Raw genomic sequence first — 72,089 nt, forward strand, 5'->3', positions numbered from 1 at the left:
CACTAAAAACATGTTTGTCAAATTGATGCCCATGTAGCACTTTGGAAACATCTTTTATACATGTGTTTAAAAACAAGTTTTACATCATTGCATAGTAGTGAATACATCCAATCACTGAAATAACACCATTCTGAACCTGGTACACAAGTGGCACTCTCAGAAACACTTTTACGTGTGTGACTTTAAACTCTGTATATTATGTATTACAGTGTTCAATATACCTTTACTGAAATAACACTGTTCTCAGTTTGGTGTGGAAGTTTCACTCAGATATTTCTTCTGTATCTTTGTCTTTCAACACTGTTTACTCACATTAATGTGGTGGCCACATCTGAGTTCACCACAAATGATGCATGTGAAGATCCATGTATAAAAGATGATGTAGGAGTTCTACTTGTACAGCTTGAGTAGTAGTATTTCAACAAATGGATGTATTCACTATGATGTAATGCATGTAAAACTTTGTTTAAATACAAATGTATAAAAGAGTCTTCTTAGAATGTTACTTGGGCACTCATTTGAGAATGTTATTTCAGTGAGTGATTACATTCAACACACACTAATGTATGTAAAACAGTGTTAAAATACACATATTCAAAAGATGATCTTTAGATTTAATACAAGCCCAATAAAAACTCATCTTGATTATTCTGTAAAAATAAGCTAAGTTTAAAAATTTATATGGAACTGCAAAGGAACAAGAAAGCCAAAGACATTAAAAAAAAAAAAAGAACTAAGAAGACTTACATGATCTGATTTCAAGGCTAAATATTCATTAATGAAGAGACTAATGTATTACTGAAAGGATAGGCACAAAGATCAGTGAAAGAAAACAGACTCCAGGAATGGACTGACATAGCAGTTCATTGACTTTTGACACATGTTCAAAGGTAATTCAATCTATAGTCTTCTACAAATAGTACTGAAACTGCTGGATATCCATAAGCAAATAAAGGTTGGCCCATACCTCACATAATATACAAATGTTAACTAAGAATGGATCATAAACCTCAATGTAAAACCTAAAACTCTAAAACTTCTAGAAGAAAATTGGAGAAATATTTTAGGTATGACAGTGAAAGCACAATCAATGAGAGAAACAATTGATAAAATTAACTTCATTAACATTATAAACTTCTTTTTGAAAGACACTGTTTAAAATGAAAGGACAAGCCATAGACTGTGCAAAAAATGTTTACACAAAATACATATCCAATAAAGGACTTCCATCTAGAATATATAAAAAACTGTCAAAACTTAAGAAAACAACTAGATTTAAAAATAGCCAAAAGATTTAAGAAGACATTTCATCAAAAATATATGTATAACAAGCCCATGAAAATATAATATAATCATTCAGAAAATGCAAATTGAAGTGCTACTGAGGTACTATTACATACTTATTACAATTGCTAACATAGTGGTATGGTAGATGTTTAGCTAGATCTCCAAAAAACATTAAAAAAAAAAAACCCTGATTAATAGCATTTGTCAGTTTTTGTGGTGTAAATCTTGGTTGATTCCAAGCTATAACATAATTTCACTTAGCTCACAAAATTCCTGATAATTTAACAGTTACTTTTTGTGAGCCAATGTGAACTTACTCTAGTACACCATAGCTAAAGCAAAGCAAAACTGGGAATATCCAATGTTAGTATGTGGAACGTCAGGTACTCTCATCCAATACCAAGTGCCAAGTGATACAGCCATTTTGTAAAATAGTTTGACAGTTTCTTATGAAGATAAACATACAATTACCATAGGACCCAACAATCTCACACCTAGGTATATACCAAGAGAAATGAAAACATATCTTAACACAAACTCTTAAAAATATTTGTGATTTTTTAATACTTAACTCCAACAATCCAAATGTCTCTCAACTGGTGAATGAATAACTGAGTTATTCCTATGTATGAATAAATAACAAAATTAAAAATAACACATATATGAATAACTCAGATGGTTCATATATTGAGAATATATGTAACCACATTTTAATAGTAATTATATTTTATTGCTACTTAGCAATAAATAAGATGCAATAACAATGTTTGAATCTCAATTAGGTAGGCTAAGTGAAAGATGCCGGACTAAGAAGCCTGTATATCATATGAATCCACCTATATCACATTCTGAAAAAGGCAAAATTATATACAGAGAGGCCAGATCAGTGGTCATGAAGGCTGGGGTTGAGGGAACAGCTTGACTATAAAAGAACAGGAGAGAATTTTCTGTAGTGGTAGAACTGTTCTATATATGGATTATGGTGGTAGTTACATGACTATATGATTAAGTCAATTGAATTCACTAATTAAATGTATGCTAAGACTCTTTAAATTAGACCATGCCCAGGAAAGGTGGATGAGTAGACTAGAAATACTGGGCACTAAGAAAATGGGTAGAACTGTTAATTTGCTTGAGAAGGGCATCAACAATTGATAGTTTCTGAATATATTATTTCTCTCTGAAGAGAAACTTAGAATACAAGGGCCCTTCAGAAACAAGGGCTTATGACATACAATATGACACAGGAAAAATATAGGTGATAGCTGATGCAAGGCCAATTTTAGAAACATTATGTAAACTTACAATCAGCATCATTGGTAAGATTAGGCCCAGATGTCAAGCTTAGATCAGAGGTTTGCAAACTTCCATCAGAATTAGAGGGCTTGTTACAAGAAAAATTACTGTCCATTTTCCAGAATTTCTGCCTGATTAGGTCTGTGGTGGGGCCCAAGAACTAGTATTTCTAACAAATCCTAAGAGATGTTGATGCTGCTGGTCTGGGGACCACCCTGTAAGAACCACTTACACTACAAGGTGAAGACACCAAGCATTACCAAGTGAGATGGCCAAACTTAAAAAATACACTTCCACTTGCTTTAGATAACATAATAGGGTACAGAAACCAGCCCAAGAAGGAGTTGGACTTCCAAGGATATGACTCATAGATATATATGGCAGGGCTGAGGTTCACAATAAGTCCCTTATCAGATCAATCTGGATCCCATACCAGATATCCTCTATTTTCCCTTCTAGATCCACTCTCCACTTTTCTCCACTCTGGGAGGCCGGCCTAAATGGGTGACATCAACGGGCTCTTTAACTCCATGGCTATAGCCAGTGGGAGTCCCTGGCAGGAGACAGGAGGGTTGATTTTGACTGTTGCTTTCCTAGACCTCAGGTTGCAGCTCTTACCAAAGTGCCCTCTTTGCATGACTCCTAGCTTCTGGTGATGACTCCTTTGTCTTGCCTTTTTAGGCCTGAGGATAAAAACAAAAAAACCCTGATTACTAGCTTTTGGGTATTTTCCTATTTCTTGTGGTTTCCCTAAACTTTGCCCACACCTTTAAAAATAGTCCCATAATATTAAACTATTCTTATTCTAAAATTGAGAATGACATCTGTTTCCTGCTGACCCAGAGGAAAATGAAGACTGGGACCAAAGCAGCTCTACAAAATAGATCCTCTAAGCGGGATTCAGCATTAGGCTGCAGAAAAGCACATGGATAATCAGAGTGTCGATCCATGGCAATCTACAGCAATGACACCTGGATTACAACTCTTTAAAAATGAAATAGCTGGACAGCCTACTAAGGTGCTTATGATGTATTTAAGTAGAAGAAAGAGAGTCTGGGTGAAGCACTTGCTTTACCCCTATTATTCTCATCTTTGGCCTCACCTCTAGGTGATTGTTGATGCTGCTCAGTGTGAATCTGGTGGTTCTTGACTCATACTTGTTTTTTGCTTGATCCGGGCTGACTTCTTCAGCTCCTTCCTTCCTCTTTTTGTAGGCCAGATGCTGGTCTTTTCTTCAACTCCCATTGCTCTTCCTTTGTACAGACTGTGCATTCTTTGTCACTCTCTGGAGCTCATGCGGTCTTGTGATTTTTTGAATCCTAACTTGTGCTGTTCCCTCCTGTAACTTGACTTTTTAAACACTCTCAATATATATTGTCAAGTTGGCCCTCCAGAAAGTAATTATTTGCATTCCCATAGTGGCATGTGAGTTACATTTCTTGAGAGTCCCACTAAAATTGAGTATCATTGTTCCTTTTATATGTTGTCTATCAGCCCAATATGTGATCTTTAAGTATTTTAGTATTAGTGAAAATAGAAAATTTCCCTTGTTTATTGGTTGAGACTGGCATTTAACTTTTTAGACCAGTTTTCCACAGCATGGTCAAATTTTCAAAAAATATATCAACGTATATCATATATATTCATATATGTATACATCTGTATATGATATATATGTAAATATTGAATGTTTCCACTCTAATTTGAAGTGACAGTTTATTATATGCTAAATTCTTATAAACACCTAGGTCTAATTATAAACAATTGTCTCACACGTCAATAGACTAGTATCACACTATGTTACTAGTAATGTTCTCATTACCTTGCTTTTAAAAAAATGGTCACAACTATTTTCTTACTTCTACAAAGTAAACTATATAATCATTTTGTGAAATAAATCCTCCCCATTGAATATCTGATTAGAATTTTTCATTTGTCGTTTAATGTGTAGAAACTCAAAATCTCGATAGCAGTCTTCCCATCCAGACATAGCTTTCCACTTATTCAAGATTATTTTTGAGAAAAGTTGGTATATTTACCTTATCTAAATTCATGTATTAAATCTAACAGTTTTTCAATGAATTTTATTAGGTTGTCATGATGGTCAACCATATCAGCAGCAAATGATTTTCTCCTCCTTTTGAGTTTTGTCTTGTTACTTCAATTAGCATTTTCAGAGTACTAAATGTGTAGTTAACAATTTTATCTATTACCTTTAGGCTGAAGCTGAAACTTCTAAAGTGGCTTACAAGACCTCTCATGATGTGCCCCTTGAGTCTGTCTGTAGCTTTACCTCTATGTGAAATGAAAGCTCCATTCTTTCCCAATGCTGTATTCTAGTAAGTGAACTTTGTTTCCTGAACATGCCATGCCCTCATCCCTTTATAGCTTTGTGCCCCTTGTTTTTCCTTTATCATCTCTCCTAACATTTCCATACTTGCTAGACACAACCTGGTTAATCTACACTCTTCATGTTTCAGCTTAGATATCTACCTTTGATGGTATACAGTAAAACTCAAATATGTGATGATTGAGTGCCAACTTGATTATTGTTCCCGAGTGTGTCTGTGAGGGTGTTGCCAAAGGAGATTAACATTTGAGTCAGTGGACTGGGAAAGGCAGACGGACCCTCAATCTGGGTGGACACAATCTAATCAGCTGCTAGTGTGGCAAGAATAAAAGGCAGGAGAAATTGGAATGACTAGACTGGCTTAGTCTTCCGGCCTACAACTTTTTCCTGCTGTTCTGGATGCTTCCCACCCTCAAACATCAGACTCCAAGTTCTTCAGCTTTGGGACTCTTGGACCTTCAACCACAGACTGAAGGCTGCACTGTCGGCTTCTCTACTTTTGAGGTTTTGGGACTTGGACTCTATGTAAAATTGGGACTTGGCTTTCTTGCTCCTCAGCTTGCAGAGAGCCTATTGTGGGACCTCACTTTGTGATTGTGTAAATCAATACTCCTTAATAAACTCCCCTTTATATATACATCTATCCTATTGGTTCTGTCCTTCTAGAGAACTCTAACACAATGTACTAAATAAATAGGCTTGTGGAACAAGGCTGTGAGAAGATGTTAATTGGCTATAAATGCTCTGCAGGAGCTTTAAATGTACTCCAAAAATTATTTGAAACTATGTGATGTTAAACTTAGTGAATATAGTAAACACTTTTTAAAGAAAGCTTGGAGATTTAAGAGAAAAAAATATTTTATTTAGGCTCAAATAGCTAGTTGTTCAAAGAATATAAGGAATGAAAATAGTACTTCTATCTTTCAACCATCCAAAAGAAAATCACAGCTTATTTTCAAAACTGAAATATTGGACTTGGAATACCTAAAGTTAAAAAGTCAGAATCCATTAATATAAGTACTTTGATGAATGAACTATACCTCAAGAATTTTTTACATTCAGAGTGCTTTTCTCTTGTTAGGCTTCTCTACAAGTTACCTCTTGTTTATACGAATTTCTATATCAATTACTTATGTAGGGCTTTGTCCTAATAAAACTTGTGTTACAATATAAAGGATGAACAAACATAGATTTTGACATTATTTAACTAATCATAGGAGTTCACTCCAGTACACCTTTTCTGCCTTTGAATAAAGTATGAACTTTCACAAAAAGCTACCATCATCATTAATTGGGAATGTCTCCAGTGTGAATTTTTTGGGGCAGATTAAGTCATACTTCTTGGCTCAAGAACCAGATGGGATCCTGAGGTAGTTTACAGAAGGCAGAGTTCTGGTGTACAGAGTATTAGGAGACTTTAGTAACCTCATAATGTCTGGTATAAATGATATACCTAAGGCTATGGATGTCTCTCCAGCCTAGGTTCCCAAAGGTACAGTAAGTCTGCACTGAACATCATTAATAGGTTCTTAGGAACTGCAACTTTAAGTGAAATGATGTATAACAAAACTGACTTTACCGTAGACTAATGGATACAAACAAGAGTTAAGTTCCTAGGGCAAATGTCTCGTCACAACATCATCAAACTTCTAAAGACCCCAAATATTTCCAATATTAGACATTAAAATAAATCTGAGCTATATACACATTTAAGGAGGATTAATAAAAACAGGTAAGATAATTATTTACCCTGTTATTCCAGTACAGGGCCATGGGTAGACAGAGAGCATCCTAGCAGCTCAGGGCAATGGTGGGACCCAACCCTGATTAGTAGCCACTCCACTGCAGGGCACACTCCCTTACAAACTCAGACTGAGATAACTTAGATATGTCAATTAACCTAATGTATACATCTTTGGGGTTTGAAACTGGAGCACCTGGAGACATGGGGAGAGTGTGCGAACTCCACACAGTGTCCCTGGCTGGGAATCGATATTTTTCTCATCAACATCATAACAATTATAACATTATAACAAAACATTTTTCAAGGACCTGCTGTACATTTTTCAAGGACCTGCTGTACTTTAAACAAATGCAGATTTTAACAATACATATAGATTAACAGCAATACATACTTCTCCCATTGCAACTGATAACCCTATCCCAACTCTAGTCTCCATTCAGTAGCAAGACAGCAAAGAGTATTGTCAGGAATGGAGTAAATGGCTGTTACTGTTGTCTTAGCCATTAATTCAGAGATTTCTGTCCTTAGAAGTGTTCTCTTATATTCTCATGAGCTCCTGATTTCTTGTGACCTTCTTATAAGGGCTGAATTTTGTTAAATATCAACTCCAAGAGTATTGTTTGGTTTTGCCTAATGTTTACTTCATCAATAAATCAAGTGGATATTAGTATGCTATAGACCTATTTATGAACTAGGGAGAGGTAAGGGTAATGGATATCAAAATAATGATACACAAACACTTGTACGGTGATACCATGTTTAACTCCAAAGCCTTATGGCTTCATCTGAAAACCAGGAAAATTCCTTCAAACAGATTTCTATCCAATAATATTTCTATCCAATATTAATTCTGTGATATCATTTAAAGAATAATCTGACAAATGTTTTCCTACATTATATTCATGAGAGTTTATCCAGCATAAATTCATGATGTTGAATGAGTTCTGCATTCTGACTGAAGGTAATTAATCTTTCATTTTTTTCTTTTTTCAGGACTTAACTCGAGTATGCAGTTTTTGATGTTTAACAAGGTTTGAACTCCTGTTGAAGGCTTTATTACATTCCTTACATTTGAATGGTTTCTCTCCTGTATGAATCATTTGGTGTCGAATAAGAGAGGAGCTCCGGTTGAAGGATTTTCCACAGTTAACACATTCATAGAAATTATTTCCAAAACGGAGTGTTGGATTATTACTGTCTTCACTTTCACTGAAGGCCTTTCCACATTTATTGCTTGTGCAGGCCTTTGCTTCAGCATGAAGTTTTTGATGCTTAGTAAGGTTTGTACGTCGGTTGAAGAATCTCCCACATTCACCGCATTTATAGGGTTTCTCTCCTGTGTGAATGATCTGATGTCGAATAAGGGATGAACTTCGGCAGAAGGCTTTCCCACATTGATAACATTCATAGGAATTCATTGTAGTATGACTTTTTTGGTGCTGAATATCTGTACTTAGACTCAAGTCATTCCCATATTCATATTCTAAATGTTGCTTACCTACTGAGTCTAAATTAAATTTGAAGTGAGTTTTAAACTTGTCACATTTTGGAGACCCCTTTCTTGAAGAAATTCCCTGTTGTATAGCACAAATTGAGCTAACAGAATTAATATCAAAGCTTTCCTTATTTTCACTACACTCAAAATTTTCCTCCTCAGTGTAGGTTGTCTCAGGAATGAAAGCCTCTTGTGGCAAATTTATGTCCCATTTTTTCTGGTTCCTATGTAACCAATTCTCACCTTTCCAGACATCTGAAGAAGGGTGTCCACTTCCAGTAAACCTTGTTATCATCAATCCATGGGATGATTCTTCTCCAGAAATACTCTGCATGTCTAAAGAGAAATAAAAAATGCCATGAACTAGAAAGGAAACTGCTTCATTAGGAAATGGAGGCTGAACTGTATAAGGTACATGCATATATCACGGGTCTTAAACACAGAATGGAAATGTGTGGCAAGGTTAGAAAAAAATACTTATAAAATAAATAAATGGTACAAAAATGTTAAAAAGAGGTTAGTAAATAAAATAGAGCTATTTGGGACTATTAAAAAAACTATATAAAACTATATAGGGCTCAAGTAAAATATGGTTATATGAACAAGGATGGGAGGTGGCATATCATATCATAATTCAAGTTATCACTGGTTCGTAACTAGTGTGTGAAGGCTCTAATATTCCTTCTTCTAGCATCTTGTTTATCCCAAGCTGTTTACCAATAATAAATATTCCTTTCTATAAAATACCAATTTACTCCTAATTTTAAGAGTATGTCTGTATTCCCAGGCACCATACCTTAACCAGCTAAAAGCAAACTTGCAATCTTAGTGCCCCTCTTTTTCCATACAGCCACAATTACTCCCTAAATATAACAAAGGCAAAAAGAACTATAATGTAAGATAGCAGGAAGTCCTTTTTCTGGGCTCAAAATAACTCCTGATTCCAACATTAGTGCTTTGGTAGTTTTCTACTGTACTTCCTAGAACTCAAAACTTTACCTGTTCTAATTAAGATTGGGTCTTTTCCTTTCACCTGTCCTCATTTCTGTTTTATTTATGTTCCCCTTCATTTCTCAAAATTCCTCTCACTTAGCTTCTATATACTCTGTATACTCTATATTCTAGCAATTTTTTAAAAATAAAATTTCACTGACTTTTTTCTTGTAACTTCAAGCATGCCTAATAATTTTATTCTCCAACATTTATTGGTGACCAAATCATGTCAGCTTTGCACTCACATTACTGTTCCTTGTTTTCATCACTCTCTAGGACATCTCCACTTGACTATCGTAGTCCTCTAGCTTAACAAATGAGAGACTGAAGTCATCTTCCATGTTGAAAAAAACTTCAATGTCTTCATTTTTGTTTGAGTCATTGCTTTTCTAATATTTATACTGGAGTCCATAAAAAAACTGAATAACCATTGTCCTTCATCTCCCATATCAAATCTGTGCTTTGGTTCTATTCTTTTAAAAAATTTCCTGTCTCTGCCTCACCAGTGTACACTAGGTGTGTGGGGGCAGATAGCTTGTTCCTTTAATTCACAAGTCTTCAGAGAGAGAAATGTATTCCAAACCTGGACCTAATTTAGATGAGATCCTAGACTTCAACCTTGATGCCATAATAGGCAAGACTTTGGGGGTCTTAGGAGAGAGTAAATGTATTTTTCAAGGGGGAAGAACGCAGGTATTTTGTAACCAGAGGACAGATTAATGTAGATCAAAATGGCTGCACATTCTTTGCCACTCTCCCCATACTGAAGTAGAGTTTATTCTGCTTCTCCTTGAATCTGGGTGGATCCAATGATTGCTAAGCCAATAGAATGTGGCAGAAGTGATAACTCTGCCACTTCTGGACCTAGCCTTTAAGGTGACAGCTTCTGATTTTTCTCAGAATGTTGCCTTTCAGAACCCAGCCACCTTGCTGTGAGAAGCCCAAGCCTCAAAGAGAGGCCACTTGTAGGTGCTCTGGCCCATAAGAACAGTTAAGTTCCGAGGAACAGCCAGCATTAACTTTCACCCATATGATGTGCCATCTTGGACATTCCATCCCATTTGAGCCCTGGAACACTGCAATCCTAGCTAACATCGTATGAAACATAAGAACTCCTCAGTCTTCTCACAAAATTTGAGAATAAAATGATTGCTCTTTTAAGTCACTATGTTTTGGGTAATCTTTTTAACAGATAACCAAAAACAGTGTTCTAGTAGTATTTATGTAATAGCAGAATTTCCAATTATATTTCCCTAATTAAATCTTTGTTACTCATGTTTGTACAACTCATTTTTCATATAACTTCCTCACTCTTTTTTATTATTATTTTTTTAGTGACAAGGTCTTGCTCTGTTGCCCAGGATGGGGTGCAGTGATACAATCATAGCTCACTGCAACCTCCAACTCCTGAACTCAAGCAGTCCTCTAAGCAGCTATGATTACAGGTATGCACCACCATGCCCAGCTTATTTTTTGTAGAGATGGTGTCTTGCCATGGTGCCCAGTCTGGTCTTGAATTCCAGGCTTCAAGAAATCCTCCTGCCTTGGCAAAATCTACATCATGATGGAGACTATGACACAGATTTTGTAGTCATCTTTAATCCACCACAATCCATTAACTATTTGAGAAAATAACTTACATTTATTGAAGTAAATTCCAGATTAATTTATTATGTTTAGATGAGGAGATAGATAAAAGTAGAATATACTCAGAAAATGTTTCCTAGTTTTAGGATGGAAAAACATGTATAAAATGAACAGATATAAAACAATGGGGAAATACAGTTACACAAGTTTAAAAAACGTGTGGCAGTCACCATGAATAAAAGTAAAAAACAAAACTGAGATATTCCATTTGCCACAACTGCGATCCACAGAATTTACATAAGATGTTAATACATTAATTAAAAACCCCTACGGTTTTAACCAATAAACCACATAAACAGCCCTTTACTAAATGACAACCCAAAAAATAATTTTTGCCTTTCTTATCTAATATCTATCCATCCATCCTTTTTTCTCTGATTCCTATAGGAATCTGCACCACAGGCTGGAGATGTAAAGGTAGGGTAAAAAGAAACATTATGCCTACCCTCAAGGAACATACAACCTAATGTGGGAGACAAATATTCACAGAGATACATGTAAAATATAATTGTGATAATTGCTAAAAGGAAGAGTAAGGTGCTGTACAAGTGTACAACAGAAAAAACCAAGTCAGAAAGACTTCCTTAAGGAAATGTGCACTTATTTAGGATCTGAGGAATAAGGGTCAATTAGGTAAAGGACAGGGGGAAGAGCGTTCTATGTCAAAAGCTGGGATGGGAGACAGCAAGCCACATTCCAGGGACAACCAGAATGCAAATGCATTCCTTTAGAATCATCTTTTCTTTGCTGCACACCAACACCTGTGAGAGTGCTTAGGACACAGTATGTAGATGCTTAATATATATTTGATGTTGATTTGCTGAAAGTAGATAGGTGTGGCTTGAGTATAAAGAGGGAGGGGAGGATGTGGTGCAAGATGAGATTGGAGAAGTAGGCAGAGAATAAAATGTGAAATTAACAATACTGAAATCAATATAGTATTTAAAAAATGCAGATCACAAAATCCGATCTCCTTGGTTGCAGTATGGTTCCAAGATTGGGACAAGAATAATAGAGCTAAGAAGTATGCCAAGGTGGTGGTTCAGGTGAGAGATGATGGTACCTGGACTAGCATAGCAGCACTGCAGTTGGACAAAAGTGGAGACATTCAAGAGATAGTGGGGAAGTAAAAAGGAACAAATATTAGAGAAGTGAAGGAGAAGAAGTTGTGTCAAGAATAAACTGTATCTCATGTAACTAGGTAGAGGGCTGTGTCATTTACTCAGGGAATAATAGAAGGGTAGAAAGGGAAAAAAAAATCAGACTTTGGTTGCATGGAATTTAAGGCATCTTTAAGATATCCCAGAGAAATGTCATAGCATATATAAATCTCCAGAGAAAAAGTCTGATCTAAGGATATACATCTGTAAGTCCCCTATATACATGTGAAATAATTTAAGTTCTAGTTGTGGATGTAATAAACTAGGGAAGAAAAGAGCAAGAAGAGAAGACAAAACAAGATAAAATGTTGGCAAACTCTGAAATTTAGCAGATAGCTACAGAAAGCTAAGTCTGCAAAAGACAGAATAGCCAACCAAAGAGGAACATCAGAAGTATTACAAGAACCTAAAAATGTTTTAAGAAAGAGGCATAGTTAACAGTGGAACTTACTGCTGAGAATTCAAGTGAGATAAGGAATGTCTCAAAAATATCTACTGGAGTTGGCTACATGAAGTCATTAAAAACTTTAGCAACAACTGTTTCAGGTGAATGTCTGGGGTAAGAGCTAAATTGAAATAGGGTATGGAATAGGAGGTGAGGAAATGAGAAAAACAAGCATAAAGTACTTGAGAAGTTTGGCTACAAAGAAGAGGTAAGAAAAAGAGTAATAGCTAGAGGAGGATGTAGGGTTGAAATAAAACTTTTAAAAATCAGTAATGACCAGAAAAGGTTAAAAAGCTGATGGAAAAATGAGACAGAAATGGTGAAAATATAAATGAGAAAAGGTAGGGGTAAATGAGGTCCAAAGCACAATGGGAGCAGGGACAGAGGGTATTTACCTTAGAAAGGAAGAGAAGAATAATTTGCCTATCAAATTAATAAAGAATTCAGGTAAATAATACCCAGTGTTTGCTAGGATGATAATAAAGAGATAATAATACTCTATTATTAGTGAGAGTATGAATTGGTACAACCTTTCTGTAGACAATTTAGCATAATATAAGACAACTAAATAAATTTATACTCTAATGCCAAGTTCTTCTTCTAATAGGGTATCCTATGGAAGTTATCAGACATGCCTGAAAAATTGGCAACAACTTAAATGTCCAACAGTGGCGGGGCGGGGGGAATGGTTAAATATATTATGATATAATTGAATATTTTATGGGAATTACAAACCACATTTTCGAAGATTAGTGAAATAGGTAATCACTCATGATGGTATGTTAGGTGAAAAGAGGATATAAAATGACGTGTTCCTGATGAATTCTGGAAAAATTTTGAAAACTGTTCCACAATTTCAGAAAACAAATATTCAGAAACCTCAGAGATACAACATCACAAACAAAGAAAATGGCTTAAAAAAATGTTAATACTGCATAGCTCTGGATACTGAAGTAATGAGCGAGTTATATTCCTTGTTTTACTTTTCTATACTTACTAGAACTTATATTAATATCACAATTTTATTTTCTCTTACAAAGTATTAACAAGAATGAAGAATAAACAAAAATGATGAAGATAGGGAGTTAAGGCAAAAGTTAAGAAGTTCTCCATGTGGAAGCTGAGGCAGGAGGATCACTTGAGCTCAGGAGTTTGAGGCCAGTCTGGGCAACACAGTGAGAACTCCGTTTCCAGAAAATAAAATAAGTGATACAGTTTAAAAAAAAAAAAAAAAAAGGAAAAATGGAAGATTACTAGAAATCACTCTAGTATAAACTTGACTTATTTTCTTTAAAATAAAGAATAACATTCAAAGTTAGGTGGACTAATTTTCATTGATGTAGCACTTACCATGACCATGCACTGTTCTCTGTCGCCCAGGCTAGAGTGCAGTGGCGCTATCTCGGCTCACTGCAAGCTCCGCCTCCCAAGTTCACGCCATTCTCCTGCCTCAGCCTCCCAAGTAGCTGGGACTACAGGCACCTGCCACCACGCCTGGGTAATTTTTTGTATTTTTTAGTAGAGACAGGGTTTCACCATGTTGGCAAGGATGGTCTCGATCTCCTGACCTCGGGATCTGCCCGCCTCGGCCTCCCAAAGTGCTGGGATTACAAGCGTGAGCCACCGCGCCCTGCCGCACCATGCACTATTCTAAGTATACTAGGCACACCAACTCATTTAAGTCCTCACAGTAACCTGGAGGTAGATACTATTATTAACTCTATGTTACAGATGAGGAAACTGGTAGAAAGGCTCTCTCAGGTCACATAGTTTTAAGTGTCTGTGGTCCTATCCCTAACCTTATGTGACTATTTTACCACATAAGAAAAAGAACCTGTGAACAAAAGCCAATGATGTGTTTTTCCCCACTAAAGTTTAGGTTTTGCTATCTCCTTCCCAACTAACAATTCAAAGATTGGGTTGTGCATTGTCTGTATGTTTAAGAAACAGAAGCTTCTTACTATGGCCTCATATCTACCTGATTCTTACCAAAAACAGTCTTCCTTGGTATTTCTTTCTCCATTATCCATCTTTTTTTCTTACTCTCCAACTTAAGGCTCTCAACTGGTTTGGAAAGTAGATATGCTGTTCATGGAGAAAATAAAAAGAACAACAACAACAAACATATATGACACTTCAGACATTTTTATAGAGAAGATAATTCTATCCTGACACAGTAATCTAAGCTGCTGAAGGGTAAGGCCAGAAGAGCACCATAGACTTGTGTATCTCTGGCTCAGTATCAGAAAGGACTTTCATCCAGATTCAGTCAGAAAATCAGCTACTGTGTCCAAAGGATATTAGCAAACCTGAACCCCGACCCAAAAGTGAACTTAGTCACTTCAGCAGTCCTATAGCTTTTAACAGTAGGAAGAGACTACTAAATGGACAGATTAGGTAAACATATAGAAACCACCTTTACGCAATGAATTCAGGTTCCTAAAGTTTTCCAGCATCACATTCCTGTACAGGTTCTTTACAGCAGAGTCCAGTTGCCCCCACTCTTCCTTGCTGAATTCCACAACCACATCTTTGAATGTCACTGGTTCCTAAAACATCAAGTTCCTTTTTAATCAAAGGTGTCACTCCCCAAAACACTACCAGAGGAGGAATGGATTTGAAGGAATAGGGTAGGAGTCAGAATACACCAGAAATTGATAGGAGGTTCTAAGTGATGAAAATCAAATTGTAGTAAGGGCCAAACAAATTGGTACTATATATACTCTGTTAGGGATATAAAAGAAAAGTGAAGTGCAGTCCTTATTCTACAGTAGCGTACATTATGGTTGAGGGGAAAAAAAGACAACTGAAATAACTGTGGAACAAAAAATTACTATGCCATACAAATAATTTACTTAAAAGGAGTTCAAAACAGGAAGAATTTGTGGTAGTTCTGATGGAAATTTGTAATTAAAATGTAGGCTCTGGTGGGAGGAGAGGTAGGGCATTTTCTTTAATTAAGAAATGCTGCCTGATAACTGTTTTCATTTGGGACTCACAGTTTAACATCACTCATCAAATGGGCAAGATTGCCTGACTGCCCAAAGTAGCCTCCCTATTAATCAGTTACTACTGCATTGTTTATTTTCTATGTAATAATTATTACTCTCTACAATTACCTTATTTGCTTGTATTTGCCTGTATACCTCTACTAGAATGTGATCTCTACAAGGCTGGGATTTTGTTTTATTTATCAATTGTATTTTCAGCCCTCAGAACAGTATCTGGCATATTATGCACTACATAAATATTGGCTAATGAATAAATTCCCTCATTTATCACACCATCAATTATTCCACTTCTCTCTCCAGCATCCTCAACCTTGTCTTTAGTGGCACCTTCAATCTCACTGAAATATATAAACGTCTTCCTTTCCTCTCCTTCAAGCCAGTCTTTATGAATAAGTTGTCTGCATTAATTTTGTCTGCTTCCTCACTTCCTCTTTCCTCAACACACCACATCTGGCTTAGATTCCTGTGCATTTTAGTATCTCCGTGAGTGAATAGACACTACTTGGGCTGTATTACTTTGACGCTTTAAAGCATTTCTCCCTTAAATATTCTTACCCCTTGGCCTCAGTGACATCATATTTCCTTGGTTTTCCCCTACATCTTTTGGTCCTGTCTTTTTAGTATGCTTTGAGGTTTCTTCTACTCTTGGGTAGTAAGTGACATTGCTCTGGATTCTACTCTTGAGCCTTAATTCTCAACGTTTTCTGAGTAGGCTCTACATCCATAGCGTCTACAGATAAAATAAAACTATATTTTTGAGGGAACAGATACACAGAGCGACTATATGGCTAAGAGTATATCACCAACTAAAATAGGTCCAGTGTCCTGTGGGAAAATAAAAGTCTTATGTTCTTGGATGGAACCATGTTTGGCAAAAGTTCAAAGATCAAAAAATTGAAAGCAGGTAATACTAAAAATGAGCATATATGTTCAGTAACAACTAGAATCCTACTTCACCTGTGGTTTGCCTGTTCGTGAGCCAGCTTTCATTTTCTCCTTAATGTTCCCCATCTGTGGGGCAGAGTCCTTGCAGGGCGTATCTGAGGAAGAGGAAGGAAAATATTAGGGAGACAAGTTTTGCCCTAGAGCAACTTCTAATAATTATAGTTGTTTTAATATGATATTCACAGGAATTATCCATAGAACTTTGAAAAAAATAATGTCAGGCTCTACCAGCAAACACAATCTTCAAAGGTCAGGCCTAGACCTTGTATTTTTAAAATATTTTAAATGTGATTCTGATATGCTTCCATGGGTTGAGATCTATTGAATCAGAAAGAGGGACAAAATAATATTTTCAGACCTCATCTATGCTTATAGCAGATTCCAAAAAATAACTAATTCTGTCATAACTAAAGCCTAACTACAGCATAGCCATCACAGGCTGTAATTCTACTTGGAGCTTATAATATTTTATCCAACCAATCCCTTCTTCAAACACTCCAAAGAGAATTCTTTTCAAGGATTGTTTTCCTGTAGGTTGCTCTGTGCTTACTATACACAGACCTAAGCAACCTGTCCACCTTGAACTATTGCTTCTTTCAAAACATAAAATTCTGAGGGACAACCAATTCTCTTATCCAGCCATTCAGTGAGAAGTTTATCCAGGGGCCACTGTGGAAGATTCATGAGTTACATCAGTGATCCTCAAGTGTCACACTGGTCTGTGAAGTTTTCACTGATTCAGGGTGAAATGAAAAGAGTAGAAACAATGTAGTAAGTTTGTTATAACATTATATTTATTCAATATAAGGGACTTTCTTTTGATGTTAAAATGTCTTCTAATATGTTATTGATTTAAAAAATGTTTTACTTAAAAAGATTTGGCAAACCTGTATCATCTCCACCCCCATTTTAAAACTTTTAATGACCTTTGAAACCCCCCAGAAATCTTAAAACCATGCAGTTACATAATAATCAGCATGAATTCTCCATTATAAATGTATAATTGGGTTCAACAATAATTTAAACAACTGCATGGGGACTTCTTAAAACACTATCAGGGCAGGCCTGGTGGCTCACACCTGTAATCCCAACAACTTTGGGAGGCCACGGTGGGAGGAATGCTTGAGCCTAGCATCCAAGACCAGCCTAAGCAACATAGGGAGACCCTTTCTTTGCAAATAATAATAATAATAAATTAGCCAGGTATGGTGGTGTGTGTATGTGGTCTCATCTACTTGGGAGGGTGAGGGAGGAGGATCACCTGAGCCTAGGAGGTCGAGGCTGCAGTGAGTGGTGATCGCACCACCACACTCCAGGCCTGGTGACAAGTGAAACCCTGTCTGAATAAAAGCAAACAAAAATCCAAATTTCTCAGCAACGTACCATGTGAATGCTGTAAATATTATGGTCTAACTTTTTATTTTGTTTGTTTTAAAAGAGGGTCTCGCTCAGTCCAGGCTGCAGTGCAGTATGGTGCAATCACACCTCACTACAGTCTCAAACTCCTGGGCTCAACCAATCCTCCTGCCTCAGCCTCCTGAATAGCAAGGACTACAAGCATGTGCCACCATGCTCGGATAAAGTTTGTTTTTTGTTTTATATTTTTTCTTTTTTTCTTTAGAGACAGGATCTTTCAATGCTGCCCAGGCTGGTCTTGAACTCTTGGCCTCAAGTGATCCTCCTGCCTCAGCCTCCCAAAGAGTTGGGATTACAAGTGTGAGCCTGGCCCTGAGATCTGTTAACTTTATTCAAGTCTATATAACACTTTGTAGAATGTCAGTCTGCTCAATTCCATAATCTTTAGGTCAGTACAATGTTGTTCCTTGTTGCTGACATTCTTGGAAATTCTTGAGGTATCTTGGAAAGGTACAAATGCCTCCAATCAGCTATCCTCTTATTTATTGCTCTCTCTAAATATCATTTTCTTCCCTTAGTTCTTCTCTGCTGACCTCCCCTTCTTGAACTTTTAGCATCGTGTTCTCCGAAACCCTCATTCCATTCAAAGAAACATCTATATACATTCTCAAATTCTTTATAGACTCTTCCTTCTCCCTTGCTAAATGGATCTTGGCATCATCAAAGGCACCTTTTTCCATCCTGTAAGCACTATGATCTTGGAAATTGTTCTGATCTACTTGTACCTCCCTTCCACTTCCTAGTATTTTCTGTCATGCAAAAATATTTCTTACTGGTTTATGCCATTTAACTATACTGTTCTTGATGTTATAATATATTAAGCTATCACACATTCATTTTTTCAACACATATTTACTATCTCCTATGTGCGAGATACAGAAATACCTGCCCTCAGAGAGCCTAGTGTATTGTGAATGACCAACACTAAAGTAATTGTACTAGGCCAATAAAAACTGTGGTTACTTGGTTCACATTGTTGCTTTTCACCCCAAATCCTGACAGTCTTTTAATAGGTTACTTCAACACTGACACAGACACCCCTTCCAGCAACCCAGACTGATAGAACTTTGACTTTCTTATCTCTAATAACCATCAGCAACCAATCTACTTCCTTGCTCATACTCTGGTCTTTATTACTTAGAACTATCCTACCATGCATATAAAATTAGATAAATCAATCGATAACTGCATCCTCCTATCCTTTCAATTTTCACGTCCTTGCTTTTTGTATCTTCTCCAACTTTTATCAGAGTCCCACTACACTACATTGATTCTTTAATTTTCTCCCATTCTATCATGGCTCTAGTGAAGTCACTTCATTCTCTATTAAGCTTAGAACTAAGTTTAAGGTAAAATTCACATAATGTAAAATTCACCATATTAGCTATTTTAAAGAATATAATCCAGTGGCTTTTAATACATTCATAATGTTGTGCAATGATCACCACTATGTAATTCCAGAACATTTTCATTACCCAGAAAGAGCCCCATATTCATTTAGGAGTCACTCCCATACACTCCCTTTCCTCATACTGTCTCTACGTATTTGCCTATTCTGGACATTCTACATAAATTCAATCATATAGTATGTGACCTTTTGTGTCTGACTTCTCTCACTTAGCATAATGTTTTGGAGTTCCAAACATTTTTTTTAAACATGTATCAGTACTTTTATTCTTTTTTACAGCAGAATAATACTGCATTGTAGGTATATAGCACAGTTTATCCATTCGTTAGTTGATGGATATCTGGGTTGTTTCCACTTCTTAATGTGAATATGTGTCTTGAATTCTCTGGGGTATATGGTAATTCTATGTTTAATTTTTTGAGGAACCACCAAACTGTTTTTCACAGTGGCTGAACCAGTTTATATTGCCAACAACGACATACAATTCCAAACAATTTCTCTACATCCTAGTTAACCCTATTCTTTTTCCTTTATTATAGCCATCCTAGTGGGTGTCATTATGGTTTTGAGTTGCAATTCCCTAATGACTAGTGATCCTGAACATTTATTCCTATACTTTTTGGGTATTTGTATATCTTCTTTGGAAAAATATCCATTCAAGTCCTTTGTCCATTTAAAAAACTGTGTTGCTTATCTTGTTATTGAATTGTAAGAGTTCTTTATATTTTCCTGATATTAGACCCTTATCAGATATATGATTTTCAAAATGTTTTTTCTCATTCTGTAGGCTTTTTGCTGCCTTGATGGTGTCTTTTGATGCAAAAAAGTGTTTAATTTTGATGGTCTAATTTATCTATTTTTTCTTTTGTTTCTTGTATTTTTGGTGTCATAGCTAAGCATTGATTACCAAACTTAAGGTGATGAAGAGTTATTTCTATATTTTCTACTCAGAATTTTATGACTTTAGCTCTTATATTTAGACAATTGACCCATTTTGAGTTAACTTTTGTGCATGATATGAGGTAAGGCCCCTACTCCAATCTTTTGCATATGGAAATCAAGTGGTCCCAGCAACATTTGTTGAAAAACTATTATTTTCTCATTTAATGCCTTGGCACCCTTGTCAAAAATTAATTGGACATAGATGTATGAGTTTATTTCTGGACTCTTAATTCTATTCCAATACCACATAGCTTTGATTATTGCAGTTTTTTAGTGAGTTTTGAAATTGAGAAGTGTACATTGTAAAACTATCTTCTTTATGAAGGCAGTTTGACTATCTTGGGTCCTTTCCAATTCCATATGAATTTTAGGATCAAATTGTCCATTTCTGCCAGGGAAAAAAAAAAAAAGCAGCTGGGATTTTGATAGGGATTGCATTTGAATCTGTAGATTGCTTTGGGGGAGTATTATCTTTATGATATTGTTTTCCAATACGTGAACGCAGGATTTACTTAGGTCTTTAATTTCAACAATGGTTCGTAGTCTTCAGCAGACAAGTCCTACACTTCTCTTTTATTTTTCACAGATTATAAATGAAATTATTTTCTTGGTTTCTTTTTAGGGTCATTCATTGCTATAGGCACATAACCTATTTTTGTTGATCTTGCATCCTGCAACTTTGAATTTATTAGGTCTAATAGTTTTTTACTGGGTTATTTAGAATTTTGGCTATATAAGAGTACAATATCTGCCAGTAGGGATAGTTTCACTTCTTCCTTTTCAATCATGATACCTTTTCTTTTTTTCTTGCCTAATTGCACTAGCTAGAACGTTCAGTATGACATTGAATAGAAATGTCAAGAGTGGACATTCTTGTCTTGTTCCTGATTCTAAGAACAAAGCTTTTACTTGTTCATCAAGTTCATCAAGTATAATGTTAACTGTGGGTTTTTTATAAATGCCCTTTGTCAGGTCGAGTGAGTTCACTTCTAGTCTTTTTTTTATTTTTTGTCATAAAAGGGCATTGGATTTTGTCAGATGCTTTTTCTGCATCAATTGAGATAATCATGCACTTTTCCCTTTTCACTGTATTAATATGATGTACAACACTGATATATTTTTATTTGTTGAACCATATTTGCATTCCTGGGATAAATCCCACTAAGTCATTTTGTATAGTCCTCTTAAAATGCTGTTGGATTTGGTTTGCCATTTTTCTTTTGCTGTGATTTCTTTGTCAGGCTTTGGCATCAGATTAGTACTTGCCTCACAGGATAAGTTAAAAAGTGTTCCTCCAATTTTTTGGAAGAGTTTGAGAATACTGGTGTTAATTTTTCAAAAGTTTAGTAGAATTCACCAGTAAAGCCATATCATCTTTGAGTTTTCTTTGTTGAAATTTTAAAAATAACTAATTCAGTCTTTTGTTATTGGTGAGTTGAGTTCAGATTTTCTATTTCTTCAGTCAGTTTTGGTCATTTGTGTTTTTGGAATTTGTGAATTTCATCTAAGTGCATCTAATTTGTTGGCATTTAATTGCTCATAGTATTCTCTTATGAACCCTTTCATTTTATGCAAAGTCAGTAGTAATGTCCCCACTTTTCCTGATTTTAGTAATTTGAGTCCTCTTTTTCTTGGTTAGTGTAGCTATACCTTTGTCAATTTTGTTGATCTTTTCAAAGTACCAACTTTCAGTTTTGTTGGTTCTACTACTTTTGTGTTCTCCACATCATTTATCTTTGCTCTAATATTTATTTTCTTTCTTCATCTTGCTTTTACGTTTTCTTTTTCTAGTTCCTTCAGGTAGAGGGTTGAGATCTCTTTTTTTAATGTAGGCATTTATAGCTATAATTTGAGCCATGCCTTCACTGTATGTCATAAGTTTTGGTATGTTGTATTTTTGTTTCCATTTCTCAAAATATTTTTTCATTTCCTTTGTGCTTTCCTTTTTGACCCATTGATTATGTGACTGTTAATTTCCACTTATCTGTGAATTATCCAGATTTCCTTCTGTTATTGATTTCTAATTCTGCTATAGTTGGAAAAGATACTTCATGAGATATCAATCTACTTAAATGTTCTGAAACTTGTTTTTTAGTCTAACATTTGGTCTATCCTGGAGACTATTCCATGTATACTTGAAAATGTATCTTCTGTTGTTTTTTGGGTAGTACACTCTGTATATTTGTTAGTTCAAGTCAGTTTATAGTGTTTCTCAAGTCTTCTATTTCCTTTTTAATCTTTTTTCTAGTATTTTTATCTGTTAATAAAATTGGGGTGAAATCTCCAATAATTATTCTTGATCTATTTCTCTTTCACTTCTGTATTTGCTTCATATATTTTGAGGCTCGAACTGTTGTAGTTATTGCTCATTTAGTAACTTTTGAACTAATTTTGTAAAGTCTATATTCCATGTTGTGTTTACCTGCATGAATCTGTTCCCTCAGCTTAGTGGTCAGCTTGTAATATCACAGAGATTTTCTTAAATGCCTTGAAACATAAAAATAATATCAAAAACAAAAACCATCAACTGGTCTCTGCAGCTGCATTGTGTATATTAGGGCACACTCACTCACTCAGACACTTTTAACTCTACATTGTTCTTCACTTCTTGCTTGTGTAGCACCTGAAGGTCAGCTAGAGATAAGAGTTAGGGCTTTCTCAGGTCTTTCTAAACATGTCTTCAGTCTTCCAGATTTTCAGAAATATGTGGGAGCTTTCAAAATCCCTTATTCCCTCAAAGCATATCATTCTTCAGCATCTCAACTGTTATTATCTCAGACAGCAGTAGCTAATACATTTTCCATGAAATGTTTTTGACAAATACACCCCAGGTAGCCAACTCAGTTCTGAGTGACTTTTGAGCTAGGTAAAATAAGGGCAAGCCCTATGAGCAGGTTTTTCAGAGAGCCACCAGACAAACCAAAGAAACAACCAAAAGACTTTCTTCAGTTCTGTATTACCCTGCAACCTCTCATTTGCCTTTTCTACTAGATTTCTCAAGAATAGTCTATAATCATGATCACATTCCCACCTCAAACCTATGTTTTTTAACCCATATGATGGGCAGAATAGCAGCCCCCAAAGATATCCACGTCTTAGTCCTTGGATACATGGCAAGAAGGACTCTGCAGATGTGATTAAAGTCAAGGACCTTAAGATGAGGGAGATCATCCTGAATTATCCAGGTGATCACAACCTAATTACATGAATCCTGAAAAGTGAGGAACCTTTCCCAGTGTGGTGAGACAGTGAGAAGCACCATGAGTGAGCAAGAGCTATGACAACAGAATAAAGTGTCAGAGATGTGGCAGTATGAAAAGGACTTGGCCCATTGTTGCTAGCTTTGAAGACAGGGGAAGGGGAACATAAGCCCCAGAAAGAAAACGGTACCACCTTTACCTTGATTTTAGCTGAGGGAGACCCATGTTGGATCTCTGATCTACAGACTTGTAGAATAATACATTCATGTTGTTTTAAGCCACCAAGTTTGTGGTAATTTATTATAGTAGCAATAGAAAACTAATACAACTCACTACAAAGAAGCACCCCTCAAATCCTCTAAAACTGCTCCAACTAAACCTTAAAATTACTCCTAATCAACAATTTCAATGAATTATTTTTAATATTGATCCTAATAGGACCTTTTTGTTATACCATTGTTGAACATTCACTTCTTGAAAATTTCTCCTTTCTTAACTCAGATACCAATCTTTTCTGGTTCTCTGATTTCCTAGATTATTACTTTCTAGGAATTATTAGGCTTCTCTTCTTTTGCTCATTAAAAAGTATTTTTTAGACAAAGACTAAATATAACCACAATACCAACACAGTCACTCTCCCCAATCAATAATTCCTCATTAAATATCCAGTTCATGGCCTCTTATCTTATAAGGTCCACACATTCACATGATTTAAAAAACTTAAAAGATGTATAACTAATCTCCATATCACTTTGCCATACTCCTTCCCTTAAAAACTGGACTGTCTTATAGTTTCCCAGTTTGGATTTTACAAATGGTATTATCATGGTATAGTTCAACATGTTCCACTATCCTCTATATTTCCTGTAACTGATAGTTACACCTAGACCAGCTCTTAAATATTGATGCTCCCTAAGGATTTGTATTTCTCCTACTGCTCTGTTCATACATATAAGCTTCCAAATCTTCTCTTTCTGAACACTGAAGGCATACTGTTAACTATATATTGGTTTATTCATTGTGGAAGTCCCACAGGAACCTCAAATAAAACGTGCCACATAATTAAAGTATTACAACTTCTCCCCCCACTCCCAAATTCCACTCATGCAGGCCAGTACATGTGAATTTATGTCAAAAGGTATCCTATTTATAAGTTTATAATTCCTTTAGGTTCAAACTCCTGCTTTCCCAATGCTCATTCTCTAACATCTAATCTATCACAATAGCCTAACTGGTTTTTCTATTTTCAGAACCCTCAGATCTCTCTCCTTTACATGAGACATCAGTAAACTTTTTCTGTAAAGGGGCAGATAACAAATATTTTAGACTTTGCGGAAAATACAGTCTCTGCTACAAGTACCCAACTCTCCTCATAGCACAAAAGCAATCATAGACAAAATGTAAATTGACATAGCTATGTTCCAATAACACTTTATTTTAAAAAATATTTGGCCCGTGTGCCATTTTTTACCAACTCCTGCTCTAAATTGATGTCAACATAATATTTTTAACTGGCAAATCAAACTCTCTCACTCCCCTACCCAATCTGTGAGATCTAATTCTCTATTTCTATTACTTACAGAATAAAGTCAAGGCTGCCTAATAGAGTAGTATAAAGTCCTTCAAGATCTGGCACCTGATACCCTCTGACCTCAAAAAAAGATAGTTTCTCTTTACATGGGAAAGGTCAAGTATTTTACCTTCAATTTTTTTATATTCTTACCTTCACCTTCAAGCATTTCAATCACATCTTCTATGAGGGTCACCATATCTTTACTGTTGTTTGGATGTTGTAAATTCACCCATGTTCTGACTTCTTCAGGCAGGATTGCCAGGAATTGTTCCAGCACCAGCAGTTCTATAATCTGCTTCTTTGTATGAATCTCTGGTCTCAGCCATTGAAGACAGAGCTCCCAGAGTTGGCTCAGGGCTTCATGGGGCCTAGACACTTTCAAATACTGGAAATGCCTGAACTTTTGACGAGATGCCTCAGAGTCATGTGTCTCCACAATGGGGATGGTTTCCTGCTGCCAAGAGATATCTGCTCTCAGAACCTCTCTTTGTTCATGTAGAGACATGTTTTGAGGTTTTGAGATAGCCATCAACTTGCTCAGAGGCTGCATCTTCCTAAATAGAACTCCCACAGTAGTTCAAATCCACCTTACTAGATTGCAGTAATTCTCAGGCTTGAGCTAAGCACCTGTGTACTATATGCAGCGTGATTTAAGCCAAGTTATTTCACGGTAAGAAGGAAAGCTCCAGGAACTTTATACACAAAGCCAATATTCAGATACCTGAGCAACTGAAAAAAGATAGAAATTAACCCACAGGTAACAAACATATATTAGCATAGTTTTAAAACATAACTATTGTTATTAAAATTGCCTAAGAAAAATACATATCTGGATTCTCCTTCTATTTTATTTTCCTTTCTTAAAACTAGAAAATATGCTTTTCCTTTCTCCTAACCAATTTCCCAAAGGACACACACAGATAAATAGACATACCGAAACAAATGATGAAGAGTCCTTTGATTTAAAAAGACTTCATAATTGAATTACAATTAGATTTATTCTATATCAAGTAGCAAACCATTTTTACCTTAAAATTAAGCAACACAAAACTTCAGGTAGGATATTAAGGTTTCAGAATAGATATGACTGAAAAACCTTACCCCAAGTTCTTATTAAAATGCTAATAAAATTCTATGAGTGAAACTGACAATAGCACTAGAAATTACGGTAAGAGACAATTGTTTAAAATATACTAGAATAATATCCATAAACTATTATTAGGAATAAATCAAAAAGTGGATTCCCAGACTACAGTGAAAAGTTTGTATCTGTTAGGACTTACCATGGACAATTATGCAATGCCCACCAGGGATGTCTTAGGCGCAACTGAACATTTAGACTCACAAGACTACTATTAGTCATATTTGGCACCAATTTACTCAGAAGGCAAAAAACAACTTGCTAGCAGAATAATATGCATTTTTCTTCAGTGTGAGTCTTTGCAGAGTGTAGCTCAAGTGCAGGGAGATGAGACCCATAAACGTGGTGTAGGAAACACTCTGACTCAAAAGAATTCCCCCAGGAGCCAATATCTCTTATAACAACTGAGCACAACTTTACGGGTTGTCTCAAAGAGCCTGTCAAATTATAGGTGTCACTACATTCGGGGCTGTCCAGATACAACTTTTTCTATTTGATTTACAGTTCTCCAAGTCCAGATGCAATTTACTATTCAGGTGTCATTTTGATTATGATCATCAAAGGTTAGTAGTTCTCAATCAGGAGATTTTGCCAACAGGGGAAATTTGGCAATGTCTAGAGACAGTTTTGATTGTTACAGCTAGAGATTGTACCTGGCCTCTAGGAAGTCAAAGCCAGGGATGTTGCTAAATATCCTACACAGGATAGCCCCCAATAGCAAAGAATTACCCAGTCCAAAGTGTCGATAATTGCAAGGTTTAGAAACTCTGCTATAGGCAATATATAAATGAGAGTACATACTTTGGAGTCATAGATACATGAGTTTATATCTCAGCTGTACTAGTTACTATATGTATAAAGCTGAGCATTTGCATTCTCAACTGTAAAATGGATATAAAAATATCTGATCAAATTATAGGTATTAAAAGAGCTCTCATCTCATTTCTTGATACACACAGTAAGCACTCAGTAGATCATATGCACACATGTATGTTACAATGTTAGATCTTACCTATTGGCCAAAAGCTTGTGCGACCTTGTCCATGGCAATGCCTGCCTGAATAGATCACTCAGCATTCAAATAAGTATTAGTGAACAGAGTAGGGGAAGGACACACAGAACTATTAAAAGACAGTTTAGTGGCAGATGAGTGGTAAGAGCCAGGTTTCTCAATGTTTGACTAGAAATTTACAGAAAATCAAGGGAAGGAGTCTAGAATGATCCTTGTGATAATGGATTAGAGCTGGAGACCTACGTGTGAACTTGTATTTGGCTGAATTAGATGAAGATGGTTACATAAATATTTACATATATGTATATATACATAGATTAGTATAAACACATATTTCTTTGCTCTGTTGGCTAAGTAGGTCTAGAAGCAAGAACAGCCCAGCAGCAAAAGAACAATTAGCTCCCAGATCTTGGTTTCTAATACCCTTCTCCAATAGGAACCAGGATTTCTTGGAGAAATGGCTGATTCTAGGACTGAGGCTCATACAACATAAGCATGGAGCATCTTATAGTGCCAGAAAGTAAAAAAATGCTCAAAAAATTTTTTTTTTAAAAAAAGAAACTGAAACATTTATTGGGGCACATCAAAGGTACACAGGAGCCAAATGAAAGAGCTCCTTGTGGCCAAATCTGGAACAATATAAGCAACAGAATATTAGATAATTAAAACAAATTAATACTCATGAGCCACACTGATATAAATGGCAACTTATTAATAAATGGGGGAGAATAAATCTATGCAGAAAAATTCTGAATAATTTATGCAAATTCTCAGCCACCCACAAGGTAGAGCATAACTCCCCACCCCACCGCTTGAGTATGGACTCTGCATAGGCATTTCCTGCCAAAGAGGAAATGTTGGGGGAGGGGAAAGGTAAATTTACAGAGGAAAAACCTGACAAATACCACCTCAGCCACGTGACCAAGATTAACATCAATAGCAATAAGTCATGTTGGCAGGATGTAGCCTTGAGATAATGTGATGAAAATGGCATTTTGCCTCTGTGATCTTCCTGCTCTAAACTCATAACCCCAGTCTAATAATGAGAAAAACATAAAATCCCAACAGATGGTTCTCCATACTTAACCAATACTCCCTCATAACTGTCAGCATGATCAGAAACAAGGAATGTCTGAGAAACTGTCACAGCCAAGAGAAGCCTGAGGAGGCATGACAACAGAATGTAATGTGGTATACTGGATGGATTCTACATAAGAAAGACATTAGGTAAAAATTAAACTTGAATAAAGCATGGACTTTAGTTAATGTAGTATTATTAATTGTAACAAAGGTACTAATGTAAAATGTTACTAATAGGAAAAATTAGTGGAGGGGTGTATGGACACACTGTTGTACTATCTTCTCTATTTTCCTGTAACTTTATTCAATTTATTTAGAATTTTTTTTTATCTGTGAATGCAAGCTCCCCAAAGGATTTCCCACAGCAAGTGAAAAGCCACAGAGGCAGGCGTCTTCTGGCTTGAAAGATCCCTTTTATGTTGTCATGGCCCGGGGAGGAAAAGGGCAATGGTGCCTTTCTTGGGCTATTCCTGGGTCTCACTGGATAGAAAATTGCTTCCGGTTGCCCTGAAGCAAGCATTTCCTGCAATGAATCCCTCTGGGGTGCTCCTTGACATCTCCCCAAACTCGTAACACAAGTCCATCTTTCTCCTCATTCACATCTGCCAAGGCTCACCGTAATACAATAGACTGAAAACCTGCCACAACTATTGACATCCACGCTCCTCCTGATCTGGCCTCATTAGCTCCACTTTTGATTTATGCAATTGCATTTGTTCAGGACACTAACAATTTCCAGGCAGATCTTTCTTTACTTGCTCTAAAAATATACCACTCAGCCTTAACCCGTGAGGGCACAAAATAAACAACGAGGGTGCAGCTGGCTCAGTGAAGTTTTCTGCAGATGAAAGGCCCACTTAGAGGACTCATGATCTCACCTGACATAGAAAACAAATTGGAACCACCTCTACACTCTAGCTCAATTAAAGAAAACAAGCACAATGCTATGGGAAAAGAATCTTTTTTTTTAGACGGAGTTTTCGCTCTTGTTGCCCAGGCTGGAGTGCAATGGCACAATCTCGGCTCACTGCAGCCTCTGCCTCCCAAGTTTAAGTGATTCTCCTGCCTCAGCCTCCCAAGTAGCTAGGATTACAGGCACCTGCCACCATGCCCAGCTAATTTTTTGTATTTAGTAGAGATGGGGTTTTACCATGTTGGTCAGGCTGGTCTCAAACTCCTGACTTCAGGTGATCCACCCACCTCAGCCTCCCAAAGTGCTGGGATTGCAGGTGTGAGCAACCAGCCGAGAGTGATCTCTTAAATATGACTGGTGGAATAGTCCTGAAGTAGTATCATTGAGTCCAACAAAAAAATGAACTATGGGCCCAGATACTTTGAAAGTAACAAAAATGGATAGGAAAAAAATAAAAGCTCACAGGCCATATGTCAAAGACAAAATAGAAAAGGCTTTATGCTAAAAAGTAAAAGTAACAAAGACATTAATTGCAACAATAAATGTACTGTGTAAAAATTTAAACTCAAACTACATAAAACTCAAAAGACATCCAAAATGAGAACTCCAAAACTGAAAGTAAAATGATTTTTAAAAAATACCAGGCAAACAAAAAATATTCAAGAGTGTAGTGAATTAAAATTATAATGCATTAAAAGCACAAATACATTAGAGGAAACTAAATGATTATAACTCAATGAAATATAACTATCATTAAATGTACAACATACTTGAAACATTTTTAGCAAAATTCTCAGAAAACAAGAAATGAAGTCAACAATGATACAATAGAAATGGGATATTAGGTAACTTTCTTAGACTTTGACAGATAAAGTCGAAAAAGTAATAGTATAATGGATATAAATAATATGCTTAGCCTAATAAATAGAACTAGATAAAATGTGGTTTCTATTCAAGCACCTATGGGAATGTTTATGAAAGTGATTTATTAGGCTACCAAATAGAAAATCCTTGATAAATGGTAAACAATAGTGGAAACCACATTTATTACTAGAATGCAAAACCAGAAATTAAAACCACATAGAAAAAACAATTTAACCTACTTTAAAATTCAAATGTTTGCTACTAAAAAAAATAAAAATAAAAATAAAGAGAATCAAAAGTACAACTGCAAAGTATCTAAAAACAGTAAAAACATTGTACGTCAAAATATAAAGAGCACAGCTGAAGCTCCTGATAGGCAATGGAAAAGCCTTACATATAATTAAACAAGAATGAGATGCATTAACTATCCAACTCAGGAAATAAAAAAAGCAACAAATATACTGGGAGGTTTGTAGGTGAAAAACACAAATTAATGAATTACTCACTGTAAACAGTTACAGAGCTAGGACAGGGAGAGACGTTCAGGATGGCATGCCGCATTTAATGAAGATTTCCGAGGTGGAACAGTTTTGATGATAGAGATCCAAGGTGTGACGTGTCTTCAAGTAGCTTAAATGGTAAGTCATGAACACTGGAATATACAAAGGCAAGAAATATAACCGTTAAACTCTAAAGTACTGAATAGATGCCTCTGATATAAAGGTGGGATTCAGGATTAAGACACAGAGCCGGTGCCACTGTGACGGAGGGACCCGAACGTCGTAGTGGACGGTTAGACGAATATAATCAGGTGGCACCAGTTCTACGGCTTTACGGCCGCAAGGAACTTGAACAGCTGCTAATTATGGGAAAAGGGTATTGTCTGTGAAGAGAGTTATTTCTAATCAAACAGGTTGTAGGTGGGACAGCTGCTTAAGGTAAGAACCACGTGGCGAGATTAGCTCAGATAAAGAGGAACAGAAAACAGTTTGCAAATAAGTGACTGAATATAAGTCACTTACAGTAAATGGAGAAATAACTATATTAAAATAAGTACGATACTTGGAGGTTTTAATGTTTTAGGGAGGTGGCCAGGAATGACTGGGAAAACAAGGCAATATGGAATTAAAACTCCATTGTCTTTCCCAGTTGATTGATTCACTCACACTTGGTTTTTCCATAAGGCATCAATAGCAGCCATTCCCAAACCAGCTGATCATAACATACTAACCACTTTGAGCGCCTGGAGACTGCCCCTATTACAGAATGGAAGAGGAGACAGGAGTGTGGTTAAATCCTTGCTTTAGCGGAGCTGGATCCTGACCCCAGCCGTCCCGCGGCCCACCCCTAGCCCTCGGTCGCTGCTCTCACGCTAGTCTTACTTCCGCAGCCCACGTTTCCATCCCTCCAGTCAGCTCGCGCCCTCCTCCGGTTCTCAGGCACAGACCTTGGAGGGCAGCGTGGAAATTGGGTAACTGCAAGCAAGCTGAGGGGAGCTGCACGTTCCGCATGGACGCCCTCAAGCGTGATTCCCAATCCCAAGCCCCCGCGTGCCCACTGCCCACCAACGAGGGTGATACCTGTGAGCCACCGCTCCTCTTCAGGGGCCCGTTCAATCACTCCCAAGCGCCAGTTCTGAGAGGAGCCGCGGAATCGCTGTCTTGGACAGTGAAGGGAGCTGGTGTTGGTAATCACGCTGCAACTAGGAACCCCTGATCTCGCGAACCCTCAACTCACAGCCCGCTCTGAGTTTCATATATTGCGACGGTACAACCTCGGCGCACTCTTGCGCACGCGCACCAGCTGTGGAAGGAGCCCCCAGTAGGCCCCGCGACCTGGGTGGGTAAGGTAGATCTGGTCTTTTCAAACCCAGCCCCTTTCTGCAGGCCCCGCCCACGCCTCACTCTTAGAACTCTGGCCCTTTGAATGGACTCACAAGGCGCTTCTGGTGGCTAAAAGAAATGAGCGTCATACTTCCGGCGCTTCCTCATCCCGTCTGGGAAAACGAGTCCAAATCGCCTTTCTTTTCCCCACACCCCATTTGTCTGGAATCAAAAACAATGATAATTTCAACAAGACATTGTCTGTGTCTTACATGGTCTTTATTGGTTTATTAGTTCACAGATTCATTCATTCAGTTTTGTATGGAAGTAAGTTCGTTGTTCTGTTTTGGCTTGTTAAGAATGAGGTACTTTGTGGCATCCGAGAAGCATTGTCAGTTAGGTATTTGGATGTAAGCATCTGGGAGTTTAGAGATGTCTGGGGCTAGACCTGTAAAATTTGTGTCAATCTGGGTAGATAGTGATTGATGCTATTCATTGGAATAGGATTGCAGAGGGAGAGACAGAGAGGAAGAGAGAAAATAGAATAGAAGGAAATAGGCTGGGATTGGCCCGGGGAACACCAACACCATTGGTTGAGTCAGGAAGGCGGACCTGCAAAAAAAAAAAAAAAAAAGAGAGGAGGATCAGCCTGAGAGGTAGGAGGAAATCTGGTGGGTGCGGAGACACAGAGGGAAGGGATGTGTGTGTCACAAAGTACAGAATGCTCGGTGACATTAAGTACATGATAATGTGATTAGTGCTTGCACAGAGGCATGTAAACAGTGATGTAGGAGCAGAGTGAAAGAACTTAAACCAGAAAGAGCTTTATATTTAGGCCAGGAGTTGACTAAGGTAAAACAAGATGGCAACTTCGAATAGCTAGTGACACAAAAAAAACAAGGACACACCATATAGTTTCTTTTATTTATTTGTTTTTAAATAGACTTTATTTTTTAGAGCAGTTTTGGATTTACAGTTTTGGAAACATTGAGAAGGTAATATAGAGAGTTACCTTTTACTCCACAACTAGTTTTCCCTGTTATTACCCTCTTACATTATTATGGTATATTTGTTACAACTAAGAAAATAAAAATAAAATATAAAAATAAAAAAATGAAATAACATTGATACGTTATTAAGTCCACAATACTTTATTCAGATTTCTTTTCTTTTTTCTTTCCTTTTATTTTTTCTTTCCTTTTCTTTTTTCCTTCCTTCCTTCTTCCTTTCTTTCTATTTCTTTTCTTTTCTTTTCTTTCTTTCTCTTCCTTGCTTGCTTCTTTTCTTTCTTCTTTTTTTTGACTGGTTCTCACTCTGTCACCCAGGCTGCCAGGCTGGAGTGCAGTGGTGTGACAGCTCACTGCAGCCTGGAGCTCCCCGAGCTCATGTGATCCTCCCATCTCAGCCTCCCAAGTAGCTGGAACTACAGGTGCTTGTCACCATGCCTGGCTAATTTTTTTTTTTTTTTTTTTTTTTTTTTTTTGTATTTTTTGTAGAGAGAGATTTTTGCCATGTTGTCCAGGTTGGTAAAGACCAGATTTCTTTAGTTGGTTTATTTGTTTTGTTTTTATCTTTTTTCTTTTCTCTGATGCAGGATCCCAACTGGAATATCACATTACATTTAGTTGTCATGTCTCTTTAGGCTCTTCTTGACTGTGACGGTTTCTCATACTTTCTTTGTGTTTGATAACCTTGGCAGTGTTGAGGAGTACTGGTCAAGCGTTTTGTATGATCTCCCTCTATTCGGAGTTTTCTGATGTTTTTCCTGTGGTTAGACTGGAGATGAAGGTCACAGAGATAGAGTACCATTTTTATTACATCACATCACAGGTACATACTATCAACATGACTTATCCTTGTTGTTGTTCAATTTGATCACCTGGCTCAGGTTGTTTTTGTCAGAAGACATATTTTTTTCTTTCCAGCAGTGGCAATGGATGCAGCAATATTCAGTTTCCAGAATCAGCAGCTCTGGAAGCAGTGTCTTGTCCTGATGGTGTTGGCAGGTAAATTATGCCTCTAGTGCTAAATGGAAGTCTTGTCTTCGTAGGACGAATTCTGTGGTACAGTTTTGGTCTGTGGTTCTGGCTATATGGCTCAAATATTATTTCAATATTTTTACTTTTAACTTAAATCATGCTTAGTTTCTGTTACTTGAAACTAAAAACCCTGACTGATGTGTCATCATTGTGATGATTTCTTGGTGTATGTATTAAGTATGTTTTCATTAGAAATTTTTAGAGTCTTTATTTTCCCCTTCCCTCGCTAGCATGGGAAGTAGTGGTTTCATGCAGACAGCTTTATGAAGAAGCCCCATTGGCATCTATTTTGGTGGAATGAGTGGGAACATAAATCTCAATGTGTCAGTAATCCATTGCTGCATACAGACCATTTCAAAATTTAGTGCTTTAAAACAGCAATCATTTTATTTTACTCAGGAGTGTGTTTGAAATGTGGTCAGAGGGGAATGGCAGTTATCATTAATGTCGATATTTAAGATATGACCATGGGAATGAGTAACTGAAATCATTAAAGAAGCAAGGATTAAGGAATCTCAGAATGCAAACTATTTGAATATTTCATTCTATGTGAAAATTAAAATAACCAAGAACTATAACATAGGGGCAGTATCTTTGGGAGAGTGGCAGTGAATCAGGGGCTAGAATCTGCAAGGAATGGGTGGGGGAGTAGCCTAAGCATCTAAAATAAAATAAAATGAATAAAACCCCCACAATCCCACTTTCCTAACCACACCTCATTTCCTCCTTCTTCCTCATGGTAAAACATCTCCAAATGTCTGTTTACATTTTCTTATTTTTCCTCTATTCACTGAAATAGATCTCATCTAGGTCATAACTAGCAGCCAAAGTTACCAAATTCAACTAAAAATTTCCTATCCTTCTCTATATCACCTCAACTAACACATATCATTTGAATGAAGGTTTTCAGTGATTATCATACCCCAGATTAAAGTTTGCCTATTGTAGTACAGTTCCAGTAAATTTTTAAAAGATAGTAAAAAATGTGTATTAAAATACATTATGTCTCAGTCATTACTCTGGGTATATCAAATACACTCAGAATTGGATAAGATAAAATGAAATAAAAGATCAATAGCTGGTTTTAAAATGTATGTATGTATGTATGAATTAAAGAAGAAAGAAATAAGTACAGCTATGGGATAGCTCTTCACTGGAGGGGACTTCTACACAGTCAATCTGAGGTCTGTGGTTTCTGGACCCCATGTGCATGATGGCTATAGAATAGTTACCATAGAAAACCACCTCTAAACATGTGAATGTTAGAAGTTTAAGTGAAAGAACGAAGTGGCTACCAGCCAGTTTATTTGTATTACGGGTTTATGAGGAACTGAAGTAGACTCTGGAATTGACTATTTTAGAGAAGTTGGGCCACAGTGTGACATGGTGTGCAGGCATTGAAGCCTATGGAGGGGTCACCCTAGAATTGGTAAACTCCAATTTCTAAAATTCTAATTTCTCTTTTGTTTTTTAAAGAAATACTCATTAGGTAAATTGGGCTCATTCAAAAGGGGATGACCAAGATGAATACAGGGTACCAAAGCATATTAGATAAAGAAATTGTAAAGAAACTAATGGCAGTTGGCAGAGACAATTGAATTTGGGCAAATACAGAAATTGACCTAGTGTGTTCTGGTACAGAAGAATAACGAGAATTGCTCTAAGACTAAAACTAGAGAATCTAGGTTGAAGACACAGGAAAATTGATTTTGACTTATCATGAGGAAGATCTCTGTAATACTAAAAACTACCTTTATATGAAAGAGAGTGGCCCAATGGAGTAAGGAGCTGTATCATTCCTGGTTAGGCAAATGCTGAACAATTATTCGATAGAGATATTATGGAATAATTTAAGTCTCAGATTATATTACTATTGAATTCCCTTTTTACTCTGATAGTCTATGCTTACACGAAATTTGAGGTGATTATATAAAATTTTGGGGGATTTTCAGAAGAGAACATGAAGAACTAGGAAGTATTATTTTCTCTGATACCTTTTCACAAGCTGAAATGCTCTAGGATCTAATGAACCCAGTATTAAAGATTCTTACAGATACTTTAATTGTTTTAATCAGAGCCTATTCTAAGGTTTGTATGCCGAAGACATACAAACTTGAGATGTCTTTGATGTTAGAATTATGCTTGCAATTTGTATTAGCTGTTATTTCAGAATAATCTGGTTGAAACCTCCTAGATTCAATTGTGACTGTGCTTAAAACATGCCCATGGCAGCTGAATTAACTCCAAACTCCTCACAGTAGCACCCAACACCTTTTACAATCAGGAAATGACCTAACTTTTCATGCTTTTATTTTTTTTCCTATGTTCTTGTTTAGATTGTAGTATTCAGTTTTTAGAACATATTCATTTTCACACTTCTTCCTGAAATAACCTAATTCATAATTGCCTACTAAAATCTTGCTCCTTTTTAAAGGATGTTACCATAGCTCTAAAAGTCAGACTCAGAGGTTACTGCCTATGAGAGAAGGACTTTCTCTCAGCTAGTTTCCTGAGAGCCCCTTTGACATCTTTGTTCCTCAGGCTATAAATTATGGGGTTCAACATTGGAGTCACCACTGTATAGAACACAGATACCGTTTTATCCCGTTCTTTTGCAGTCTTGGAGTTTTGTCGCATGTAGGTGAATATTCCTGACCCATGAAAGAGGACAACAACAATAAGATGGGAGCCACAGGTGGAAAAAGCCTTCAGCCTTCCTTCCCCAGACTGCATCTGGATAACAGTGGAGATAATATTCCAATGAGAAACAAGAATCAGGGAGACAGGGGCCAGGAGAATTACCACGCCCATTGAAAAGATGGCCATTGCTGTGTTGTAAGTGTCTGCGGAAGCCAGCTTCAGGAGGGCAGGAGGTTCGCAAAAGTAGTGATTGATTATATTCTGTCCCCAGTAGGGAAGATGGAAAGTAAAGCTGGTATCTACTAAAGACACTAGTGCCCCACTGGCCCAGGACCCGAAGGACAGCCAGGGACACACCCGTTGGGTCATGATGGTGGAGTAGCGCAAGGGCTTGCAGACAGCCACATACCGGTCATAGGACATCACGGCCAGCAGTGCACATTCTGTACACCCAACCAGAAGAAAGACAATTATCTGTGTCATACACCCATAAAAAGAAATGGTTTTCCTCTTTACCAGGAAGTGAACCAACACTTGAGGGACAATGCTAGTAGAGAAACAGAGATCTGCAAAGGAAAGATTTCTAAGAAAAAAACACATGGGAGTGTGAAGGTGAGAATCCAGGAAGAGGAGAGTGATGATGAGCAGGTTTCCAAGCACAGTCAGCAGATGAATGATGAAGAAAAGGATAAATAGCAGGATCTGGGTCTGCAAGTCCTGTGAAAGGCCCAGGAAGATAAACTTGGACACAAAGGTTTGGTTTTCTTCTCCCATTGATACTTTTGCCTGTTTACCTGTTTGGCACAAGAAGAAAGAACACATTTTTGTTGGGTCTATGACATCAAATCTTGTAGAAGAGGGTCATGTTAAAACTGACACCTAGTTGAGTATTTCTAGTTCTTTGCTATCGAGCTTGTTCTGATTAACAATAAATGCATATATTTATTGTTATTAATTGGTTGCAATTTAAACCAAGTTAGTTATTTTCCAAATCCTCTCTCCACAGTACCGCTTTTTAATAAAGTATAATACTGTTAAAGCCCTCTTGGCTAGTTCTGATGTAAGGATGTTAGAGTTCATGTGGATTTTACTAACTGGCTATAAATATACTGTTAGGAAATGACTGTATATACTGTTAGGACTATCCTTATGTGGAAAACTCTACCACTAACTATTTAAAATACCACATATTTAATTATAACATATACTTCAAAAGTGTGAAGTGGTTTTCAGGAATCAAACTTAATTTGGCCTATTAAGAAGCAACAGACTTTTGCTGAGTTTAAAAGTAAAGCCTTAGCCGGGCGCGGTGGCTCAAGCCTGTAATCCCAGCACTTTGGGAGGCCGAGACGGGCGGATCACAAGGTCAGGAGATCGAGACCATCCTGGCTAACACAGTGAAACCCCGTCTCTACTAAAAATACAAAAAAAAAAACTTAGCCGGGCGAGGTGGCAGGCGCCTGTAGTCCCAGCTACTCGGGAGGCTGAGGCAGGAGAATGGCGTGAACCCAGGAGGCGGAGCTTGCAGTAAGCTGAGATCCGGCCACTGCACTCCAGCCTGGGTGACAGAGCGAGACTCCGTCTCAAAAAAAAAAAAAAAAAAAAAAAAAAAAAAAAAAAAAAAAAAAAAGTAAAGCCTTAGCTATCCTACACTAAAGGCCAAACTATTTGGATTAAGAAATAAAATATTAAAATTAAAGCAATACAAAAAGAAAAAATAAGTTAAAATTTTTGTGATATTTGGATAGGACCAGACTTGAAAAACACAAACACTTTCTAAGAAACCATGAAGAAAAATATGTGCAGAATTTGCCACACAAATTGAAAGACTTCTGTGAGATAATAGAATCATAAGATAAGCCACAAACCAAGAAAAATGTTGGAGGGAGATGTCAGAAAAAAATTTAAATAATTTTATTTTTCTTCAACTTTTATTTTAGAATAAGGTACGTGTGCAAGTTTATTACAAAATTTGGAGTACAAATGCTAAGGTTTGGTGTACACATGAGTCTGCAACCCAAGTAGTGAGCATAGTATCCAAGAAGTAGTTTTTCAGCCATTTCCCCCAGCCTCGCTCTCCCCACTCTAGTTGTCCCCAGTGCCTGTTGTTCCCATCTTTATGTCAATGTGTACCCAATGTTTAGCTCCCACTTACAAGTAAGAACATGTAGTATTTGGTTTTCTGTTCCTTCCTTAGTTCGCTTAGGATAATGGCTTCGAGCTGCATCCATGTTGCTGTGAAGAACATGATTTCCTTCTTTTTCATGGCTGCATAGTATTCCATTGTGTATATGTTACACGTTTTCTTTATCCAATCCACCATTGATGGGCACCTGGGTTGATTCCATGTCTTTTTTTACTGTGAATAGTGCTGTGATGAACATATAATTGTGTGTGTCTTTTTGGTGGAATGATTTATTTTCCTTTGGGTGTATATACAGCAATGGGATTGTTGGTATGAGTTTAATTCTTAGTTCCTTGAGAAGTCCCCAAACTGCTCTCCACAGTGGCTGGACTAATTTACATTCCTACTAACAGCATATTAGTGTTTCCTTTTTTCCGCAGCCTCGCCATCATCTGTTATTTCTTGACTTTTTGATGAAAGCCATCTGACTCGTGAAAGATGGTATATCTGTAACAAACCTACAGCTAACATCTGACTGAATGTGCAAAAGCTGGAACCATTCTGTTTGAGAACTGGAACAAGACAAATATGCCCACTCTCACCAATCATATTCAACATAGTACCAGCAGAGAGAAAAAAACAAAAGGCATCCAAATAGGAAAAGAAGTCAAATTAAATGACCTTATTACATTAAGAGTTTGTATAAAACTCTATGAAAGTTGTGAAGTCCAAGAAATAATGGGCCAAATATGAACAGACTATTTACAAAGAAGAAATGCAAATAGCTACTAAATATAAGAAAAATATTCAATATTATTAAAGCTCAATAAGTACAATTGAAACAATGAAAGAAATTTTCACTTGGGTAATTATCTAAGATTTTAACACCAAAACCATAACAAAAAATAGCTAGTATATTCATTAAGCATTGAACCCATAACAGCATTAATTTTAGGGTTTTATATGATTATATCTTCCCAATAGCATTATGAGGTAAATTAAAACACTATTAATTTTGTCTTGTAGGTAAGGAAACTGAGGCACAGAAAGGTTAAGTTACTGTCCCCAAATCATACAATTAGCAAGTATAGAATTAATTAGCTGTATAATGAAGGTACAAAAACAGGACACATTTGCAAAAGCAAGTGGTTAGGAAAATTTGTATTACTCTTTCTGGAAAGTAATTTTGTCAATTACAGTAAAAGACTTAAATAATCATGTGTTTTGACCCAGTTCTCAATAGAATATGGAAAGGAAAAATTTGCCCCATACTCAAAATGTAGTCTCAAAAATTGACTTACAGCATGTTTTCAAATATATGTAACTGCAGCAGTGAAAGGGGGCACAATATGGGCAAAATATCGACAATATAAGGGCACAGTATCTATCTAGATGTAATTGGAATTATCAAAATTAGTGAAACAGCCTATTCAAAGAACCACTTCTTCTCCTGCAATAATTTCTGAAATTCCACAGAGAATAACTTATATGTTCTTAGGAACATATCACTGTTAGACCCAAAGTAATGTCTGTCATATCCTCTTTTCCTTTTCTTTTTTCTTTTTTTTTTTTTTTAGAGGTAGGGTCTTGCTCTGTCTGCTCTGTCACCCTGTCACCCAGGCTGGAGTGCAGCAGTACTATTGTAGCTCACAACAGCCTCAAACTCCTGTGGTCAAGCCAAGCTTCTACCTCAGCCCCAGAATAGTTGGGGCCTGTCATTTTCTTTTTCCCCTTCTCTGGCTGTCTAGGTCTATATGATCACTACTATTTCCTTTGGATCCCACAGATGGTGATTCTTAAAATCATTATCAATAATAATGAGAATCACCTCCCATTGGTACTTACCAAAAGTGGTTTTGCTGTTGTCTTAGAGACCAATGCTAATATATGTTTCCAAAATGCACAGAAAAGACTAGAAGAAAAAAGTTTCCAAAATATTGAGAGTGGTTGACCCTGGGTACTGGAATAATGGGTAGGTTACTTTAATTCTTTTTTTTTTTTAATTTTTCACTTTTTAAAAATTATTATTATACTTTAAGTTCTAGGGTACATGTGCATAACATGCAGGTTTGTTACACATGTATACTTGCGCCATGTTGGTGTGCTGCATCCATCAACTCGTCAGCACCCATCAACTCATCATTTACATCAGGTATAACTCCCAATGCAATCCCTCTCCCCTCCCTCCTCCCCATAATAGGCCCCTGTGTGTGATGTTCCCCTTCCCGAGTCCAAGTGATCTCATTGTTCAGTTCCCACCTATGAGTGAGAACATGCGGTGTTTGGTTTTCTGTTCTTGCGATAGTTTGCTGAGAATGATGGTTTCCAGCTGCAACCATGTCCCTACAAAGGACACAAACTCATCCTTTTTAATGGCTGCATAGTATTCCATGGTGTATATGTGCCACATTTAATCCAGTCTGTCACTGATGGACATTTGGGTTGATTCCAAGTCTTTGCTATTGTGAATAGTGCCGCAATGAACATACGTGTGCATGTGTCTTTATAGCAGCATGATTTATAATACTTTGGGTATATACCCAGTAATGGGATGGCTGGGTCATATGGTATTTCTAGTTCTAGATCCTTGAGGAATCGCCATAGTGTTTTCCATAATGGTTGAACTAGTATACAATCCCACCAACAGTGTAAAAGTGTTCCTATTTCTCCACATCCTCTCCAGCACCTGTTGTTTCCTGACTTTTTAATGATTGCCATTCTAACTGGTGTGAGATGGTATCTCATTGTGGTTTTGGTTTGCATTTCTCTGATGGCCAGTGATGTCGAGCATTTTTTCATGTGTCTGTTGGCTGTATGCATGTCTTCTTTTGAGAACTGTTTGTTCATATCCTTTGCCCACTTTTTGATGGGGTTGTTTGTTTTTTTCTTGTAAATTTGTTTGAGTTCTTTGTAGGTTCTGGATATTAGCCCTTTGTCAGATGAGTAGATTGCAAAAATTTTCTCCCATTCTGTAGGTTGCCTGTTCACTCTGTTGGTAGTTTCTTTTGCTGTGGAGAAGCTCTTTAGTTTAATTAGATCCCATTTGTCAATTTTGGCTTTTGTTGCCGTTGCTTTTGGTGTTTTAGACATGAAGTCCTTGCCCATGCCTATGTTCTAAATGGTATTACCTAGGTTTTCTTCTAGGGTTTTTATGGTTTTAGGTCTAACATTTAAGTCTCTAATCCATCTTGAATTAGTTTTCGTATAAGGAGTAAGGAAAGGATCCAATTTTAGCTTTCTACTTACGGCTAACCAATTTTCCCAGCACCATTTATTAAATAGGGAATCCTTTCCCCACTGTCTCTCAGACCACAGTGCAATCAAACTAGAACTTAGGACTAAGAAACTCAATCAAAACTGCTCAACTACATGGAAACTGAAGAACCTGCTCCTGAATGACTACTGGCTACATAACGAAATGAAGGCAGAAATAAAGATGTTCTTTGAAACCAATGAGAACAAAGATACAACATACCAGAATCTCTGGGACACATTTAAAGCAGTGTGTAGAGGGAAATTTATAGCACTAAATGCCCACAAGAGAAAGCTGGAAAGATCTAAACTTGACACTCTAACATCACAATTAAAAGAACCAGAGAAGCAAGAGCAAACACTTTTATTCTTTTCTAAAAGCCCTATATTACCAATATAAGAAAAAAATAAAAATGGGAAAATGTAGTAGTACCTAATTGAGGATGCTGTAAAGTCACTTCTTTACTTCTACTTGATAAGAAGTCTCAATAAAGTAACTGTTATAGGACTAGCCCTCTTGCAGAAAGCAAATATAAAAGAAAATATGTGAAACAGCTATTTTCAGACCTTAAACAACAAACAGCCAACTCAGAAAATAATGTGACATAGCAAGGAAACAAACAAGGTAAGCCCTATGATCACACTAGCTTTATGCCTGGAGGCACTTTCAGGACTGTAGTCCATGGAGTGGGAGCCTAAGGAGAGCATGAGACCCTTGCTGAACTGATGAGACGGAGATCCATAATTGATAGTTTGAATTATGCAAGTGAATAGCAGAATGGAATAAGCTGCAGAAAGGGACTTCAGGAATCTCCCTGAGTCTTGGCTGAATATTAAGCTGTACATACACAGGATAGGACTGCCAGGTCCCAAAATAGCAACTGCCAGGGGGCTCATGGAAGGCTACAAGATTTTGGAATTTCAGTCTGTCAGAGTGAAGAATCTTCATTGAAAACCCCTGACACTGAGGTGATACCTCAGAGAGGGTAGACAGTAAGAGAGGATCGTGATGAGTCAAGCATGCATAATGTAACCCCTAGAATAACCACTAAAATATAAAATAAGAGTTAAAAATAAAACCAAAAATGGAATAATTTTAAAGTACTCAAGAAGAAAGCAAGGAAGGTGGATAAAAGAACAAAGAATACATAGGAATATTAGAAAGCAAGTAAGATGGTAGACTTAAATTTTATCCATAATTATATGAAAAATAAATGGATGGCCGGGTACGGTGGCTCACGCCTGTAATCCCAGCACTTTGGGAGGCCGAGGCAGGTCAGGAGATCTAGATCATCCTGGCTAACACGGTGAAACCCTGTCACTGCTGTAAATGAATACATAAATAAATAACAAAGAGCCATGCGTGGTGGCGGGAACCTGTAGTCTCAGCTACTCGGGAGTCTGAGGCAGGAGAATGGTGTGAACCTAGGAGGCGGAACTTGCAGTGAGCCGAGATCGCGCCACTGTACTCCAGCCTGGGCGACAGAGGAAGACTCTGTTCAAAAAAAAAAAAAAAAAAAAGAAAGAAAGAAAAAGAAATGAACTAAACACCTAATTAAAGGCAGTGATTGTTGTCAGATTGGACAAAAAAGAAGACATAACAATGTTTTGTATACAAGGGATTCATTTTTAAACATAAAAACAGTTGTGTGAAAATAAAAGGATGAAAAATAATATACCACAAAAACACTAGCCATAGAAAAACTGGAATATATGAATATGAAGTATTACCAGAAACAAAGGACATTTCATAATGATGAAGTGTTGTTCACCACAAAGACAAAACCATACTTAATATGAATGCACTTAATGAAACTTCAAAATGTACAAAGAAAAACTGATGTAACTGAAAGGATAATTAGCAAAAAAAACCAGAAATATTTGAAGATTTCAACACTCTTCCTGACAGAACAAATAGAAAATCCATGAGGATACGGAAGACTTGAACAACATGAACAACCAACTTGGCCTAAAAGACATTTATAGATTACTCTACCCAATAGGTACAGCGTATATATTCTTTTCAAATGCAAAAGGAATGTTCACCAACGTTAGATTATATATGCTAGGCAGTAAATCAAGTCTCAGTAACACAGGATTGAAATAACATAGGGCATATTTCCCTGACCATGACAGGATTGCATGATAAACCAATAACAAAAGGATATCTAGGAAATCCTCAAGCATTTGGAAATTAATCAGCACAATTCTAAATAACACATGAGTCACAGAGGAAATCAAGTGAAATTGTAAAATATTTTAAACTGCATTATAATAAAAATATCAGCATTTTAACAAATTCAGAATTCTTTTGAACTTTTAAGGAATGGTAATTACTATTTCATTTACTTCATTCGTAGAGAAAAAAGGAAAAGTCAGTTTTTTCATGAAGTTGACATTAAATGAATACATATAAAATAGATGTAAAGTCAAAATAAAATGAAAGTGTATAGATACCAACAGCATTACATTGGAATAAAGCACTGTGATCAAGTGAGCTTTTATCATAAGTGCTAATTTAGGCCAACATTAGTAAATTTATTAAAACAATTCTTCATATTAATAGATTAGAATGGGAAAAATATCTTAGTAAGTGCCTCAAAAGATACTTGATAAAGTTCATATTTCATTCTTGCTAAGTACTTTGAGTCAAACAGGAACTTAAGCATACTTTTTAAAGAAGAAATCTGAGTATTTCTTCTTTTGTGTAATAATAGATACTTGAAACGAAATGCTAGCATCATGCTTAATGGTGAAATACTAGAAATATTCACATTAAATTCTGAGTTATGAAAAAGGTGTCTGTTTATTTGCCAAGAGTTAGCTAATGAAATAAAAATTAGAAATATAAACTAGAAATGACAGGTATAATTATTGGAAAGGAAAGAGTAAATTGATCACTACTTGTAGGTTGATTTTCTGTTTGTAAATTTTAATATAATCTGAAAAATGATTAGAATAAAAAATCTGTAAGCAGGTAAGTTATATATGTAACTATGTGCATGGTTTTCTTATACATTAATCAGAACTAATTATAAAATTAATTTTAAAAATATACAATTAATGGCCGGGCACAGTGGCTCACCCCGGTAATCCCAGCACTTTGGGAGGCTGAGGCAGGTGGATCACGAAGTCAGGAGTTCGAGACCAGCCTGGCCAATATGGTGAAACTCTGTCTACTAAAAATACAAAAATTAGCCGGGCGTGGTGGCACACGTCTGTAGTCCCAGCTACTCAGGAGGCTGAGGCAGAAGAATAACTTGAATCTGGGAGGCAGAGGTTACAGGGAGCTGAGAGCATACCACCGCACTCCAGCCTGGGTGATAGAGTGAGACTCCATCTCAAAAAAATCTAGATATAGATATATATTTTTTCCCAAAATATGTAGGTATGAATTAAATGTGAATCTGTTCAGAAAGAATACAGGAAAAGTCAACATGCATAAATGGAGAAAAAATCTAATTTCTAGATGTAAGATTTAAAATTTAAATAAGATTTAAATATTATAAAGATATCTATTGTTAATTATTGATTCTCATATATTAACATCCCTAATAATTCTCTTTGTTTGAGGTTGTTAAAAGTAAAAATTTCTGAACTCTAGAGATTCTTAGTAGGTTTGTGGTTGAACAATTAAATTTATCTTTTAACAAGTCTATTTGGTCATTTTGATATGAGTATTCCATGAATCATATTTTGAGAAATAGTCCCCAGTAATTATCTAAAAAATAACTGCAGTTATAATCAAAGCCAATAAACAATCTCCGATGGGAAACTTAACAAAATAATTTTAAAGTTTACCCAGATGAATACATGTAAAAATATTCAGAGAAAAAATCTGAAAAATATGAAAAAGAACTGTGGTCTGAGACAATGGGGTTTTCTAAATATACAATCATGTCATCTGCAAACAGGGACAATTTGACTTCTTCTTTTCCTAACTGAATACCCTTGATTTCTTTCTCTTGCCTGATTGCCCTAGCCAGAACTTCCAACACTATGTTGAATAGGAGTGGTGAGAGAGGGCATCCCTGTCTTGTGCCAGTTTTCAAAGGGAATTTTTCCAGTTTTTGCCCATTCAGTATGATATTGGCTGTGGGTTTGTCATAAATAGCACTTGGCACAAGTATACATATGTAACAAACCTGCACGTTATGCACATGTACCCTACAACTTAAAGTATAATAATAATAAATAAATTAAAAAAAAAAAAAAAAAAGAACTGTGGTCATGGGGAGGGTGTGGAGATTTAACCTATCCGATATTATGATTTACTATTAAATTAGGATAATTTATATGCATTGTACTAGTGCAGATATCAATGCCTCAATGGAATAAAATAGAGAAATGACTCAAACTCAAGTATATAGGGGAACAAATGACAAAGATATCATCGAAATCAATAGAAAGGTATATTATTTAAAATAGTGTTAGAATATCTGGTTCTCTGTTGAAAAAGAAAGTATTCTGACATCAGTTCTTCTCCAAAATCTAGATGGATTAAATATCTCAATGTAAAACAAAAAAAAAAATAAAAATACCCCCTAATATTGCTAGGAGAAATAATAGGTGAATATTTGCTGTTATCTTTCAGTGCGAAAGGACCTTCTAAGGACATCATGAAAACCATTTGTAAAATGAACATAAAACCACAACTTCATAATATGGATGTAAAGATTAAATTATTTTCTGTAATCTTTGAATGGGAAAGGACCTTCTAAGGACATCATGAAAACCATAAACATTAACTTAAGATTGGTATATTTTATTATACAACTATTTTTAAATGAATGGTTAAAGAACACATATATGTAAAATATAAGTAACAAATAAAAAAACTACAACATCACAGAGCTTTTAAAACTCAACAATATGAAGACTTCTCAATGGAAAGGATGGAAAAAGAAATTTTAATAAGGAATTCATAAAAGAAATTCAAATATCCAAAAAGCTACCTATATAAAGAATGTTCATCCTCACTTACAATCAGAGAAATGTAAAACAAGTAGTTACTGTTTCTTTCTCATCGTTTTAGCAAAGATGAAATAGATTGAAATCACCCACTATATATATATATTTTTTATTATACTTTAAGTTCTAGGGTACATGTGTACAACATGCAGGTGCCTTACATATGTATACATGGGCCATGTTGGTGTGCTGCACCCATCAACTCGTCAGCACCCATCAACTCGTCATTTACATCAGGTATAACTCCAATGCCATCCCTCCCCGCTCCCCACTCCACACAATAGGCCCCGGTGTGTGATGTTCCCCTTCCCATGTCCAAGTGATCTCATTGTTCAGTTCCCACCTATGAGTGAGAACATGCAGTGTTTGCTTTTCTGTTCTTGCGATAGTTTGCTGAGAATGATGGTTTCCAGCTGCACCCATGTCCCTACAAAGGACACGAACTCATCCTTTTTGATGGCTGCATAGTATTCCATGGTGTGTATGTGCCACATTTACTTAATTCAGTCTATCACTGATGGACAATTGGGTTGATTCCAAGTCTTTGCTATTGTGAATAGTGCCGCAATGAACATATGTGTGCATGTGTCTTTATAGCAGCATGATTTATAATCCTTTGGGTATATACCCAGTAATGGGATGGCTGGGTCATATGGTACTTCTAGATCCTTGAGGAATCGCCATAGTGTTTTCCGTAATGGTTGAACTAGTTTACAATCCCACCAACAGTGTGAACGTGTTCCTATTTCTCCACGTCCTCTTCAGCACCTGTTGTTTCCTGACTTTTTATTGATTGCCATTCTAACTGGTGTGAGATGGTATCTCATTGTGCTTTTGATTTGCATTTCTCTGATGGCCAGTGATGTCGAGCATTTTTTCATGTGTCTGTTGGCTGTATGCATGTCTTCTTTTGAGAACTGTCTGTTCATATCCTTTGCCCACTTTTTGATGGGGTTGTTTGTTTTTTTCTTGTAAATTTGTTTGAGTTCTTTGTAGGTTCTGGATATTAGCCCTTTGTCAGATGAGTAGATTGCAAAAATTTTCTCCCATTCTGTAGGTGGCCTGTTCACTCTGTTGGTAGTTTCTTTAGCTGTGGAGAAGCTCTTTAGTTTAATTAGATCCCATTTGTCAATTTTGGCTTTTGTTGCCGTTGCTTTTGGTGTTTTAGACATGAAGTCCTTGCCCATGCGTATGTCCTGAATGGTATTACCTAGGTTTTCTTCTAGGGTTTTTATGGTTTTAGGTCTAACATTTAAGTCTCTAATCCATCTTGAATTAGTTTTCGTACAAGGAGTAAGGAAAGGATCCAGTTTCAGCTTTCTACTTATGGCTAGCCAATTTTCCCAGCACCATTTATTAAATAGGGAATCCTTTCCCCATTTCTTGTTTTTCTGAGGTTTGTCAAAGATCAGATGGCTGTAGATGTGTGGTATTATTTCTGAGGACTCTGTTCTGTTCCATTGGTCTATATCTCTGTTTTGGTACCAGTACCATGCTGTTTTGGTTACTGTAGCCTTGTAGTATAGTTTGAAGTCAGGTAGCGTGATGCCTCCAGCTTTGTTCTTTTGACATAGGATTGTCTTGGCAATGCGGGCTCTTTTTTGGTTCCATATGAACTTTAAAGCAGTTTTTTCCAATTCTATGAAGAAACTCATTGGTAGCTTGATGGGGATGGCATTGAATCTATAAATTACCTTGGGCAGTATGGCCATTTTCACGATATTGATTCTTCCTAACCATGAGCATGGTGTGTTCTTCCATTTGTTTGTATCCTCTTTTATTTCACTGAGCAGTGGTTTGTAGTTCTCCTTGAAGAGGTCCTTTACATCCCTTGTAAGTTGGATTCCTAGGTATTCTATTCTCTTTGAAACAATTGTGAATGGAAGTTCATTCATGATTTGGCTCTCCGTTTGTCTGTTACTGGTGTATAAGAATGCTTGTGATTTTTGCACATTGATTTTATATCCTGAGACTTTGCTGAATTTGCTTATCAGCTTAAGGAGATTTTGAGCTGAGACGATGGGGTTTTCTAAATATACAATCATGTCATCTGCAAACAGGGACAATTTGACTTCCTCTTTTCCTAACTGAATACCCTTTATTTCTTTCTCTTGCCTGATTGCCCTAGCCAGAACTTCCAACACTATGTTGAATAGGAGTGGTGAGAGAGGGCATCCCTGTCTTGTGCTAGTTTTCAAAGGGAATGCTTCCATTTTTTGCCCATTCAGTATGATATTGGCTGTGGGTTTGTCATAAATAGCTCTGATTATTTTGAGATGTGTTCCATCAATACCAAATTTATTGAGAGTTTTTAGCATGAAGGGCTGTTGAATTTTGTCAAAGGCCTTTTCTGCATCTATTGAGATAATCATGTGGCTTTTGTCTTTGGTTCTGTTTATATGCTGGATTACGTTTATTGATTTTCATATGTTAAACCAGCCTTGCATCTCAGGGATGAAGCCCACTTGATCATGGTGGATAAGCTTTTTGATGTGCTGCTGGATTCGGTTTGCCACTATTTTATTGAGGATTTTTGCATTGAGGTTCATCAGGGATATTGGTCTAAAATTCTCTTTTTTTGTTGTGTCTCTGTCAGGCTTTGATATCAGGATGATGTTGGCCTCATAAAATCAGTTAGGGAGGATTCCCTCTTTTTCTATTGATTGGAATAGTTTCAGGAGGAATGGTACCAGCTTCTCCTTATACCTCTGGTAGAATTCAGCTGTGAATTCATGTGGTCCTGGACTTTTTTTGGTTGGTGGGCTATTAATTATCACCTCAATTTCAGAGCCTGCTATTGGTCTATTCAGGGATTCAACTTCTTCCTGGTTTAGTCTTGGGAGAGTGTAAGTGTCCAGGAAATTATCCATTTCTTCTAGGTTTTCTAGTTTATTTGCGTAGAGGTGTTTATAGTATTCGCTGATGGTAGTTTATATTTCTGTGGGGTTGGTGGTGATATCCCCTTTACCATTTTTTATTGGGTCTCTTTGATTCTTCTCTCTTTTCTCCTTTATTAGTCTTGCTAGCATTCTATCAATTTTGTTGATCTTTTCAAAAAACCAGCTCCTGGATTCATTGATTTTTTGGAAGGTTTTTTGTGTCTCTATCTCCATCAGTTCTGCTGTGATCTTAGTTATTTCTAGCCTTCTGGTAACTTTTGAATGTGTTTGCTCTTGCTTCTCTAGTTCTTTTAATTGTGATGTTAGGGTGTCAATTATAGATCTTTCCTGCTTTCTCTTGTGAGCATTTAGTGTTATAAATTTCCCTCTACACACTGCTTTAAATGTGTCCCAGCGATTCTGGTATGTTGTATCTTTGTTCTCATTGGTTTCAAAGAACATCTTTATTTTATCACATGACAGGATCAAGTTCACACATAACAATATTAACCTTAAATATAAATGGACTAAACAGTCCAATTAAAAGATGCAGATTGGCAAATTGGATAAAGAGTCAAGACCCATCAGTTTGCTGTATTCAGGAGACCCATCTCACATGCAGAGACACACATAGGCTCAAAATAAAGGGATGGAGGAAGATCTACCAAGCAAATGGAAAACAAAAGCAGGGGTTGCAGTCCTAGTCTCTGATAAAACAGACTTTAAACCATCAAAGATCAAAAGAGACAAAGAAGGCCATTACATAATGGCAAAGGGATGAATTCAACAGGAAGAACTAACTATCCTAAATATATATGCACCCAATACAGGAGCACCCAGATTCATAAAGCAAGTCCTTAGAGACTTACAAAGAGACTTAGACTCCCATACAATAATAATGGGAGACTTCAACACCCCACTATCAACATTAGACAGATCAACGAGACAGAAAGTTAACAAGGATATCCAGGAATTGAACTCATCTCTGCCCCAAGAGGACCTAATAGACATCTACAGAACTCTCCACCCCAAATCAACAGAATATACATTTTTCTCAGCACTACATCGCACTTATTCCAAAATTGACCACATAGTTGGAAGTAAAGCACTCCTCAGCAAATGTACAAGAACAGAAATTATAACAAATTGTCTGTCAGACCACAGTGCAATCAAACTAGAACTCAGGACTAAGAAACTCAATCAAAACCACTCAACTACATGGAAACTGAACAACCTGCATCTGAATGACTACTGGGTACATAACGATATGAAGGCAGAAATAAAGATGTTCTTTGTAATCACCCACCGTATTTTTGACAGTAGAACAGATATGAAAAATGTCGGCATGTACATTTATAAAATCTCCCTACAAGCCAATTTGAACAGATTTAAAAATTATAAAATGAACTTATACTTTTTCCTAAACAGCTCAAGTTTTAGGACTTTGTATTTTGGAAATAAGTATAGTTATGCCCAAAGCTTTGTTTCAGAGGATACTCATACACGGAATTATTTCCAGACTAAATCAACCCACAGTCAAATAATAGGTGTTGTGTTAAATAAATGATAATTTTCCTATATAATAGAACCTATACATATAGAGAAGTGGGTACGAGGGCAGTTGTCTTAGTCACACATACCTGGTTGAATCTTTGTTCCCCATTTCCTAGCTCTGTGACTTTAGACAATTTAACTCCATTTGTCTGTTTTCCTAATTTGTAAAATGAATATAAAACCACAACTTCATACCATAGATGTAAAGACTAAATTAAGAACTTAGTGGAAAATTTGCATTATGCCTGGAAACTAAAGAAATGACTGCAACATTAATGGTTATTTTTATGATGATAATATGATAAATTTATGTCATTAAAAATTTAGGTAGGAGTGTATTTTCCATGGAAAGATGTTTGACATACTGTTGAAATTAAAAAGTAGGTTACGAAATTGCATGTATGAGTATGATTTATATATATGGTGCCTGTGTGTGTGTGTATGACTGTGAGTGTGAGTGTGTAGAGAAAGAGAATGAGAGCGTGTGTGCAAGAGATGACTCTGTTAAAAAAATACCTTTACCACATTAATAATTCTTAACACACAATAAAAATTTAGAATTCAGGTAGAGTATATAGAGAATGGTTATCTATATCTCAAAGACAGGATATGTGTGTATATGTGGATTGGGAAGAATGTAGCTTAATCTGAAAACAGGAAAGGAGTCAAATAAATCAAAAGGACTAACTAAGATGAAATGTAGTCTCATTCATATTCCAAGGAAGACCATGGATAATTATACTTTCACACTCTGCAGATTTCATGTAACTTTGTAAACTTTCCTAATTAATTCAACAAATGTATCTCTTTATCTAATGCAGAGAGAAAATGAAGAAGAAAAAATAATGGGTAAAAATAGAATAAAGAGAATAGACTTTAGAAGAAATCAGGGAGGGGAAGCTGAACACAGAAGTCAGGAATTCAGAGATGTAGAGAGAAGACAGAAAGAGGAAAGGGAGTACAGGAAGAGATATGGAAGGCAGGTTGTTTTCCCAAACTGAAAGGACAAGCAATGCATCTGTTATCTCTCTGAGGCCCTAACAACATTTTAATTAGTATATCCTTCAGATATCTTCTCTTAAGAGTCTCACACAGGCACAGAGTTGCACACAAGGGAATTCTTCCTTGACACACACACACACACATCCCAAGCCACATGGACTTTCTCTCAGCTTTACAAACTTAGTATCTCATAGAACATGCAGATATTCAAGATACGCTCACACAATTATTTTATATTCTTTTTATGCATCCCCTTGGCTATCAAATCTTCCACATAATAAACAGTATCAGAGGAGGTACTGAGCCAACTGGATACTGACCAAGTCTGAGTCATGTGGGAACTTATTCTGACTTGTACGGGAAGCATATTTGCATATTGAGTGTATGTGATGGCACCTGTAGTGGGTATCCTTACCCATGCTGGGAGGGCAGCACTGATTGTAATTGGACCTACTCTCTTCTATGTGCCTTAGATCACCAGGGGATTGGAGCCAGCAGTGCCAGCATTCTTACAACAGTGTATTCATGCAATCTTGGTTCTTTCATATCTCTTAGACCCAGAGCATGACCAAGCTCTTGATGAAGCTTCTCAAAGCATGATTCCTAGTGTCCTTCCAGCTCTTTGCCTATTTAGTGGGCCATCCACTAGGGAAGATGGTGGAACAAATGCAAACTGAGGGAGGCAATGAAGACCCAAGGGCTGATGACAAAGGGCAGGGGAGAATCAGGCAGAGGTACTTTTCAATAGTAAGAGGAAAGTAATGTAGGAGGGTACAGCCTATATGATCTCTCTGAAAACAGTCTTATCCATGAAGGAGAAGATCTGGAGGAGGGTTTTTAGGCTGGGATTCTGGAGGAGAAGAGTGGGAATTGAATTGTCTCTGGGAATCTAGCAAGGGAAAAATTGATGTGTAAGAGAGAAAATAACAAAGGTCACCTTCCCATTACCTTGCCTGCTTCCAACCCCCAATCAGTATTGCAGAATCCTACAGTTTGAGGCCTATCAGTGGCTTCTTCTCTCTCACCTGAGGGCAGAGACAAAACAGAAACAGCACTGTGAGGTCACTGGTGAAGGAACCAAGGGTCTGCAGATCCACACTTCAAGGACATTCACCTGTTTGAGGTTGCCTCCTGAGCAGTTCCTCCCAAGGCCTGTACTAGAGTGATCCTAGGAGTCTGACTTCATTCCAAGCCTTTTTACTTTACTCAAGGTACAAATTCTAATTTACCTAGGTTCCACTTCTGAATAATGTATTTTCCTTTGAGAAAATAATTAAAAGTGAGGTCCTGAGAATTATGGCAACAGGGAATTCCCTGGAGCTTTTAAAACCCTCAACTTTATTACTTTTTTCTATCCTCTGAGACACCCTGGGGCACTTTGCCTTATGTTCAAAACCACAGACTAAAGTTTCTAAATCATACTTACCCTTCTTCCAAACCTTACACCATTGTCATTAAAAATGGCATCAATAGATATATTCTCAGGGGTTCATAAGTTTTCAAACTTGTGTCTTTGTTTACATGGTAATTAAATAAAAATGAAAATGAGCAGGTATTGGATCACCTGTATGCTGACTTTCTAATTGAATAATACAACTTGATTTCAGGCCTTGTGCTTTCATTTTAGTTCATGATTATTTGAGTGCTATGTGACCACCTTACATAGTGGAGTATAATTTGGTTAGCACTGTCCTAATATCAACATGACAATGAAGGCTTTAAATGTGTTGTAATACAGTTGCATGCTTTTACTGGACATAAAGTTAGAGCTTTTTTTTTTGAGGGGATAATTCACATTAAAGGACAGTTTTGTAGAATGAGACTTCAGTTTGTTAAACCATTAAATCAAGAACTTGTTTTGGCCCCATCAAAATGGAATTATTCCTATAATTCTCTCTAGCTAATGATAACATTCAAAACAAAGGCAAATTTTATATCTAAATAGTACATCCATATCCTCTAAAGCAGAGGGTCCCCAATCCATGGACCATGGACTGGTTCCAATTCCTGGCCTGTTAGGAACTGGGCTGCACAGCAGGAGTTAAGCAAGCAAAGCTTCATCTGTATTCACAGCTACTCCCCATCTCTCACATAACCACCTGAGCTCGGGCTCTTGTCAGATGAGTGGCGACATTAGATTCTCATAGAAGTGCGAACCCTATTGTGAGCTGCACATGTGAGGGATCTAGGTTGCATGCTCCTTATGAGAATCTAATGCCTAATGCTCTGTCACTGTCTCCCATCACCCCCAGATGGGATTGTCTAGTTGCAGGAAAACAACCTCAGGGCTCCCACTGATTCTACATTATGGTGAGTTGTATAATTATTTAATTATATTTTACAATGTAATAATAATATAAAGTACACAACAAATAAAATGCGCTTGAGTCATCCTGAAACCATCCCCACCAGGTCATTGTGGAAAAATTGCTTTTCACAAAACCAGTCCCTGGTGCCAAAAAGGTTGGGGACCACTGCTCTAAAGGGCAAAAGATGTAAGAGGAAAATGGTGGAAGACTTGAGTTAGATGGTAGTATAGCCATGTGAGGTTCAAAACAATGGTCTGAAGTTGATCTCTCAATCATATTTCAAATGGCAATTTCGTTTCAGCAAAACATCACTCATCATATTAAGTACATGTTATTAATTTGAATCTTATTGTTTTACTGGTTTTGTAGCTTGGCTCCTACATTATTTGCAGCTTATTTTTGGTTTCATAGCATATATAAACCTAACTCATTAAAATAATTGAACTATATTCCATAATATTACCCAAGTGTCTATTAATCCATATTAATGGACACTTGTGTTATGATGTGGTTTAGCTGTTTTGTCCCCTCCATATCATATGTTGAAATGTTATCCCCAATATTGGAGATGGGGCCTAATGGGAGATGTTTGAGTCATGGAGGCTGATTACTCATGAATAAGTTGGTGCCCTCCTACCCATAAGGAGTGAGTTCTCACTCTGAGTTGACGTTGCCTCCCCACTCTCTCTTGCTCCTCATTTCACTTTATGACATGCTTTCTCCCTCTTCTGCCTGGAGTGGAAGCTTTCTGAGGCCCTTACCAGTAGCAGATAGATGCTGGTGCCCTGCTTCCTATACAGCCTGCAGAACCATGAGCCAAAACAAATTTATTTTCTTTGTAAATTACCCACCCTCAGGTATTCCTTTATAGCAATGTAAATGGACTAATAAAGGTTATTTTTAATCTTTCGACATTAAAACAGTGCCACAGTGAAAGTCTTTAAATATGCATGCTTGTGCCCTGGTCAGATACACATGAAGGAAAAGTTTCTTGAGGCTTAATTTCTGGGTCTAAAGATTTATTTCTTTTAAATATCAGTAGATATTGCCAACTTCCCTATTAAAATGTTGCATTAATTTACACTCCCATCAAATACATTTTCTATTTAGTTATATCTTTACTAACATTTGATATCTTCAAACTCTTTAATTTCACTAATTTGTTATGTAAAAATGGCATCTCATTGCTAAATTTTTATGTGATACTTTATACTTGAGGATGCATATAATATTCTATGTTTGTTGGTCATTTTCATTTCTGTTTTCTGTGAAGTGACTTGTTATTTCCTTTGTTCGTTTTTTTAAAAATTAGGCTGTTCAACTTTCTTTTACTGCTTTGAAAAACCCTTGAATAACATGAAAAAAATAGCCCTTTGATTTTGCCTTGGAAGTAAGTTGTTTAGTATTTTTCCAGTTGACTTTCTGCATGTATTTTTGCATCACATGTGTATTTTATAATTTAAGTAAATCAAGAAGTCTTTACCCTTCTGATTTTTTTTGGTTAATATTTGAAAGCCTTCTGTTTTTAAAAGTTAGGCTGTTTAAAAACCGCCCATTTTTTTCTTCTGAGATTTTCCTAGCTTACTTACATATATGGCTTCATTTACCTCTTTATACATCTAAAATTTATTTTGATGTAATAAGTAAGATAGGAATCCACCTTAGATGTTTTCCTAAAATGCTCTCTTAGTACCAGTTATGGAAAAATGTCCCAGTGATTTTAAATGTGTTTTATACAAGATACTAAACTTCTGCTGGATTCAGTCTGTTTTTGTTTCCTGTAGTCTGTTCCTTTTCTGACTTTATATTTCCATACAAATACCATGCAATCTTAATTATCTTCTTTGTTGTTGTTGTTATTTGTTTGATTATCAGATGCAGAGGAATGAGTGAATAATATTCCTCAGTATATGACACATTGCTGTGCATTCAAAGTCATTTCAAAGCCCCTCTCTTGTTATTTATTTATTTACTGGGTTTTTTTGCTTGATTTATACCCAAACTTGATTCCTGCTGACCCTGTAACCATTCTAAGGTATGCAATACTTTTGTTTTGTTTTTGAAAAATGACATTTTTGTGCCTGTATTCTTAATTTACATAAATGATATTTTGCTATATGCCTCTTTGTTTCTCACTTTTCCACCTACCTCTGTCTTTAAAAAGATCATTCAAGTTCCATGTGTGTATGTAATCTCTTTCTAACTGCTGTGGGATCTTCTTTGGTATACATCTGTCACACTTTCATTCATCTTCTCTCCCGGTGAGTAAAGTAATATCCAAATTACACAACACCTCCGCAACACAAACAACAGAACACTAAACATTTCAGGAGTGTACACATATATCTGCAACCAATGTTTTGGGTTCTATCTTTAACAATAGTGACTATAACAGAATAAGCAAGTATAAGGTGACCAAGTAATTGCCAGATTCCTTCCCGGGGGGGCTGCACTTCTCTACATCTTTCCCAACTGTAAATGAGTGTTATATTCTACTTTTTTATCAACATTTTACAGTATTTGACTTCTGAATATCTGCATGCCTATTAGATATGTCTTTGTTGCTCTAATTTGCATACCTTTGATTACTAATGAATTTGAGTATTGCTTTATATTCTTGTAGCTCAATGAAGTTACTTTTTAATAAATACCCTTTTTATTACCTCTGCTCTTTTTTTCTTTTGGAGATTTCTTCCTCTTTTGTTGGTTTTTAGAAGTTTATTGTGAATTCCTGATATTAGATTTTTATTTCTTTTTGGTTTTAAACAGTGAAAATATCTCATCGATTCTCTCATCTTTTAGTTTTGTCTATGATGTCCTTCATTGAAGACAAATACCAGATTTTTATGAAACCAAATTTATCAAAATTTTTATTATGGTTTGTGCTTTAGAAGCTCCTCACTCTAGGTCAGAAAGATGTTCTATGTTTTATTCAATTGTGCCATTGTTCTCTTGTAACTTTTAGATATTTAATTCATTTAGAGTTTACCTTCTATCATGTTAGGTAGGAGTCCAGCTTTATTTTTATCTATGTAGTAAACCCACTTTACTAACATTACTTAGTAAACTATTTTCCCTTCTCTGATGATTTTTGGACTTAACTTCATTGTATATTCGATTTCCACATGGGTCTATCTATGAGGTCTTCATTCTCTTCTGTTTGTTTATTAGTCTTTTATTTTTTGCAACAGTGCCACCTGGCTTTTATTTTTTGGCTCAATGACTTGTCTTCAGTATCTGGTAGAAAATCCTACACCACTCTTCTTAATATTGTTAGTAACTAATTGTGGATTGTTATTTCTCCACATAAAATTGAAAGTAAATATATTGAGCTACTAAAAAAATCCAACTGGAATTGTAATTGATATTGCACTAAGTTAATAGGTCAATTTGGGGAGAAATAATATATGTACAATATTACATCATCTGATCCAAGAGAGGAAATATCTCTTTATTACTCAAATTACCTTCTATGTTCTTTACTACAACTATTTTTTCCCAAGGAGTTTTTGTATATTTTTGGGGGTATTTATCTGATATTTTATATATATATATGTATGTATATGTTCTGGGGTACATGTGTAGAACATGCAGTTTTGTTACATAGGTGTACATGTGCCATGGTGGTTTGCTGTACCCATCAGCCTGTCACCTACATTAGGTATTTCTTCTAATGCTATCCCTCCCCTAGCCCCCCAACCCCAACAGACCCTGGTGTGTGATGTTCCCCTCCCTGTGTCCATGTGTTCTCATTGATCTCAGGGACGTGGATGAAGCTGGAACCCATCATTCTCAGCAAACTAACACAAGAACAGAAAACCAAACACTGCAGGTTTTGTGTATTCTTAAATGGTTTCTACATACTTTGTATTTTTTGTTGCTGTTGTGAATTGTACCCTATTTTAAACATTATATTTTCTAACTGGTCATTGCTAGTAGAGAAATTTGCTATTTTTTTTAATTGAGCTCCTATCTAGGAAACTTACAAATCTTTCTTATTACTTCTAACATTTTCTCATGTATGTTTTTTGTTTTTCTTTCTTCTAGTTCGATAATCATATGATTGTATGTAATATAGTTTATTCTCTTATACTTCTTAAATCTTTTTCTTTTTTCATGATGTTTTTAATGATGTCAGTACTATACTAAAGAGTAATGGTGATAGCAGTATAATTGTTACTCCTAATCTTAGAGACCACACCTATAATTTTTTTTATTAAATATGACGTGTTATGAGGTTTTCATGTATAGCCAACCCAGATAAGCTATTTTTGTTATATTCTTAATTTACAAAGAATAAAAATAAATGAGGCCGGGCGTGGTGGCTCACGCCTGTAATCCCAGCACTTTGGGAGGCCAAGGCGGTTGGATCACGAGGGCAGGAGATTGATACCATCCTGGCTAACACAGCGAAACCCCATCTCTACTAAAAAAATACAAAAAATTAGCCGGGTGTGGTGACAGGCGCCTGTAGTCCCAGCTACTCGGGAGGCTGAGGCAGGCGAATGGCATGAACCAGGGAGGCGGAGCTTGCAGTGAGCCAGGATCAAGCCACTGCACTCCAGCCTGGGTGACAGAGCAAGACTCCGTCTCAAAATAATAATAATAATAAATGAGTGTTTATGTTTTAGCAAATGTCTTTCCTACATCACTTAGATTATTATCTGACTTTCATCCTTCAGTATAATTCATGAATTTCTTTGTAGGGTTTCTGATATTGAGATATATTTGAATCCGAGACATAAACCATATTTTATCATAGTGTTTTATTTTTTTTAAAAAGTGTAGATTCAATTAGCTCTAATTTTGGTTAAGATTTTTGTACTTATTCATAAGTAAAATGAATCTATATTTTACTTTACTTATTGACACTATTATGTAGTTTTGTACTACTCAAGATTACATGTGCCTTGTCAAATAAGACAGGAAGAATTAACTCCTTTTTCCTACTTTTTAGGGAAAATACATAAAGAAAGTAATGAACTGTTTCATGAAAGTCTGGTAGAACTCAATTATAAAACTACTCAGACCTGGACTATATTAGGGGAGGTCTTTGCCGTTTTATTTTCAGTGATATTTGTCATTTCAAGTTATCATTCAGTTGTATCAATTATTTTGTACATTATTTTGCATTTTATATCTTTCTGTGAATTTACTTACTTCCTGTATTTTAAAATTTATTGCCATGTAGTTGTTTGTAATAGGCTTTCACTTAATGAAATCTTCTCTGTAGTTATTTTTAAATACTCTATTTTTTTGTGTGTTTTCTCCTTTTAAAAATTATTTCAACTAAAAATGGTGGCTTTTGTTTTTATCCTAAAATAATGTATTATAAGAGAAAAACGTTATTCCACATAGTCTGCAAGAAAGGCAAGTTTGATTTGTCTTACTTGAGAAATTAACAAAATCTTCATTTCACTTTTATTATGCATTTTATTTTTATTTTTATTTATTTATTTATTTTTTTTGAGACAGAGTCTCACTCTGTCACCCAGGCTGGAGTGCAGTGGTGCAATCTCAGCTCATTGCAACCTCTGCCTCCTGGGTTGAAGTGATTCTCCTGCCTCAGCCTCCCAAGTAGCTGGGATTACGGGTGAATGCCACCATGAGCAGCTAATTTTTGTATTTTTAGTAGAGATGGGGTTCACCATGTTACCCAGGCTGGTCTTGAATCCCTGACCTCAGGTGATCTGCCAATAAGTTTGGTCCCTAACATTGTTATTATTTTGTGTGTTTCTTATAACACAAAGCTTTCCTACTTGGTTTCAGCTGTCTTTTTCTTAATTAAATACTAAGTTGATTGCTATAAACATTTGACTGTTTTCCAGAATTCAGATGTTTATTCTGATAGTATTTTTAATGGCCTTTTCCTTTTTTGGCATTTCTTTGGAGGAATGATAACCCATTGGAGTCCCCTACTTCACTATTTTCACTTTTAAAAGTGATTTGACAGACTTTTGACTTAGTAATCTTCACAAAGAACAAGTTTGAGATGTTGTTAATATTATTTTTATTTTGTTATCTATTTGGTTTATTTATCCTTTTATATTTATTATTTCCCTGATTGTGCCTTTGAATTTACTCTGCTATATTTTCCCCAACCCCAACCCCCAGCAACTTGAATTAAATGTTTAACTCCGTTTTTCTCTTTACTCTGTTTTTTAATGAGGTATTACTTATATAAAATAATATGCACCAGTCTTAAGTATAGCTCAAGAACTGTTAACATATGTAATGTATGTAACTATTACATAAATCAGAATGTAGAACACTCACAGCACATCAAAAGACTACCAGTTAACTCTAAGTCATCACTCCCTCAAAGGTAACCATTATTTGGAATTCTAAAAATATGTTAGTTTTGCCTGTTCTTGAGCTTCAAATAACTGGAGTCATACAGTGTATACTTCTTTGTGTGCCTGGCTTCTTTACTAAAACATCACTGTGTGAGATTCATCTATATGGTTATTTGTAGCAGTAGTTCATTTATTTAAACTATTTGATAGTATTCCACTGCATGACTGTACCAAAATTTATCTTTTCTATTGCCCATATAAATGTATAGTTTCCAGTGTAAGATATTATGAATACAGCTGTTATAAACATCTTTGTATACATTGTTGGTGGATATAAACATTCATCTCTATTAGGTATATGTTCAGGAGTGGAATTACTGAGTCATAGAGAAGGCATGTTTAGCTCTGTATTCAGATACTTCCAAATGGAATTTTAAAATTGACTCTATGAATTTATGCTCCCATAAGCAATGTAAATTGCTCCACATCCTCAGTCATTTTATCATTTTTGATTAGGATTAGTGGAATTTCATTATGGTTTTAGTTTATGTGCCCTGGGGGCTAATTATGTTGTGTACCTTTTCATGTGCTTATTAGTTATTTTTATTTCCTGTATTGAAAGTGCTTGTTCAAGTCTTCTGCCCATTTTAAAAAACTGGAAATTTCCAACTTTTATTATTCATTTTTAGTAGTTCATTATATTCTGGGCATCACACCAATCTCTTACTGTCATGTTCTTAAAATAATATGTATGTAAATACAGACAAAGAAAATGTGACAAAATAATAATGGGAGAATCTCACTAAGGGAGGTATGAGAGTCTTTGTACTATTTTAACTTCTCTGAAAATTTAAAATTATTTTAAAATACAAAATTATAAAATAACAAAAGTTTACCAAATATAAAATTTACACATGTATTTTGATGAACTTTCCTTAGTAACTTTAAAAATGAGTGGACAGAAAAGTCAGTAAAGATATGAAGATTTTTAACCATCCAATCGACAAACTTTACCTGATAGAATATTCTATTCAGTCAGGTTTTGTGAGAGCTGGTCCATGTTCAGTTGGCGTTTTGTCTTAGGTTAGTCACTCAGGAGCTGCAGCTGAAAGAGTGGGGTTTCTGCCAGAGGCTCTCTTCTTTTCAGACCCTGATCTCCACTGCCTCCACTCATGCCCAACCCAGCTTCAAGTACTCTTTGGAGGAATTTTAAAAAGCTAATCAGAGTACTTGAAGGTTTTTCAGCCTCTCATCTTTCTGGGCAGTTTAGGATTCATTTTTGTACAATAGATTTCCTGAACAATGTCAAAATATGATATCTGCCAAAACTCAGATACCTATTTATAATCTCCATCCCCTAGCCCTGGTTATAATAGTTAGAGATAGTATTTATTGAGCTCTTATTACATGAATACATTATGTTAATCACATTCATCTAATTATCATTATCTAAGTCACGTCACATTCATACTCTACAAATGATGAACTTTCTCAAAATTATAGGTGTATGAAGTAGACTTAAGTTGCAACCTAGTATTTTTTCCTCCAGAAACCAAATACTTAATTGCAACAATACAATGCTTCCCCAAAGAGAAAACATGTAAGAATTCATGATGGGACCTGTTAACAGAGATGTGACTGCTAACTGCATGTTATTTTCTGCCTTCCTTCTAACCATCTGGGAACCTTCTGAGAGGAAGTACAGCTCAAGATTCCCCCTAATGATTCAGAATTCTCCTGAGCACTTCACTTGCTCCAGAGACTGCTTCTAGTATCCCTGCTGTTCATCTCATTTAGATTAAACTATTGTTGCACAATATACCATGAAGTCCATGTTAAAACCTTTGATGGAGCAGAAGGACATGGGAGATGTGGGGATTCTTCCTGCCTTGTTCTTAACTTTGGAGATTCCACTGAGCCCTTTGCCTTTATGAAAAAAAATCCCTGCTGTCTGTGCTATGCCCATGCTGCCACCAGTGCACCTGAAGCACTTTCCCATCACTAGTGGAGTGTCTTTATTGGCTTTCATATGCCAATCTGATCTTTTTTTCTCCATCATATGACAAAATATTGGTAAGACTATTAGAAGGAGGAGAAGATAAGGCATGAGATGAACAAAGAAGGGATAACCGGAGATATATTGGGAGTGAATTGATTTTAACATTGTCATAGATTTGGTTTTTAAAATTCAACTAGTTTAATCCAAATAATCTGATTCATAGAGCGAAATCTCCTGTAATAGATTTAACAAGGTTTTATTCCATAGTGGATCTACCTTATCAAACCACAATTACAATGTGAAATTACCCGAGAAGAAGAATCCTAACGCTCACCTCGTGCAGATAAAAGCAGAACTTTCATGGAGTCAGTATTGTTCCTTTGGGTAGTGTGCTCATGCCTTGTTGAACTTGATTTGGAAGAAAGTAAATAGGTATGAATGATGAGGAATAGAGGATTTAAGTATGAAGGATCTTGGAATCAGAAGGGAAATTTAGTAGTTTTCTCTTGGTTCCTTAGGGGTTCACTCAGTCTCCTCTTCCTAAAATTCACATCAGGTTAGATAATGCATTTTTCTGTGACCCTGTCTTCCTTTTCCATATCCAGTGGCATATTTTATTTTTATAGAAATGAACTCACACATTTATGTTAAATCTAGAAAAAAGGTAAAATGAAATGACAGAAAGGTTGACGTGAACATGATTTTCTTATAGGAGTTTCTTGAACCTGGGATTCAATGTCACCTGGAGGAACATTTTGTCCTCTACATTTGCATGGAAGAATAACATTTTTAAAGAAAAATCAGAAGAGATTGAGGTACTGCCTTCTAGTGCATAATCCCAGGGTCAGTGAAAACTCCTAGCATCTGACAAGTCATAAATCACACTCATCTCTTCCTTACATTCCCCTCTCTGTCTCTCTTGCTACTTTGACTTAGGTCAAATCAGTTCAAGAAACATGTGTTGGACACTTATACCATGACTGCTCTTATTTTCTGTGAATAAAGCTGATTCAGATGTGATCTCTGCCCTTGACTATCTTACAGTCACAGAAAAAGACAAATAATTTTAATATAATTTGTTAAGAGCTGTGAAGGAGGTAAGTACAAGATGCTATAGGTATACTTGTGCATCTAAGATAGACTAGTTGTTTATGAGTGTGTGTATAGGTGTGTTTATGTCCATGTGTATTGGGGGTAGGAATAGGGAAAGTTTGTGGAATTGTTTCTGGAGTATATTGTTCCTAGGCAGAATCTTAAAAAATTCATCTGGTTATGGTTAGAAGCCAGATGAAGGAGGGATAGAAATCATAGCGATATCCTGTAGCTTCACTTTCATTAAATTAACCACTGACTGTAGTCGTCACTTTAAATTTTGTGAAAGATGCTTAGTTTTATGCTCAATATCTTCTTTTGTCAAAATTGAGAAAGATTATTTGTCTATCATTTAATTTTCCTTGAGATTTAGACACATTATTGATACAGTTGTAATCAATTTCTAAAAAAATAAAATTCTACTCTAAGAGTGAAAATTGTGGCAGAAAGAGGATTGAGTCTAAAGATCCTGAGCTGAACTAAATCCTGGAGTCTCTAAGAACTAACCAGGTAGTACCTGCCATCAGATGGATGGAAATTCAAAAAGGTAGCAATGTTTAAATTACTTATATTCTTAAAATTTATTTTTATAGCAGCTGTTTTGATAATACATTATTTTTCTCTTTAGAAGCAATTCTTTATTAATTTGATGTGATAGATTATATAGATTACTTAAACCAATATTGACTGAATCTATGATATTCCAAGAACCACTCTAGGCACTGGGGATGAAACAATTTGCCCCCCCACCACCGGAATTCTTTAGTGTTAGGAACTGGGTTTTCAGTCTGTATCCCCAGTCTTTAGCATATGCTTGGTATACAGTATGTACTCAAAAAATAAGATTGATTGAATATTCAAAGTATGATGAGTGCCCAAGGAAAGTAATGATACCTTGATTTAGTGGGCATGTCTCTGAGTAGAGGGACCATGCTGAGCAAAAAACTGTGGAGTGTAAAAATGCAGTGTTTGCAAGTTAGTTGGTATGGGATAAGACTGGAAAGATTGCCTGCAGATAGATAAGGGAGGGTGGAATTCATCTATATTCAGTGTGGGGTCATAAGTAATCATTAAGCAGAAATGTAATTGTTCATAATTATGTTTTATTTATCAGTTATTGAATGAGTTGATTTCCCTTGAAATAAAGATAGGCACTTCTATAACTGCTAGGCACTACAGTTTTTAGATATTGGCAGCATCTATCAAAAGTAAAGATATGCCTACCCTTATATCTTCTGTCTTGGATAAAGCTCGTATCTGGCAATTTGAATGTTGGTTGTTTACCTTACAGATATATTGGTAGCAGTGAAAAATAATATATGTATAGGAATGTTCATAACATAATTGTTTGTGATAGCATAAATTGGCCCCAATATTATTGTTCATCAATAAGAGAATAGTTAACTAAGTTTTGGTTTAACTATAGTGTGGAATATAATGCAATCAACTATAATCAATTAACTATAGTGTGGAATATAAAGCAAGACATAGGTATAGCTATATATATCAGTCAAGAAGTGTCTCCAAGATAATAGCGATTGTTGGGACAATTAAGTCACTAAATCATATGTTAATTACAAAAGTGTACATACTCATGTACATACACACATGCATATTTGAATTAATAGACATCTGGAAAGATGTATACAACTTGTGATCTATGGTTACTAATGGAAAGGGTAGCGGGCTTGCGGGTGTTTGGAAAGAGATTTACTATTACCATACATTTGGGTGATGCATGTTGGACATACCACACAACTTACCATTTAAAGTGTATAATTCAATGGCTTTTAGAATATTCACAAAGTTGTGCAACCATCACCACAGTCAATTTTAGAACTTTTTCATCACTCCAAAAAGAAATCATGCATTCCTTAGTCACCATCATCCAGTCCTCCTATACCCCCAGCCCTAGGCAACAACCAATCTACTTTCTTTCTCTGTAGATTTGCCTGTTCTTGACACTTAATATAAATGGAATCATGCAATATGTCATCCTTTGTGACTACTTTTTTCACTTACCATAACATTTTAAAGGTTTATTCATGTTGTACCATGCTCAATCCTTTATATGGATATATCACCTTTATTCTTTTTGAGATGGGGTCTCTCTCTGTCATCCAGGCTGAAGTGCAGTGGTGTGATCTCAGCTTACTACAACCTCTGCCTACCCTGTTCAAACGATTCTCCCGTCTCAGCCTCCCAACTAGTTGGGACTACAGGCATGCGCCATGATGCCCAGCTAATTTTTGTATTTTTAGTAGAGACAGGGTTTCACCATATTGACCAGGCTGGCCTCGAACTCCTGACCTTAAGTGATCCACCTGCCTCAGTCTGTCAATGTACTGGGATTACAGGCATGAGCCACGGCGCCCAGCTGATATATCACCTTTTCTTTATACATTCAAAGACATTTCACTTTTTGTCTTTGGATCACTGTACTTTCTGACTATATGAATAATGTTGCCATAAACATTAATGTATAAGTTTTTGTGTGCAACATATGCTTTCAGTTCTCTTGGGTATATACCTACTGGTGGGATGGTTGATTCATATGGTAACCTGCTAGCCATCCTAGTAGGTGAAAAGTTGTATGCTATTGTGGTTTTGGTTTGCATTTCCTTTATGGCTAATGACATTCAGCATATTTTCATGTGCCTACTGGCCATTTGCATACCTCCTCTGGAAACAATGTCTATTTAGATTCTTTGCCCAGTTATTAATTATATTATTGGCCTTTTTATTACCAAGTTATGTTTCTTATATATTCTAAATATAAGTCCCTTATCAGATATATAATTTGCAAAATTTTTCTACCATTCTGTGGGTTGTCTTTTCACTACCCTTAATGATGTCTTTTGAAACACAAACATTTTTCATTTTGATGATGTCCAATTTATCAATTTTTTTCTTTTGTTCTGAAAAATGTATATTTGGTGTATATTTAAAATACAATTAAACAAACAAAATGTTAAAATTAAGTGACTTATCTTCAAAACTGAGAAGGAATATTGAGTTCCTCTTAGGGATTAGGTAAGAGGCTTTTATCCTTTCAAAGATTTTAGAGTTTGGTGGTACTGGTTTTTATTTTACAATTGAATCAACATCCACACCTCCATCTACCTGATATAACAGTAATATTGTGTAACCATTACGTTTATATGATTAGATATGAGACTGTTTTTGTTTTGACAGATTTTCCTAGATGTGTAAAAGAGAATAACATAAAGAATAAAGAAAATGTATATTTTGAGTTAAAAAAATAATCTTTTAAATAATTAACTAATCAGTACATTGTAAAGTAAAACAGTAAGGTGAAATTGTTTTCAGGATTCTTCCTCTGGTGTTAAAATAAAAGTGGAGAAGAGAAGCGACATTAGGCCACAGATTTCCCAGATTGGTTGTTAGTGGTAACTTTGGCCCAGGACAACTAAATTCCTGTCTGGAGAAAAGATGTTGTAGGAGAAATCCCAAGAAGTGAGGAAAGTAGTGTAGAGTCCATGGCTAACCAGTAGTAGGTAAAGGTGGAAGGGTTATAAATTGGATTTTATCATATAGGTGATACATGTTGGACTAAACTGTTTGCTTAAGGCCTTCTGCCTACAAAGTGAGCAAGGAGCAATGCTAAAAACCTAAAGCACCAAACAGTTAAGTGGAAGTACAAAGGGACCTTCCTCCTAATGCCAAATTCCAACTTTAGTCTGAAGACCAATTATGAATTGAAATCTTTCATTTCTTTGACTCACAGACCAATCCAGATGCTGAGACTCTGTTACGAGATTATGTAGGGTGTAATTATGTCTTTTTTTTTTTTTTTTTTTTTTTTTAAAGAAAACTCCTGGGGATTCCTGTAACCCAAGGGAGTTCTTCAACTTGGAGTAAAATGTTACTTTTTTATTTTTATTTTCCCCTAACTGAAAGTTGATGTTTCCTTCCAATTTGAATGCAAGTAACCAACCCACACCAATATTGGAAGTATCCATGACTTTGTCAGCAATAGTAATTATAATAATTTTTATATTGTATTGCAGTTGTTAAAGAGATCTCCAAATATTTAAGCTCATCATTATTTTGAAATGAAGATGGTTGTTAGACCCACCACTACATTTCAGAACTTTAGTGTATTAATAAAGAAGCACATATATTGCTGTTTACAAATCTGTTTTCTAAAATTATTTCGATAACTATATTTTGATATAACTGGTTTCCTTGGTAATCCTATACATTTTATGTGATGCATTTAAAACATTATTCTGAGATACTTTCACCAGACAGTTAAAGGATTGATAGCCCAACCCGTACATAGGATCTTAAACTTTATACTTTAAAGTAAATTTATTTCCCTTTTTTTTGGAACAGCTCCACAAAATTGTATTATTATTTCCAAATTATTTTAAATATCTCTAGGGATATTGGCAAACCTTCTAAACAGCTCTGCTTAACTATGTGATCAAATTACTATCTATTTAATGAATTAATGGTCATTTATGGAATGAAGTTCTTTGCTATGTCTTATAAAAGGCACAGAGGTGAAAAGACATGGAAACTATTTTCAAAGGAACTTTTAATTTTGGGGGGTAGTGGACAGATAATGCATATAATTTTTAGCAGAGAGAGCTGGGGAGTAGTGCTGTTTGGGCCGAGTATGAAACTAGCCACGCTGGTGGCTTAAAATGAAAATTCTGTTTTGATGGTGTGTTTGTTATATTGGAAGTCCATTCACAGTTGAGACTGAACAGAACTCAAGCTGAGGCTTCAGATAGGATTCCCAAGGGTAACCTGAGTTACCCTTTGGTTTCCCAGCTCCTACAAAGCAGGTTAGTTTCTTAAATAAAACATACCAGGACTTTGGCTCTTTCTGATTTCTTATACCCTCGTGTCTGTCCTTTCAGGTAAAATACAACAGAAATCTATATAATCATAAGTGGGGAAGAGGAGATGTGATAAGAGCACTTAAGACTCAGGGGTTTTAGTTAAGAACAAACAGAAATTAAATGGCATGACTTTATAGATGAATTTAGTCTGTATTTAATATTGTGCTGTTAAAAGTGTGTTATTCGGAGTAAGAAAAATAATTTTAAAAGTCTACCCTATTCTTGCCAGATGACACCAACAATGAATGCAACATCTTTTAAAGTTTGTTTTACAACATTGAAAATGTTCCGATGAAAGAAACATGATCCTCTTATGGAGGGGGTTCTTGAAATTTTCAGTAGCAATTGGGGCAATTCCTAAGCCTTCACCTCTGAATTATATAATTTTAGAGGTATGCATGTCTATGGTTAGCACATAGTGACTTCTTACTGAAAAGGACAACAAACTATGAGACAGATAAATCAGACACAAGTGACAGAATTCCTCCTTCTGGGACTCTCTGATGGGCCATACACCCAGCAGCTGCTATTGATCTTATTCTTGGGTGTCTACCTGGTCACTCTGCTTGGAAATCTGCTTCTTATGTCCCTTGTTCCTGTTGACTCCCGACTTCACACACCCATGTATTTTTTTTTCTCTGCAACTTGTCTCTGGCTGACCTCTGTTTCTCTACCAACATAGTTCCTCAGACACTAGTGCACCTGCTTTCCAGGAAGAAGTTCATTTCATTCACATGTTGCACAGCTCAACTTCTCTTTTTCCTCATTTTTGGGTGTACACGGTGTGCCCTTCTGGCAGTGATGTCCTATGATCGCTATGTGGCAATCTGCAATCCTCTGCATTACCCTAGCATCATGACCTGGAAAGTGTGTGTCCAGCTGGCAACAGGATCATGGACCAGTGGCATTCTGGTGTCTGTGGTAGACACCACCTTCACACTGAGGCTACCCTACCAAGGTAGTAACAACATTGCTCATTTCTTTTGTGAAGCCCCTGCACTATTGATCTTGGCATCCACAGACACCCACACATCGGAGATGGCCATTTTTCTTATGGGGGTTGTGATTCTCCTCATACCCATTTTTCTGATTCTGGTATCCTATGGCCATATCATAGTAACTGCGGTCAAGATGAAGTCAACTGTGGGGAGTCTCAAGGCGTTTTCTACCTGTGGCTCCCACCTCATGGTGGTCATACTTTTTTATGGATCAGCAATTATCACTTACATGACACCCAAGTCTTCCAAACAGCAGGAAAAATTGGTGTCTGTTTTCTATGCAATGGTGACTCCCATGCTTAATCCCCTCATCTACAGCCTGAGAAACAAGGATGTGAAGGGAGCTCTGAGGAAATTAACCACAAGGTATTTCCCATGCAGGCTTGGAATCTCACACTGACAATGAGCTCAGAGACCCTTTTGGCTTCCTAATTCAAAGACTTGCTGGGAAGACATGGAATCAACCCAGGTGGATTGGATTTTTAAACTGTACATTGGCACACTTGGTTTCTCAAGTCGCCCACTCGGCCCCCTTCCAAGTTATACTTTCCTTCTTTTTTCTCCTTTCCTTTTCCTTCCTTACTGTTCTAAAGCTTTTTAATAAACTTTCACTCCTGCTCTGAAAACAAAAGTACATATATACCTTGGAATACTATGCAGTCGTGAAATAGAATGAAATCATGTCATTCACAGAAACATAGATGTGGCTTGAAACCATTATCCTAAGTGAACTAGTACAAAAACAGAAAACCAAATACTTCATGTTCTCACTCATAAGTAGGAACTAAACGTTGGGTACATATGAAGACAAAGGTGGGAACAATAGACACTGGGGACTACTAGATTATGGGAGGGAGGGGGAAGCGTTAAAAAAACTACCTATTACCCACTCACTACCTGGGTAATGGATTCATTTGTACTCCAAATCTCAGCATCACGCAATATACTTCTGTAACAAACCTGCATGTATACCCCCGCCTTTAAAATAAAAGTTGAAAAGAAGAAAAAAAATGCACATTAGATCTCAAATTTTCACACCAGTATGAAAATAGAATATAAACCATGTCATTAATAATTTTATATGGATGGTGTGACAATAAAATAATATTTTGATATATTGGATAAAATAAAATTATATTATTAAAGAAGTCTTGCTAGGTAGCCCTCTTCTTTGTGAAACTAAAATATGGTAAGACTTAAAGTGATGGATATGGTAATTACCCTGATTTGATTACTATACTATGTTTCCATGCATTGAAACATCACACTGTATTCCCAAACTATGTATAATTGTCATGTCAATTGTAAAATAAAAATTAATAAATAAATAGTAAGATTCTTATTCTTGGGTCTTATCCATAGACACACCCTCTATCCTTTATCCCGCGTTTCTTTCATAGAAGGAGAAGGACAATAATTCATGCAGCAATCGGAAGGAGATACACTTCCTTCTGGTTGGTCCTTTGACACCTAAGGGTTAAGAAATCCCCTGATAAACCCACACATTTTATAAGCCTTGTAAAATCTAACTTTTTAATAATGCTGTGTATTATCACCTGTCTATTTCGGATCTTACTCCACGTCCTTTATCTTTTGGTACTTCTGAATCTCTCTGCATCATCAAATGATCAATAAATTAACAGGTATTACTGAATCACTTACTATGAGCTAGTTGCTACATGTGTGTTAGCATGTGTACCTATATGTGTGCTTAACATGGTTAATGAAGAGCATGGGTACAATGAAGCAGAATATATGAGCTCTGCTGTCCTTCTCACACTCTTTTAGAAACATAAGGATCATATTTATCAGGATACATCTTCATAAAGATGAATACAGGAGTTGTGGAAACCAGCAAGAAATAGTGAAATATTCCAAGAATAATGACATATGGCAAGAGTGAGAAGTTGTAACTAATACTAAGCCTGAATGACCAAGAGGAGGGAACTAGAACCTGGAGAGGGTAGTGATATACTAAGGGCACAAGATAGGAACTGTGGACTTAGGCTATATGAAGGCAAGGAAGCCATGGGAAGAAATATTTCTCAAGCCCATTTTCCACCCACCTTCCGATCCCCTGCTATTGTATTCCAATTAGAAGCCAGGGAACAATGAGCCTTTTGGTATAATTCATAAAAGACATCAAACATTCTGAAGCACATAGCAAGCTAAAAAGGATAGAAGGTAGATCTGGAAAGGTCAACTGGTGAAGTACACCCCTTTTGCCCTCAGCATCCCCTTCTTCTTTCAGTGATTAATTCATATTCCTAATACAGGGAACACATAAAGTTCCATTAAGAACTTTATCATAGCA

At 36.2% G+C, this 72,089-nt stretch overlaps 3 protein-coding genes across 7 annotated transcripts; 1 reads left to right on the top strand and 2 right to left on the bottom strand.

Moving 5' to 3' along the window:
* Positions 1-1,141: 1,141 nt before the first annotated feature.
* On the bottom strand, positions 1,142-31,994 carry ZNF215 (zinc finger protein 215). 5 transcript variants are annotated; one of them, XM_050756202.1, is made up of 8 exons: positions 31,503-31,994; positions 30,429-30,574; positions 25,063-25,641; positions 16,386-16,468; positions 14,834-14,966; positions 14,407-14,502; positions 8,416-8,508; positions 1,142-3,266 (listed from the first exon to the last, which is right to left on the bottom strand). In XM_050756202.1, exons 3-8 carry the CDS (start codon positions 25,460-25,462, stop codon positions 3,226-3,228), a joined length of 846 nt encoding a protein of 281 aa, XP_050612159.1. In that variant the 5' UTR covers positions 25,463-25,641; positions 30,429-30,574; positions 31,503-31,994; the 3' UTR covers positions 1,142-3,225. The 5 variants fall into 5 exon arrangements, with proteins under 5 accessions (XP_050612159.1, XP_050612156.1, XP_050612157.1 ...); XM_050756199.1 differs by lacking the exon at positions 1,142-3,266 and having other exon boundaries at positions 6,121-8,508; XM_050756200.1 differs by lacking the exons at positions 1,142-3,266; positions 25,063-25,641; positions 30,429-30,574; positions 31,503-31,994 and adding an exon at positions 22,562-25,055 and having other exon boundaries at positions 6,121-8,508.
* Positions 31,995-36,210: 4,216 nt separating this feature from the next.
* LOC126935110 (olfactory receptor 2D3) lies at positions 36,211-37,611 on the bottom strand. The gene has a single exon (XM_050756315.1). It carries the CDS (start codon positions 37,244-37,246, stop codon positions 36,254-36,256), a length of 993 nt encoding a protein of 330 aa, XP_050612272.1. The 5' UTR covers positions 37,247-37,611; the 3' UTR covers positions 36,211-36,253.
* Positions 37,612-68,323: 30,712 nt separating this feature from the next.
* On the top strand, positions 68,324-70,784 carry LOC126935153 (olfactory receptor 2D2). Its single transcript, XM_050756351.1, is given in 2 exon segments — positions 68,324-69,405; positions 69,408-70,784. Coding segments are annotated over 2 exon segments (948 nt in total). The 5' UTR covers positions 68,324-69,225; the 3' UTR covers positions 70,176-70,784.
* Positions 70,785-72,089: the final 1,305 nt, after the last annotated feature.

The sequence above is a fragment of the Macaca thibetana genome, chromosome 14 (assembly GCF_024542745.1).
Source record: "Macaca thibetana thibetana isolate TM-01 chromosome 14, ASM2454274v1, whole genome shotgun sequence".
NCBI classification, from domain to species: domain Eukaryota; kingdom Metazoa; phylum Chordata; class Mammalia; order Primates; family Cercopithecidae; genus Macaca; species Macaca thibetana.

Bases quoted from the DNA above. Each gene is read 5' to 3' on its own strand.
- ZNF215 (XM_050756199.1), bottom strand. From the start codon at position 25,462: ATGCAGCCTCTGAGCAAGTTGATGGCTATCTCAAAACCTCAAAACATG. The intron at 16,469-25,062 runs GTAAGAATATAA...CCTCTTCCTCAG, and splicing joins TGAAATGCTTGAAGGTGAAG to ATACGCCCTGCAAGGACTCT. The intron at 8,509-14,406 runs GTAAGAATCAGG...ATTTCTCTTTAG, and splicing joins ACCAAGGAAGACTGTTTTTG to ACATGCAGAGTATTTCTGGA.
- LOC126935110 (XM_050756315.1), bottom strand. From the start codon at position 37,246: ATGTGTTCTTTCTTCTTGTGCCAAACAGGTAAACAGGCAAAAGTATCA.